Source organism: Lycium barbarum, chromosome 11, assembly GCF_019175385.1.
Source record: "Lycium barbarum isolate Lr01 chromosome 11, ASM1917538v2, whole genome shotgun sequence".
Lineage (NCBI taxonomy): Eukaryota > Viridiplantae > Streptophyta > Magnoliopsida > Solanales > Solanaceae > Lycium > Lycium barbarum.
The window spans coordinates 3,065,021-3,131,805 of NC_083347.1; the positions used below are offsets into that span (position 1 = coordinate 3,065,021).

The 66,785-nt window shown below is 35.0% G+C and overlaps 5 protein-coding genes across 9 annotated transcripts in view; 3 read left to right on the plus strand and 2 right to left on the minus strand.

Annotated features, from left to right (window-relative positions):
- Nucleotides 1-3,048: 3,048 nt before the first annotated feature.
- On the plus strand, nt 3,049-5,159 carry LOC132617422 (small ubiquitin-related modifier 1-like). The gene is made up of 3 exons (XM_060332426.1): nt 3,049-3,214; nt 4,659-4,808; nt 4,948-5,159. Exons 1-3 carry the CDS (start codon nt 3,134-3,136, stop codon nt 5,011-5,013), a joined length of 297 nt encoding a protein of 98 aa, XP_060188409.1. The 5' UTR covers nt 3,049-3,133; the 3' UTR covers nt 5,014-5,159.
- Nucleotides 5,160-9,718: 4,559 nt separating this feature from the next.
- LOC132617417 (endoglucanase 11-like) lies at nt 9,719-15,160 on the plus strand. 2 transcript variants are annotated; one of them, XM_060332420.1, is made up of 6 exons: nt 9,719-9,987; nt 10,515-10,727; nt 11,114-11,314; nt 11,975-12,229; nt 13,860-14,054; nt 14,593-15,160. In XM_060332420.1, exons 1-6 carry the CDS (start codon nt 9,751-9,753, stop codon nt 14,962-14,964), a joined length of 1,473 nt encoding a protein of 490 aa, XP_060188403.1. In that variant the 5' UTR covers nt 9,719-9,750; the 3' UTR covers nt 14,965-15,160. The 2 variants fall into 2 exon arrangements, with proteins under 2 accessions (XP_060188403.1, XP_060188402.1); XM_060332419.1 differs by having other exon boundaries at nt 9,720-9,987; nt 13,776-14,054.
- On the minus strand, nt 15,106-23,443 carry LOC132617421 (uncharacterized). Of its 2 annotated transcripts, XM_060332424.1 has the most exons (3): nt 23,213-23,443; nt 21,561-21,725; nt 15,106-15,285 (listed from the first exon to the last, which is right to left on the minus strand). In XM_060332424.1, exons 1-3 carry the CDS (start codon nt 23,300-23,302, stop codon nt 15,256-15,258), a joined length of 285 nt encoding a protein of 94 aa, XP_060188407.1. In that variant the 5' UTR covers nt 23,303-23,443; the 3' UTR covers nt 15,106-15,255. The 2 variants fall into 2 exon arrangements, with proteins under 2 accessions (XP_060188407.1, XP_060188406.1); XM_060332423.1 differs by lacking the exon at nt 15,106-15,285 and having other exon boundaries at nt 21,250-21,725; nt 23,213-23,441.
- Nucleotides 23,444-25,319: 1,876 nt separating this feature from the next.
- LOC132617418 (adenylyltransferase and sulfurtransferase MOCS3) lies at nt 25,320-30,495 on the plus strand. Its single transcript, XM_060332421.1, has 11 exons — nt 25,320-25,641; nt 26,645-26,737; nt 27,370-27,425; nt 27,559-27,623; nt 27,697-27,771; nt 27,914-27,992; nt 28,328-28,366; nt 28,455-28,563; nt 28,921-29,039; nt 29,597-29,713; nt 29,862-30,495. Exons 1-11 carry the CDS (start codon nt 25,389-25,391, stop codon nt 30,252-30,254), a joined length of 1,398 nt encoding a protein of 465 aa, XP_060188404.1. The 5' UTR covers nt 25,320-25,388; the 3' UTR covers nt 30,255-30,495.
- A 17,992-nt stretch (nt 30,496-48,487) lies between these two features.
- Nucleotides 48,488-66,785, minus strand: part of LOC132617416 (1,4-alpha-glucan-branching enzyme 3, chloroplastic/amyloplastic) — a 23,594-nt gene continuing 5,296 nt past the window's right edge. The window contains exons 2-22 of one of the 3 annotated variants that reach the window (XM_060332417.1): nt 65,150-65,221; nt 64,932-64,996; nt 63,692-64,369; nt 62,077-62,237; nt 61,728-61,817; nt 60,289-60,364; nt 56,863-56,970; nt 55,735-55,825; nt 54,749-54,850; nt 54,334-54,436; nt 53,430-53,567; nt 53,262-53,333; nt 53,026-53,130; nt 52,366-52,443; nt 52,163-52,270; nt 51,105-51,185; nt 50,686-50,790; nt 49,812-49,897; nt 49,596-49,650; nt 49,226-49,303; nt 48,488-49,110 (exon numbers count right to left, since the gene is read on the minus strand). In XM_060332417.1, coding sequence (XP_060188400.1) covers nt 49,271-49,303; nt 49,596-49,650; nt 49,812-49,897; nt 50,686-50,790; nt 51,105-51,185; nt 52,163-52,270; nt 52,366-52,443; nt 53,026-53,130; nt 53,262-53,333; nt 53,430-53,567; nt 54,334-54,436; nt 54,749-54,850; nt 55,735-55,825; nt 56,863-56,970; nt 60,289-60,364; nt 61,728-61,817; nt 62,077-62,237; nt 63,692-64,369; nt 64,932-64,996; nt 65,150-65,221 — 2,407 coding nt within the window. In that variant the 3' untranslated portion in view covers nt 48,488-49,110; nt 49,226-49,270. The remainder of the gene's footprint in view (nt 49,111-49,225; nt 49,304-49,595; nt 49,651-49,811; nt 49,898-50,685; nt 50,791-51,104; nt 51,186-52,162; nt 52,271-52,365; nt 52,444-53,025; nt 53,131-53,261; nt 53,334-53,429; nt 53,568-54,333; nt 54,437-54,748; nt 54,851-55,734; nt 55,826-56,862; nt 56,971-60,288; nt 60,365-61,727; nt 61,818-62,076; nt 62,238-63,691; nt 64,370-64,931; nt 64,997-65,149; nt 65,222-66,785) is intronic. The other 2 variants (XR_009573727.1, XM_060332418.1) reach the window with 2 other exon arrangements.

Consider the following 66,785-nt stretch of genomic DNA (forward strand, 5'->3'; position numbering starts at 1 on the left):
CATGGGGAGTTAAATAAGTCTTATTCCATAAGGAGGCTATTAGAAGTTTCTTCAACTTTTCCATAGAAATTCGTCCACACGAATTTCGCAAATTCTGGTATTATTCGGGTTACACAGTAGAAGACCGTGGAACTGGAGGATGAACGCGTGGATGGTTTTTGTTCGTGCTTGAAGGCTAGATTTGAGGTTGCATTCACGCTTCAAGAGATAAGTATCAATTTTATGTTTGATTAATATCTTGATTATGTGTTGTCTATATTACATGCAAGTTCGATCCTGGCTATTTGATTCCGCTGCGTATGCCTCTATTCCATCACATATAATAGTGTATAAAAGATGTATATACATTGCTTATATATATACTTTGACGTTTTCAACAAAAATATTGATTTATCTAGAAGGGCTTTATGATGCCGTATAAATTAGACCCTTTCTTAGGTGAATACTAAAAACATTTTATTGGTGGAAATGAAATTTCTTTAAAGAATTTCAACGATCTAGAGTCGATTTTATATATCTGACTTTTACCTTATTTCTTTAACATTAGAGAAATGTTGTTTATTGTGGGAGAGAAAGAAAATGTAAGAAGAGAGAAATATAATCCCAGTTACAAAGTTTAGATGGATTCGTGGCTTCACTCTAAAACCCTATTAATTGATAAATAATTGGAGGGAAATCACAATTCAATTAGTTAATACTAGTATTAAACTATTAAATTGGGGTGAAATAAAGTCAACATGCTCGTTAATAAAGTCATAATAAAGATTTTATTCACAAATCAAACAAGCACCCATAGCCCAAAGATTATATAAATCTATGTATGAAGCCTCTGTGACACAATGGATGAATAAATAAATAAAAGGGGGTTAATCCACACACTATACATAGAACTGAAATTAAAATATGAGACTCGCGATTCAAAAATGGACTTATACTAAAATAGAAGAAGCAGGATCCCAGTTTGCACGTGGACTGTCCTACTCACGATCAACTCCCCAACATGACATCATAAAAATAATATCTGAATATCGACATACTAAATATGTCTGAGACTCCAGATTGTTCATTGCATAGTTATGTTCTTATAAGTGTGATGAGCATCACTCAACTTGTAATCTCAATGTCTGTATATCAAGTGTATCACAACTATAGATGCATTGGGACCTCATCCACGACGATTGAAGTACTCTCCCCCGTTAGCCAGGCTATAAAAGGTTCACAACAATAGTGATGTAATGCATCGAAAAATCATTTATGATGACTGACGTACTCTCCCCGCTAGTTAGGCTATAAATAAAATTATGGCTTATACATACACAAATAACATGACATATTTAGAAGTCTTCCTTTTCTTCTTAATTAAGCTTCATGCAAAGTCAAACTAAATCACATAAATTAAAACTACGGAGTAACTTTTTCATATAAATAAATTACATTCTCTCTGTCCCAATTTATGTAGCATTATTTGGATTTCAAGAGTCAAATAAGTTATAATTTGTCTGTAATTTTTTCATGTTCCTTTTAAATATTTTGAATTGTCAATTATTATGACATATATATTACTTTGTACGTAGTTTTTACATATGTAAATTAAGTTTAAAAAAAAAAAACCAAAAGTTCCCATGTTCAAATTGACACTCAAAATTTAATTCTCGAAATTCAAACAGTGCCACATTAATTGGAATTTAGAGGTAATAATTTCTTTTACTATTATTTACTACCTTTTAAGAGAAAATTGATTGTACAACCTGTCAATGAAGTGGGCCGAGAAGGCGAGAACCACGGGGTCTCAAGTTCAAATTTAATGAGTAAAACGACATCGTATAGACGTGGAACAAGTTCGTCCGTATGAACAAAACTAGCAAACTCATCTAGACCGTTCATTAATCTCTAGAACTAGAATGAACTGGGCCGAGAAGGCAAGAGTCACGAGATTTTTAAGTTCAAATTTAATGAGCAAAACGACATCGTATAGACATGGAACAAGTTCATCCGCATGATTAAAACTAGCAAACTCATCTAGGCCGTTCATTAATCTCTAGAATGAACTGAGCCGAGAAGACGAGAATCATGAGCTCTTAATTTCAAATTTAATGAGCAAAACAACATCGTATAAGCGTGGAACAAGTTCGTCTGCATGATTAAAACTAGCAAACTCATCCAGACCGTTCGTTAATCTCTAGAATGAACTGGGCCGAGAAGGCGAGAATCACGAGGTCTTTAAGTTAAAATTTAATGCGCAAAAACGACATCGTATAGACGTGGAACAAGTAGTCCGCATGATTAAAAATAGCAAACTCATCTAGATCGTTCACTAATCTCTAGAATGAATTGGGCCGAGAAGGTGAGAATCACGAGGTCTTTAAGTTCAAATTTAATGCGCAAAAACGACATCGTATAGACGTGGAACAAGTAGTCCGCATGATTAAAAATAGCAAACTCATCTAGATCGTTCACTAATCTCTAGAATGAATTGGGCCGAGAAGGCGAGAATCACGAGGTCTTTAAGTTCAAATTTAATGCGCAAAAACGACATCGTATAGACGTGGAACAAGTTAGTCCGCATGATTAAAAATAACAAACTCATCTAGACCGTTCATTAATCTCTAAAATGAATTGGGCCGAGAAGGCAAGAATCATTTGGTCTTTAAGTTCAAATTTAATGCACAAAAACGACATCGTATAGACGTGGAACAAGTTAGTCCGCATGATTAAAACTAGCAAACTCAGCTAGACCGTTCATTAATCTCTAGAATGACCGAGAAGGCAAGAATCACGAGGTCTTTAAGTTCAAATTTAATGAGCAAAACGACATCGTATAAACGTGGAACAAGTTCGTTCACATGATTAAAACTAGCAAACTCATCTAGACCGTTCATTAATCAATAGAATGAATTGGGCCTAGAAGGCGAGAATCACGAGATCTTTAAATTCAAATTTAATGAGCAAAACGACATCGTATAGACGTGGAACAAGTTCGTCCCCATGATTAAAACTAACAAACTCATCTAGACCGTTCATTTATCTCTAGAAAAAAAACCTTAGATATAAGGGCTTCACAGCATTAAAAAAATGGCAGAAACATAGTGAGAACAGAGAGGAGAAGAAGAAAAAAAAAAAAAAAGAGAAAAAGATGTCAGGAGTCACTCAACAAGAAGAAGACAAGAAGCCCGCTGATCAGGCTGGTCACATAAACCTCAAAGTCAAGAGCCAGGTGTCTGTTTTTTTTTTTTTTTTTTTTGTTGCTTTGGCTGCAATTTTAAGTGATGCTATTTTTGATCAAGTGATTACTTCGGTTTTTTGTTTTTGTTTTATGTTCTGCTGTTTGTGTTAGGATTTAAAATGTGTGTTTTTGGGTACACTTTTGAGTCTTGATTGCGAGATTTTGCAAATTAGGGCTGTAATTATATGTGAATTTTGATGTTTTACTTTGTGATCAAGTGATTGCTTGGATTTTTTCTTTTTTCTTTTGGGACTGTGCTATTTTACTATGTTTTGAATTTTGTGTTTTTGGGTACACTCCGAGTTTCAAAAGGAGTTTTTTTAGGGCTGTTATGCTTTGGACATAGCCAATTGAAATTCGAAATTTGGTGAATTACGGAACGGTTGGAAATTCGGTGGATAATGGACCCGTCCCGTTACCCTTTTCCACTTATATACTAGGCTTTGGAACCCGTGACTTGTAAATCACATGTTGTGCTCTTACTACTGGATCAAAGCAGTGGAGCATAAAGGAGTATATAGACTTTAGGTTTCCTTTTCCTGCTGGCAACTGATGGTAAAGACCAATGCATAGTCAGTTTATTTGTGCCAGTTATCATCTTATCGATCAGTTTAGTGATCTTGTTTATTCGATATATCTGCTATAGTTAAATGACCTTCCGGAATGAAGATAAAATATAGATTTACAGTTTGTCCATGTAGTGTGCTTGTGTGATGTTTATTTGTTCTTGATTTGATTCGAAAAAATTTAGTGTCTTGTGTATCAACGAGTGTGGGTATCCTGTGGAATTGTTGAGGTGTACACAAGTTGGCTCAAGCACCATATTTATAAAAGAAAAAGGAAAATATCAGTAGTGTATTGTGAGCAACATGGTAAAGCTGTTGTTTGTGAATGACTTTACAAATCCATTTATGCTTCCACAACCTTAATATGTTTTGAAAGGTACATTCTTTCTAAAAAAAGGAAGGTAATAAAAGGTATATCTGCTCCATTCCCTTCTATTACACCGTTGTTCATATTCTCATGTTGAATTTCATTTTTTGTTCTCTTCTGTGGCTTAACTGATATGTTAATCATCTGAAAACTTAACTTCCTATAGAAAAAAGTTCAAAAGAGGAGGCAAAACAATGAAAGCAAAAACTGAATAAATTGTTTTGCTTGAACATGCCTCATCTTTTTGGATGGTACCGTAAAGAAGACAAACCTTGATGATCTTTGACTAAAAACAGAATAACTATTGAAGTATGTAGTATTTAAGAACTCTCTGCTTCTTGTTCTTTCTTGTGAGAATTTTACTTGTTTGTTAATCTTTTTGTGTTTTGGCTAATTTGTATAGCTGAAGTAGGTCACCTATCCTTTTATGTGGAAAAATATCTGAATGACAATAATCTGTATTCCGTTATACGGAATCTCTGAAGTTGACCGCTTTTTGTAGGACGGAAATGAGGTGTTTTTCAGGATTAAGAGAAGCACGCAGCTGAAGAAGCTCATGAACGCTTACTGTGATAGGCAGTCTGTGGACTTCAACTCTATTGCATTCCTGTTTGACGGACGTCGCCTCAGGCTCGAGCAGACTCCTGATGAGGTTTCTGTCTCTCCCTTTTTCTTGACCAGCCAACGCTCCTTTTCCTGTCTGAGTACTGGACATATATGTCCACAATTTCCTACACTTCATATATTCTGTAATGTGTTTTCTCATTACTTTTTGTTATTGTTTTTGACAGCTCGAGATGGAGGATGGAGATGAAATCGATGCTATGCTGCATCAGACTGGTGGATATTTGGGTTAGCGTTATATCGGAGGGTTATGGGCACCGTAAATTAGATTATCTTCGGTTTCTATTGGCCGAACTATTTTGAATGTATTTTAGTTATTTACTGCTTATGGATGGTTAGACTTTGGGTCTTTAATGCTAGTTAATTATCCTATTATTAACTCTTGCTGTTCCGATATATTTGTGCTACTAATGTTCAGTTCTGGGCAGGGGAAGGGATTTTCCCTTTTGATATTTATGGTTGAAGGTCTTGAAAATTTGGTTTTGAGGCATGCTTAACCGGACCATTCAATCAAAGTCCAAACTAAATATTTACTGTCCCCCTTGACTAGTAGCAACTCATTTCCATATGGATATTATTATCCTCTTAGAAATGCGCTATGTATAACTGGTTACTCGTTCATTATCGAAATCCAGCTTCTTAAATTTGCTTCATCTAAGAGCATTAAGGCTGTGATAGAGTAGTAAGAATTCATTTAGCCTTAAAGGTTCTTAGATAGGAGCCCTGTGTATGGAGTTGTGTTTGTTAGGAAGGAGTGTTTTACCCTCCTACGTGGGACTTTGCAACGCCGGTTAAAATTTAATCGAGCTTCAATACGAACAGAGAAAGGTAGGAGATCAAAAATATCGCTTAAGTCTGTATGATATTATTTTTATCATTTCAAATCAGAAAAGAGATTTCAACAAATGACGAATCTATTCTATGAAAGCATAACCCCCCAACCAGCTCAAGATTGGGTAAGCTAATGACCCATTTTATGTTGCTTTGGGCTAAAGATTTGTTAGTTCAACCCTTTTATAGCCAGTTATTTTGGCCCATATAAAAATGATGCTGCTTTGGGCTAAATATATCCTAGATAGACCCATGAATTTCTTTGTCTGAAATTTTTTATTTTGTTTCATATGTTATATGGAGCTTTAATAAAAAAAAGATTGTCAGTTTTATTTGATAACTGAAGAAATTATAAGAAAACAATTAGAGCTCTGCAAGATTTGGGCTTGTTGGGTTATGACTTATTGTTTAGCATTTTGATCCAGTCCATCTCAGCCTAAAACAATTTTGGGCTGGTCATTCGGGTCAACGATCCTCCCATTATTAATTAAATTCATTTTGCGTCCAAATTTAGTATAACTCGTCCACTTGACACCCCAAATCGCCCTAATCGCATCTGGACATCCCATAAAATTGAATCAATACAGAAAATAATGTTGTATCTATGGCATTGCAACATGGTTTGTGGAAAATGAAGCATCAAGGAATCGCGATGATATTCACTGTGAATAGTGAAACTAATTTATAAGACAAATCCTAAATATAAGTAGAGTGAAATTTACATCTTAAAAAGGAATTGTGGGCTAAATTGACTAGTGGAACCAAGATAGATCAGAAAATTTATCTCTTAAGATTCTGTAGTAATACTTACTAGAAATAGGAATGCAAGCAGTGGCGATACCAGAAATTATTTTAAACGTGTTGAAGAATTAATATTTGTGTATAAACAACAATCATTTTGATCTATATATACTGTATAATTTTCTTTACGAAAGGCGTTCGATAGGCGTTCGATAGATCACTCTTCAGCATACCTAACCACGCAACTTGAACACCGACACTTTGTCTAATCAGAACCAAAGTTAAAATTCTGAATCTCAACTTGATTAGCAGATTAGGAGAAAAAGCGAAGAAGATTCTTCATTTGAAAAATCTCACCCACTTCTAATTGTGACTTAACAAGTGTAAAAAATATACAAAGGCTCTAATTTCTAATTGTTCTTTTTAGATGGACATCAGCTCAGTAGTTAGAGCATCTGAATCTAAAATGACTGAAGTCAAAAACAATGTGTAATCATATACACAAAGAAACAAATATAGTACTGTCTGTGCGTGTTTTCCTTTTTTATTTTTTATAATGAAATGCATTTTTCATTTCGATTTTATCACTCGGGAGTGAAAATAATTATAACATTGATTTTATTAATTATTTGAAATTAATTACATTTTTATAGATTACATATAAGAGCACACAACATGTCACAATTTTCCGTTAAAAGTATTAACATATATTTGTTCCTTAAAAAGGTGTACTAAAATGCCATTCTTAGAACAAACTTCGTTGGCTTTTCGCAACTCTTGGTTTTTCACTTGCTATAGGTGAGCAGTGTAAGAATAAAACTTACATACTCGCATACAGTATTTGTACCAAGCAAACGAATGTAAAATACATAGATATACTCTTTTACTTTATAATTTACTTATAAAGTAAACAATTAGTGTTAATTCTTATATTTCGTACCTATCAACCTTTTTATACATGGTAGTTCCATATAACAAAAATACTTTTTCTACCACCAACACCACTAGGCATATTTATATTTGGATTTTTGTTTATTTCTCGGATGGGGATTTTGGAGTTAGTCAACCTGCATAAATTTGATCCTTTTATAGTGTAACATGTCAATACCCTGGCATATTGATGAGTAAATAATGTAAATGAGTATGCCTAACGAAATGTGAATTAATTTATTACCTTAACAAGTCATTGCAATTACAATGAATATATATAACCATATTATTTTACTAAAAGATTATCTGATGATTGAACTAAATATATTTATCTAGCTTCTAAATTGGTCTAAGCTTTAATTGCCCAAGACAAAAGGCTTTGTATTTAGACACATATAAACTTTTAAATCAATTTCCACACATTAAAGTTGATTTAGCAGAATTCTTCTTACTCTCAGAAAGAACCATTCAATGGATATCCTAATTTTAGGCTTTTGGGTACATGCAAGTCACCAAACTATCAATCACAAACATGCTATAATGAGAAAAGAACCAAGGACAGATTTTATTCCCTTTTTTCTCCACATAATTAACACTTAACAGGGTAAATTTAATCACTTATTCGCATCTGATGTTTAGATCAAATCAAACTAACATAATGTACCCCAAGATGGATGTAGTCAATACGCCACAGGTTCATCTGAATCCAATAACTTTGGTCCAGACCATGTGCATATGTTAAAAATTAAGTATTAAATAAATACAAGTAATAAATTTTGAATTCAGTAAATCAAAAAGGCTGTGATAGAATTCCGATTTCGGACCCATAATATTCAAATCCTGGATCTGACTTTGCATACCACAGTCAAGTGATAGATTCATAAGGCAAAAACACATATTGACTAACCATAATTAAATGCTAAAAATGTATGTAGAAGATGCATGCTGTATTATTGTTGAATTGATCTATTCATTGAGTGTATAGCTAACCAATTGGATACGAGCTATGTGTTCAAATTAACCGGTGAAAGTTCAGGTAGCGAACCAATTGACCATTAAATTTTTCCGACATATTTTACTCGTTGATGTGCTAAACATAGTGCTTTGTTAATTAATTATAAAGACCAAGAATTATTTGAGAAGTTGTTGGTAAGAACCGTTAGTTATAACATCACAGTGTTGAGTAGCTAAACGTCCATTAATGAATACGTGTATGAATATTTTCTGTATATTTTTTCCAGGAAGTTTAGGTAGTTTTGTTACAATTCATTGTACCCAAACCATTAAAACATGACAATTAGGAAACGAGGAGAATTAATTATTATAATGGACTGCTTTAAGGGTCCCAACTCCCAACACTAATAATAAAAAAGAACAAAAGAGGATTTGTAATGGTTACTAGGAATCTGAGTGGAAACTTGCACAAGGATTTGACTAATTAGTTAATTAACTAAGTAGTACTTAGTAATTAAGTACAATATTTGAGTTATTCATATTGCCAAAGCACGCGTTTTACTCTTTTTGGCTTGTGATTTTTGTTTATGCTTTCACTTACTTATGTGCTTAATTAATATGTAATTGTTCTTGTTGAAGATGGCCACTCATTTTAATTTGGTGCCCCCACAAATTGAGGGCAAATATAGAGTGGTACAAACTAGTTTGATAATAGTATAGCATTTTGATAGATGATGTTCAATATGAAATGAAAATTTTCTACGTAGGTATTCATACATATAATGCACATATTTTGTCCGAAATTTTCTAGCCTGACTAATTAAGATTTGAGCTATGTAAGATTCATTAAAGGAGAAATCACTTTCTATCTGAAATTTAGGACTCGAACATAAGACCTCTAGTTAAGAGAGAAATAACTTTATCCATCCAATCATATATTCTTAGTGGTTCAAAATAGTGTAATAACAAGATTCACATAATACAAACGTATACAAATTTTGGAATAAAAAGACCACATAGTACATGAATCTTATTCATGTACTACATCGAACACTTTTTTTTTCCACCGAACGCTGAACACTTTTTTATACCACCAAATTAAATAGTAAGTAATTACACTAAGTTTGAGTAGCCAATGATAAATCGTACTTAGAGATTATTTAAGTTACAGACACTGATATTCTAATAATATAAATATTTTTGTATTATCAGTGTAGCGCATAAGCACTTTAATTAGGTACTTTTCTATAAATTTGTACATGGAGAACAACCTACATGTAGTTTAAGTTAAGATCACCTGATAGCATAAAAAAAAAAAAGTCACCACAACATATGCAACTAAATTAAAAATAGATCCAAAATATAAAGACAATTATTTCAAGATTTAAGGACTGAAATTACGACACAAGTGAGTGTAAAAATTCTACTACTCTTTAAAATCACGTGCTAGTCATGTCATGTATATGTATAAATATAAGAGGAAAATAGAGAGAGGGAAAGAGTACCAGAAAGCCATGGAAGCTTTAAAAAATCAGTGCAAAGCTTCAAGAAAAATATGGTTTCTTCAACAATGGATATCACTAGGTTTTACATTTGCATTTGTTATTCCACTCATTCAATCATTAGATTATTCAGAAGCACTCTCCAAAAGTCTCCTTTATTTCGAAGCTCAACGCTCTGGTCGTTTGCCATACAATCAAAGAGCCATTTGGCGTCACCATTCCGGCCTCACTGACGGCCTCGATCAAGGGGTCCGTACATTTTCTCCGCTTTATGATCGTTGACATTCTTATTTACTAGTATCTTTTTTGTTGATGACCTTGATCAAGTGGTCCGTACATTTTTCCCAATTTTTTCAGTGACATTCTTATTAGTATCTTTTTTGGTTCATGGCCTTGCTCAAGTGGTCCGTTTTTTTTTTTTTTTTTTTTGATTTTATCATTGACATTCTTATTTATCTTTTCTGTTGACGGCCTTCATCAAGGGGTCTGCAAAAACTTCCCCGCTCTATCATTGACATTCTTATGTATCTTTTTTGTTGACGACCTTTATTAAGGGGTTTGCTGAAATGTCCGTGTTTCCACTCTTCCATTGATTTTCTTATTTATCTTTTTTGTTGATGGCCTTGATCAAGGAGTCTGTAAAATTTCACGCTCTTCCATTCACATTCTTATTTATCTTTTTTATTGACATCCCGTACATTTTTTCTCATTCTATCATTGACATTTTTGTGTACCTTTTTCTTTCGTTGGATTTACGTTTTTTGATACTTTAATAGGTGGATTTGGTGGGAGGTTATTATGACGCCGGCGACAATGTTAAGTTTCAACTTCCGATGGCTTTCACAATAACGATGCTTTCATGGAGTGTCATTGAATACGGCGAAGATATAGCAGCCGCAGGCGAGTATAAGTACGCGCTAGAGGCCATCAAATGGGGCACTGATTATTTCGTCAAAGCCCACACTCATCCTCACGTCCTCTGGGTTCAGGTTTGTGTTAAGAAATTCATTAAATATATACACATATAAAATTTAGAACTCATTTATTAGTATTTAAAGTTATCGTTCTAAAATGAGAACCTATAGAATTGAAATTCTAACTTGTCGTATGGTGAAAAAAAAAAAACCTTCAGTCAGACCCAAAAAAGTGTTTTAATTTGCTGCATTGAAGTCTATGAGTTTACCAGAGTCACATTCTTCTTCATCTTTTGATTTCTAAGTGGGTCCATTTGTAATTGTCTTAATGGACGTAAATCAAGATGGTGATTTCTTTGAATTCCAATTTTTGAGTCATATCCATAATTATAGCTTATGCTTTAGTATAATTTATATTTTCAGACTCAGAAATTATAACGTCTAAATTCTGAATTTGCCAGGTAGGTGAGGGAGACACAGATCATTATTGTTGGCAAAGGCCGGAGGACATGACCACATCTCGTCGAGCTTACAAGATCGACGAGGCTCACCCGGGGTCGGATGTCGCCGGAGAGACAGCAGCCGCCTTGGCGGCGGCGTCAATTTTGTTTAGGAGAACAAATCCACATTATTCTCACCTTCTCCTGGTCCATGCAGAACAGGTAACTAACAAATTTTCTAGTAATGACGTTGTTTGAATACATTTTAAAAAAAAAACACAATGACAGAATGCTAGTGTAAAAGCAAGTGGCCTACTCCGTTCGCTTAGTTTATGTGGTAAACTTTATCTGTTAATTCATTGCGAAAAAATGACAAATTTTTAATTTTGGAAATAATTATTTTTCTACTTCCTATTTATCTTTAATGAAACTGAGAAGCTTATATAACCACACAAATGTTATGACATGTTTAAGGTTATAAGTTTCAAAATATTTATAGTCACACACACAGGCGGAGCTAGGGGAGCACTAGGGGGTTCAACCAAATTCCATTCTCTAGAAAATTACATTGTATATACAAGATTAAAATTGAATTTTAATATATATAATTAATAGGTGTTGAATCCTTGGCTTCTTGGTGCATACTCGTCTTTATACATTGAATATAGTACTCTTAATGAAAAATTTGTTTCCGTCACTAGTCAATGTCACATAAATTGAAATGAAACAAGTACACATAAATTGAAATGAAACAAGTACATTTAAAAGTAAGATTTTAAGATTTTAAGGAGATATTCCAAAAAGTTGTTTGTTAACTAGATATTCCAAAAAGTTGTTTGTTAACTACTTAATTAATACAATTAATTGATTCCAATGTTGTAGTTGTTTGAGTTTGGTGACAAGTTTAGAGGGAAATATGATGCAAGTGTAGGAGCAGCCAAAGGTTACTATCCATCGTTGAGTGGTTACAAAGATGAGTTGTTATGGGCAGCTATGTGGCTCTACAAGGCCACCGACAAGTCCTATTATTTAACTTATGCATTAGAAAATGCTCAATCTTTTGGCGGTACGACTTGGGCCATCTCCGAATTCAGTTGGGACATCAAATACGCTGGCCTCCAGCTACTTGCCTCTAAGGTAATTTGCTAATATATTCTTTTCATCTATCAATTTTTCATACAACTTTTATTGATTAATATATCATTTTACCAAAAAGAATTAGTCCTCCATGTATACAATTTAAAAAGTATTAGTCTTTTTTTTTAATTAAGTAAATACATACATTATTTTGGAACTTTGATTTTGATGTGTTACCTTAAGATAGTGTCGTGTATCGTTGGTTAGGTAGAAGATCTATGCTTTAGTTGTTATTCCTATTGTTATTGAGACTTAAGAATACATATGCATGCATGCGTGGTACAAGATCATTTGCACTCCTCTCTCTTTCGTTTTTTATTTTGATAACTTTAGACATGTACTTACTTGCATTTGCATAGTCAATATTAGGAATATTGCATGTATATATCAATAAAATTAGGTGTGTTTTGACAGATGTTGAGTCGTAAATGTAGGCTCTGAAAATATTGTTTCGCTACAAACGAGATTAATTTCATAGAGACCAGGAGGATCCTTGTCTTTGAGAATATATACAAACAACATACCGGCACAATTTATGTTAAATCAAGTTACTAATGGAGGGAGAATTAGCCCAAAATCAAGCATGAAAATAATGAGTCTCCTTTTCAACTATGACCTTAATCGGCATGTTTTTAAATATAATCCAGTTCTATTATAAAGAAGTCACATATTCGGAAAATGATTTAAGGTATACCCACTGACAGTATAGAAAAAATTACATTACCTGTACTTGTAATTTGGTATGTAACAGGTTCATAAGCGAATTTAAGATTTGAACTCTATGGATTCAACCTTTAAGGATCTTAACATTGAACCTACTAAAAATTTAAAATTATAGATTCAGACCTATATGCTATTTATTGCACTCTAAGTGAATACACATAAATTTGTACTTCACATTGAAATTATTAAGTTCGTATGAATCTGTTGCTATCAGGCCTCATCCCACCCTGAACATGTTGCTCACCATTTAATCTAAATTATTAAGTAATGTTTATTCAATTGAGTTATCTGCAATTGTCACCTAATTGTTTACATTTTACAATTTCAATAGATAGAACTTAAACTCGACGGAAATTGGCATATAGCAATAAAACTAGCAACGTAAGTTTTGACACATGTTGAGATGTAGATGTAGGCTCAGAAAATAGTGATTTTATGTTAGATTGATTAATTTCATAGAGACAAGAAGGGACCCTTGTCTTTGAGAACACAAACACCACACAAAATCTAGTTAAGGCAAAATCTTCGTTAAAGCAAGTTGTTCGTAGTGAGATCAAAATCAAGCACCTCTGTATTATCTCCCTGTTTGTGGTTTAAAAGTCATTCAATTTGAACACATAATAATGTTTCAATTTATGGGACTTGGTCATTGGTTTGTCCTGTAAACAATCTTCGTGCTTAATTAGCACTAAGTTCTATGCATTGACAACATAATTTTTTTGTACACCAATAATATGATTTATAAAAAATTACCTTAATTCCATTATAAATGATTTGTTTGATTTATAGTACAACTTAAGCTTTTCTTTTTCTTTTTCTGAAGTTGAAGGGAGAAAAAGAACACAACAAAATTCTCCAAGAATATCGTTCGAAAGCTGAACACTATGTTTGTGCATGTATGAACCAGAACAATAAAACTAATGTACATCGCACCCCAGGGGGTCTCCTGTACATCCGCCAATGGAACAACATGCAATACGTCTCCAACGCAGCATTTCTCCTCATGGTCTATTCCGATCATCTCAGGGAAACCAATCAGATGGCTAGATGTGAACGTCGTTCCGTTGGCCCCGAAGAAATCTTCGCCTTCGCAAAATCACAGGTTCAATTTTAATTTTTACTAATTTTTTTTGACCTGGTGTCTAAAGAAATTATAATGATTCCAACTTACTCTATCGTTGTGTTATTTGATACTGCTTCATTAGATATTTTTCGTGTGTATGATAAATAATATTCTTTTTAAATGTGTGTTGACATTGTTTTCAAAAGAATACAAAGTAATAACAATTTGATATAGGAAGTAAATATAAGTGGATTAACGATTTAAACTCTGTTGGACATTCAAGTTACTTAGTTTTGAATTTATTATATTTGCTCAATTATGGATTAAAATCTAATGAATTTCAGGATTCTAATGGAATTTCATTAATATATCTATTCTCCGCATTGAAAATATTGAATTCACATGAATTTGTTGCCCGAAAGTTACATAGCCACTGAAAATAAAGCCCTAAAATTGCCCGTCTAAGACCCAAACGTTCCACAAGCCGAATTGTAATAATAAGTCGACGACACTGATTACACAATATTTTTTATGTGCTAGTGCTCGTCAGTTGACCAATTCTTGTGAAAAATAACAGGTAGACTATATCTTGGGTTTGAACCCGAGGGGCATGAGCTACTTGGTTGGTTACGGACTCAAGTATCCTCGGAGGGTGCACCATAGGGGTGCGTCGGTTGACTCATACAAAAAGCGCAAGAGCTTCATCAGTTGTACCCAAGGCTATGACAATTGGTTCGGACGCAAGAACCCGAACCCGAATACTCTAATCGGGGCACTAGTTGGTGGACCGGATAACAAGGACCGGTTCAATGATCATAGGAGAAATTACATGCAAACAGAGGCTTGTACTTATAACACAGCCCCTCTTGTTGGATTATTTGCAAAATTGCATGGGCTAGAAAGAGGCACAGACATTGAAGATTCACAATTGTTTTATGCTCGTAAATAGTTTATGGGCCGTTTGTTGAATTGAAAATGCCACGTAATTGTTTTATTTACTTTGATTGATTGAAGAAAGAAATACAACAAAGGAAAAAATTATATAGAGTATAGTTCGTTCGATGTTCGATCCATTTGTTAAAAGTCAAGGTAATGTTCCACGATTCAATTTATATGAATAATACAAGATTTACATTTCTTCTTCATTTGCTCTTGCATGTGTGAATGTCTTCTATCCATTTGTTAAAAGTCGATGTATTCCTTCTGTGATGTCCACGATTCTCTTGCATGTATAAGGTTTTCATCGTTCTTCCTTTGCTCTTGCGTGAATCTATTCGAAGAATAAGATCACTTACATTTCACATACGAGTTTAATTCTTGTATAATAATAACGAAGAAGAGCTTTTACATTTTCGTACTCCAAAAATAACTATAAATAATCGTTCATAAAATATGACACTACTAACTTGAAAAAAATAAAATAAACTACCTACTAAAATATATTAAAATACACTTATTTACCTTAAAAAAATTTACGTTATTAATGCATATAAATTAAATCCATGTTATTTTATCAGTACTCCTCCAGAAAAAATGAATGAATATTTAGTAAGCTAATATTGTACAACTCTTTATTATTGGGAAATACGGGATGCCGACACCATAACGAAATTCTCGAAGTCTATTAAGACGGTGAAGAGTTAATTCGTCGTAGGGACTCGTATTATATATTATGCGATAACACGGTTGAAGGGTCAAATCAGTGACAAGTTGTCAAAACTCAATGTTCAACAGTCCTCAAATAGCTAAAAATGGTTCTGAAAAGATTGTGAATTAATTACTAACTACTTTCCAGGAATTTAAAGGTGGTACGCCTCTCGTTTTCGTTGTAAGAAAGTTTATGGTTTCCTAGTTGCGTATACCCTTACCACGGAGATTTGTACCCGAGTTTTTGAGATATTAAGTGCCCTACCTCGCGTATACCGAAGTACAAGTATATGTTCCTTGCAATACGATTTGATTAGAAGTTAAACGAATCGAACCGACACGGATCGGAGCAGCTCAGGGATTTAGGCATCAACGCACATCAACGGTGCAAAGGGACGGCCCGTCGACATGTCGACGAGGCGTCCTTTCACACCGTCAACTTGCAAAAGCCCCTGAATCTCAAGTGGCAAAAAGGACGGTGCATGTCGACGACCGTAGACATGTTGACGGGCCGTCGACGCGCTCGTCAACCCGCAGCCGCTGGAACTTTTTGTTCCATTTATACATATATAGCCCCTCATGTTTTACCCTCATTATTTTCATTCCCCTAACCAGAGAAAACCTAAAATATTTCCTCTCCACATTTTCCATTATATGGATGAAGTTTTAACAAGATCTGAGCCCCGTGAACCCGAGCTTGTGAAGGGAAAGTTGTTCCTAGGGTTTGATTGAAGTTGTTGAGCTTAGGAGTTGGAGGTGAAGCTTGATTTTTGGAGTTCTAGTTCCTTCAAGGTATGTATATGATTCTTATCTTTGTTATTGAGTTGAATACCAAGAGCTTTAGTAATTTTAAAGTGAAGAAAACATAGTTATGGGAGCAGTAAGTTAATTGAGTTTATGTTGAGGGTATGGGCTGTTTTGGGAGATGTTGTGGGATGGAATTGATCATATTTTTGATATGTATGTAACACATCGTAGCTTCGGGCGAAGGTTTGACTCATAAGATGATAATATAATGGAACCAATATGAGGGTTATAGGAAGTGTTTTGAAAACTAATCAAGTCATAAGAAATATCTTTGGGCAAAGCAAAGTTGGAAGCCACTCTACGGGGCATGTTTACAAGTGAGTTTGTAGAAGGTCTTACTTCCTACGACCATAACCCCTTTATTAATTTGGAATTTGGGAAAACTTCCTGAATGAAAGTTGTAGCCCTTTGAAATACCTTTCCAACGGTATATTATGGGGGTCAAGAGGACATCTTTACAAAAAGTTATGACCATTTTACTGAAGGAGTACAGAGCAGTTCGTTCACTGGTCATGTTATACGAACTACTTATACGGCCCATATAATTTTATACGGACCGTATAAGTCGTCCGTACTTCATGACGCTCCAAATCGACGTTCTGTTCAGCCATGATGAAATATGGTCATGTTATACGGACCGTATAACTTTATACGGACCGTATAATACGTCCATATAACTTCCGCCTCACTTTTGTATAAATTCAAGCCTTGAGTTCTTTTATTTCATTATTCACAATCCCAAGCCCTAGCAACAATCCAAAACATCAAGGTAAGCCAATCCAAACCCTTCCAAATCAATTCTAACATATATTCTAATAATCTAAGCAAGAAATTATTGTTCCTAATCTAGGGTTTTCAAGAAGGTATGTAGAACTTCCATCCACATGTGGGAATCTCTACGTTCTTCCGCATGCTCCGTTTCTTGATATCCATGAAGTTCAAATCCTAGGGCATTAAACCCAACATATTGGTAGCCCGTATTTATGTATTTATGTACATGAATGTTGTATCTATATTCGTTATTGTATTCCTAATCTTCCATTACGGTTATTAGGAACCCTAGCTTAATCCATGAATCATGAATTATTCCTTATGTGTTCTCATTATGTTTATATGAAACTTTATGATTTTATCTAGCAAGTTACAAGCATGTTTTCAAGTCAATTATATATATATATATATATATATATATATAATTATGAACTATTATTATTACTCATGAATCAAGAACATGTTTGCAAGACTATAACAAGTTATCTCATGAAACCATATTATAAGTTATTTCACGAAAATCATGGGCTTCTTAGCCAACTATATCATGTTCATGTTTTTGGGAATTGCTTAGTTAACCGAGAAGGCTTAGATAGCCTGAAACTACGTTGCCACTGTAGGATAAGGGTTGTCAGCAAGGAGGCAACATCTTCATTATGCAGTTTGGATCCTTACATGCTTATTATTACTTAAATATCATATCCCTGGCAAGGTGTGAGTGTTCTGCTGGTAGGACGCAAGTACCAGATCATGTTGTCGGTTATACTATAGCGTTCCCCACGTTACAAGCAGTTTTACATACATGTATTTCCATTGATTTCCTGTTGTCAGACTTTATTCACGTTTCATGCTCATGTTCAAGTTACATTCAGTTCAGTTCATGTCCTATACCTATGTTGTGTCATGCTCTTCATTTCAGCAGGTTTTACATACCAGTACTATTCACCATGTACTAATGTCCCTTTTGCCCGGGGCTTGCACTTCACGGTGTAGATACCGGTTTTCAGGAGCATACACTTGCGCAGTAGGATCACTTCAGTTATCAGCTTATTGGTGAGCCCCACTCCTCTCGGGGTTCAACATGGAGTCTGCATTAGTATTCAGTTTATGGTAGTCCAGGGCCATGCCCTGGTAGCTAGTATTCAGACATGTTTTAGAGGTTTCATAGACAAATGTTAGTCCACAGAGTCAGTTATGCTTTCATGTTTGCAGACTATTATGTTTTCATGATATTTCATGCTACGAGATAATTTCAAGACTTTATTCCGCAAATTACATTTCCATGATTCATTTAAATTGCATCATATAGATTATATTGTTTTGATGCCCATGTTGACAAGCAAGCCATGAGGTTCGCTCGGACACATGCAAGCAAGGCCCGAGTGTCGTGTTATGCCCAGGCCATGGTTCGGGGCGTGACAATGTAGATATTGGTATTGTTGTTGTTAATGTTATTGTTGATGTTTGGGTTGAATTAGAAATTGAGGGATTGTTAAATTTACAAAAGAGATGTTGTACGAATTTCGTTAAGTGTTAGACTAATTTAAAGGTGGGAATGTAAGCGTTCTGGACTAATAATTGACATATTTGGTCTTGTGTGTAGATTCGTCAAGCCGGGGGCATAAGCATAGTTAGCTTGAGAAGCGGATAAGGTATGTTAAGGCTATCTCTTTCTTTCATTTTGGCATGATCCTTATGATACGAACAAACGAAGTAGCAAGCGAGTTCCAAAGACTCGATTCTTAGATAGTGTAGGGATAGTCGTATCCTTGGCCTCCTATGTTTCATGTTTATACCTTCCAAAGATTTAATATACTGTCATACTTGCTTCCTATGTATCCCAAGGAGTTCAGAGTATCCTTTTATGAGTCTTCCATGTGTTTATACTATATATATATATATATATATATATATATATATATATATATATATATATATATGTATAGCTATTTTCTTACACAGCGACACGCTATAGTCGGCCGGGCAGGCACGTAGATGTGCACACCACTGCAGTGGGCAGATTATGAGATTAACCCGGACGCGGGATGAGATGAGATATGGATCGAGCTATACATTTCTCAGCACTGACATATATAGATCGGCCTGTACGTTCCTCAGCACTAATAGTTATATTATATGTATATGATTTTGAACAAAAGCATGCATATCATACGCCCTCAGAGGCACTTTCAGTTATATAGAGTTGTACAGATACATTCAGATGTACATGTTGTTTTTACGCCTTACATACTCGGTACATTATTCGTACCGACTCCCCTATTGCTCGAGGGGTTGCGTTCATGCCCACAGGTTCAGGTAGACAGAGAGGTGATCCAGCTCAATAGGACTTCCACCCAGCTGTAGTCAATGCGCTCCACTTGATTCGGAGCTGTAGTCTATATTTGGTACGCTATTTTTGACATGTATATAGGGGTATGACAGGGCCCTGTCCCGTCCTTTTGACTGCTTTGTACTCCACTAAAGGTTTGTAGACAGTTGTACATAGTTGGGATGTTATGTAGCCTTGTCAGCTCTTATTTTGTTGTACAACATATGTAGCAGCCTATTCGGCTTGCAGTGTTATTTTCAGTATATACATATATACACATGTGGTTGTGAGTTTATGATGTTGTTCTTAGAGAGTCAGTATAGTCAGATATGGGCCACCTTGTTGTCAGTGAGATCCAGGTATGAGTATAGGAGTGTTTGGTCAGTAGAGGTCAGACACTCGTCATGACTCATCGGTTTGGGTCGTGACAAAAGGTTCTTGAAAAATGGTGAATCAATTACTATATCTCGTAAAATTTTCTATATATATATATTAATAACTGTAGATTTAAACATAAGGTGTTTCAATAGAATTTGACATACCAATCGTAAATAATTAAACCAGTTCAGGTATAATTAATGAGTAAGGTCGTAAAAATATTATTTGTTATAATATAATTTTTAGTGTAACCACACGATTTTCATTTGCCGCATAGATAAACTAAGATAAATATGTACCCAAATATGAGCCATTTCTACCATCAAGAAGTTTAGTAGAATAAAAGCTCCTACGATCAGAAGTCGGATTCGACCTTTAGAGATATAGCCCTCAGAAGTCGAATTCGGTCCTTAGAAATATAGCCCATCCTTAGAGATGTAGCCCTCTTTCGTAGAAAGCACTAAAGTGCTAAACATTTTACAAATATAGCCCATCCTTAGAGTCCTCTTTGGTGGAAAGGAAAGGTGCAAATATATCTCTTAACTTTACGATTTAGAGCTTCTCAACTTTGCGATTTAGAGCAGATATATCCCTCTTTATAAAATTGGTGTATATATATCCATGCCGTTATAAAATGGTGTAAATATACCCCTACTGTTATTAAATGATGCAAATATACCCTTTCCAGCTTCACTGACGGATTTTAAAAAAATAAATCATTTAAGTTATTTTTTAATTAAAAAAAAGGCTACATGAATTTAAAAAAAAGTCTATCCATTTTTTTTAGTGGACATATTTTTCTAAAGGCACATGGTAATTTTTTTTTCTGGTGCGTCGGGTCTGGTTAGTTTAAAAAAATATCTCGGTGACTTTAAAAAAAAAATCTACTCATTTTTTCAAAACGAACCAGACCCGACCCACCAGAAAAAAAAAATATCATGTGGCTTTAGAAAGTTATGTCTACTAAAAAAAAAATGGGTAGACTTTTTTTTTTAAAGTCACGTGACATTTTTTTAAATTAAAGAATAACCTAAAGGATTTTTTTTAAATAAATCTCGTCAGCGAAAAGGCTATATTTGCATTATTTTATAACGGCAGGGGTATATATACACCACTTTTGTGACGAGAGGTATATCTGCTTTAAATGGCAAAATTAAGGGTATATTTACATCTTTGCCCTGGGTAGAAAGGGCTAAAGTGCTAAACATTTGATAGTATGCTTTCATGAATGTTAAGCTTCTTACTGCATGAATCCAATAATAAGTTCGAACACCGGCTAGTTAACTAAAAAAACACTTCATGTATGTAACTCGTGACTAAATATAACATCCCTTGTAAACTTAAAAGAAAGAAAGTACAAGGGAATATACATGTCATTAGGTTCCCAGAACTATTATTAAGGAAACGGTAAGTTGCATCACTAGGTTAATTACAACTCTAATCTCATGATCTAACATGAGATTGATTATATTGAGATTATTTTAACTACTAATTTGTTCATGTGGGGTACTTTTAAGGAGGTCATCAGAGTCATCACCATTCTTATGAAAATTCCCTTTTCCAGGATCCTCTTTAAAACTTTCCTTAACAGATTCAAGATTTGAGTCACTTACTGTTGTAGCCTCTTTCATGCCATCTTGTGCCTTGTCCACTGTTTGGCTGGCAAATCCCTGATGCTCTTTCTCCTCTGCCATTTCTTCTGCTACTCTTGTGAATTCCTCTGCAGTCGTAGGCGCTTTCTCTTCTGCATGGTGTTCGTAACTTTCCTTTGTATACCTCTGCTCCATATTTCAGAGTAAATTAAGCATATCATAGAATTAATAATTAAGCTTGTAGCGTTTGCAGAAATTGAAAGGAATAAAGGACCAAAAATCAAGTTTATTCATAGCAAAATGGTTATACGGAGGACTTGTCTTTTAGTATCAACAAAATTTGACTTCAATGGCATGGCTAATCAAAATGGGTACGAAGCAGGGGCACTGCTGATTGCACCAGATGAATTGCACATCCTCATTGTTGACTACTGGAGCGGAGCTACATGGTCTCAAAGTGTAACTATGACTTAAAGAAGTTGCTCAAGTCGGGTAAGTTGGTTGATATTTGAAAAAGAAAAAAAAATAGATATATAAATTAAAATTGTGCTTGTATACGAAGTTTTGAGTGAAAACGTAAAATTACTCTTAAAACATGTTTTTTAAATTTCATATTTCAAGTTTGAAGTTAAAATAATCAACCAGTATGATAAATGAACACTCATTTAATATATTTTTCAAAATATTGAAACCTATAACTCTATGGATAACAGGGACTAAGTATGCTAGTACCTCTTTTACACTGTTTACCTAAGTTGCGCAGACTCTTTGTTTTTTATGCTGCACTCGTTTCGATATGGGACGGGAGCGGAAGAGGGAGCGGGATACGTCTCGAATATGTAAACCAACTTCGGATACTTCGACCGGAGTCCATGGACAAATTTGGAGGGAAATTGAGATTTTGATTTCTCAAAATGGAAGATAAAACACATTTAAGACATGATAATGACATACCTTCAATATTATAGCCCTTTTGTCTCATATTCATTGCTTCATGTTTCAGGCCAAACAGAGAAAAACCAAGAATTCAATGGGTCGTGTTCTTTATAGCTCTATTTTTATAATTTTGAATGTGCTTAGCCGAATCCCAGCACCCGTATCTATACCTGAATCTGCACCCCTAAATCTTAAAATTTAAATTTTGCCGAATTCGACACTCCAATCCGTACCCGTATCGGATACCCGCACCCGAGTCTGAGCAACTTAGCTGTTTACATGCGATACTATTATCTTATTAATTCGTTTAAAAAATTAACATATTTTTTATAGTTAAAAATAACTCACATAAATATCATGATATATTTAAAATCACAAATTTCAAAGTCTTTCTTACTTTTTAATGCCTCTTTCTTGAACTCTATGCAAAATTTATTACTGTCACATAAATTGCATCCCCTCGTTAGAACTTTTGGACTTGTTACTAATGTGTTGCGCACCCTCATTTTCAAATTAATTGGATTGGATGTGAACAGCCATCCTCTAATTCATGAACTGTTCCAATTATTTGGATCGGCTGTGTGATGCCTTTTGTATCTGATTTATCTAAATTCTACTAGAATGTCTTATACAAAAAGTAATAAACATTGTAAGTTGAGCTTTAGAAAAACCATCAGGCTATAATAAAGCAATAAATATAGAAAGAAGAAACTGGAGAAAATAAATAGTACACGTACCCGTAAAGTAGGAACAAAGGGGCGTGCGAGGAGTTTCAAGCTAGATACACGCGATGTAGTGTAGAAGTGAAGAAGCTGATAACCACCCATATTTTATGCTCCTTCTAGCTTAAGCTAATTTCAGTTGCAATTTCACAATATAAGTCACAACAAAGAGATCAGTCTTAACTGAGAACAAATGCTATTTTTCTGAGCTTTGGTCCTTTGGCAAAGATAAATGTTAGAAAAGGCAAGTGGCAAATCAAGAGTCCTTTTGTATACAGCTTATGAGCTTTGAACAGATAGCACTTGTCTCGAACGTGGCGGTCCAATATTTACTGAGTTTGCTGCCTCGTCATGTCCCCGCATCATAGGAGTAACATATATCCGGAAGATAATACTCCTCTCGATAGATTTTTTAGGGAAAAAAGAAAAAAAAAAAAAAAGCTTTTTGGGATATGACGAAAAAGTATCGGCATGTCATAAAATGAAAATTACAAAACAGTAAAGAAGAGAAAAGCAGAGAGGAAATTGATCTATTATTCTACTTGAAGACTGATCTATACAAATGAACATTCTATTTATTGAAGGAAAGAAGTTGTTACAATTTTTTTAAAGAAATTACAGTAATTTTTTCCTGAAAGTATTTGTTTGAGCTATTTACAAAGTATAAACTATTTTGATTCATAAAGCATGATTTTCTTGCAGTTATACGGACTTTTTAACAAAAATGCAATGCGAAGTGTGTCACGAGCTATATGAGTCTCTAACTTCTTATAGTAAGACAAATGCACCAGCCAATTAATGTGGTGGGAACACACTCAACTTCAAGCTAAGTTGCTTACGACGAAGTTTATGTATAAAGTTTTGTTGTGCTTGATTCATAATATTTTATAATCAATAGGACCAATATATTGTTTTACTTTATTTGTCTCTTTCATGACCAACCAATACAGATTACCTTTGCATGTCTCTCTGAATTTTGAAAGCAGAGCATACAATAAATTAATCGAGCAATGAATATTAGAAGAGTTCTATTGCTTATTTGACAAGTTCTCCAGAAAGTTGTAGGAACATTAATGGACACCCCAATTTGGTGTATTGATAACACTACACCTTTAGTGGTAAGGATTCTCTTTTATTTTTTTTTACTTATTAAGTGTCAATAAGATAGGTTTTTTTTTTTTTTTTAAGCGGCGTTTGATATTAGCTTTTGGCTTGATTAATTAATATGGATTTGTGCCGTCTAAAATCTATAAGAGGAAAGCACTTTTTATTTGAATTATTTTATTTTGAGAGCTTGAACTCGAAGACTCTGATATAAAATTATAGATAAAAATTTAGCAGGTTAGATGAGTGGTCTGCTCATTTTAGGATTATAATAATATAATAGGTTTAAGCTGAATTAACTCATTAAAAATATTGGATCTAATTGAGCTAACATTCTTTGTACAAATCAACTTTTGTTTTAGCAACTCAGTGTATGGTTGGAAACCAAAAAACCAAACAAATCGTTTACATGTTCTTTTGGAAAAATGATTTCTTCAGAAAGGCGTACGGGTTAAAAAGTGGAAGTTTGTGCTTGATATTTAATAAAAATGTTTTTTTCATTAAGTATCACTCCATAGTATTACTGCATGCGCTATAAATTATCTCACGGTAAAACGAAATTTTTTAAGTTATATTATTGCAAAATATAAGAATGTCACTTTTTTAAAACTGACTGAAAAGAAAGAATATCACGTAGATTCAGACGGAGGGGTACTAACTAATTATGATTATTACATGATTCTATGACATGAGAATATATAAAAATACAGTATAATTACTACTCCCTCTGGATCAAAAAGAATGTTCACTTAGTTATTTACACACCCTTTAAGAAAATACTAATTTCTAAATAAAAAAAATATAATTTGACTAAACTATACCTAATTAAATATGTATTAAAATTTAATCAGATGTCACTTAATAGAAAAAATCTGAAAAATATATATTTTTTTTTTTAATTTGATAAGTGAATATTTTTTTTTTGATTAAAAAAAAAAGTCTCATATTTTCTAGGGAGTAATAGTCAGGTGAAAGAGTCAACAATTTTTAAAAGGGATATAATATCGGGTCGATAGGGTTTATAACATGCTTTATATCGTCAGTCTCTGTTATTTCGACTACATTAAAATTCTTGCTGGCTTTTGTAATGGAGTCCAGTGGTATCGAAGCAAGTCGTATTCGCCACGAAATCGAGTCCTTAAAAACTAACAAGAGAAACATAGAGCAACAAATTACAGCTCTCGAAGCTCAGCTTCATCAACTTGAAGGAGAAGCCACTTCAAATGCTTTATGTACTCCTTCACTTTCCAATGGAGATTTACGCACTTCAAATGGTTTATCTCCCGATATGATTTATAGATACAGTCGGCACCTATTGCTTCCTTCATTTGCTGTTCAAGGTTCGGTTAAATTAATTGACTTGATAAAACAACTATTTAGTCTAAATTGCAGTCAAATACGTACAGGTAGTGTATAGTTTATACTAACTATACATATTATATGCAGTCGCTTAATTGACTGTATATTGTAAGCAGTTCAAATGGTTTATCTCTTGTATGATTTAAAGATATAGTCGTCTTGCTTCCTTCATTTGGTGTTCAAGGTTCGGTTTCAATTGCAGTTAACATAGTTAATTGACTCGACAAAATAACTTATTCTGTTGATAATTTAAATTTAGGGAAATTTACAGACAAATGCCATTCGGTTATCTAGTTTACAAAATATGTACACAATGGATAGATAGTCTATAGTTTATCACTAAATATGCATATACTATACATACCTATACACTACCTGTACAGCCGAAGTGTATGGGTAGTGTATACTAAATATACATATACTCGCTCTGTCCCAATTTATGCGATACTTTTCGCTTTCCAAGATTTAAACTGCATGAACTTTGACTAACCTTTTAAGATGTATTATGAGAAAAGTTGCAATATATACTCCCTCCGTTTCAATTTATGTGAACCCATTTGACTGAGCACGGAGTTTAAGAAAGTAGAGAAAACTTTTAAACTTGTGGTGTAAAATGAGTCACATATATTTTGTGTGGCTATAAATCATTGCATAAAGGTAAATTGTTTCTAAATATAGAAAGAGATCATTCTTTTTAGCACGGACTAATAAAAAAATGGGTTCACATAAATTGAAACAGAGGGAGTAGTACTTTTGATGTAGTTTTCAAATATATAATTTTAATCTTAAAATATTGAGTTAATCTAATCCAATTTAGCTTCAACGTTTAGTCAAATTGACTTTTCAAAAGCGAAAGTATCACTGAAATTGGGACGGAGGGAATACTATACTACCTATACATATAATATATGCACCTATACATATAATATACATACATATATATACCTATTTATGTTGATAATTGGGATTTATTGTTGGAATTAGGTCAGGCGAATCTATTGAAATCTTCAGTTTTGGTTATTGGAGCTGGAGGTCTAGGATCACCTGCTTTACTATATCTTGCTGCCTGTGGAGTTGGTAAGATATGTTATTCAATTCACATTTTTGTCTGTTCTCAGATTGAGTTAACACCTTGTTTGGATTGTTATTACATATCGTTTCATAATGTATCGTATTGTATTGTATTGTTTTAATGAATTACAATATTGTTTCCCGTCGTTACATAATGACACACATCAACTTACCAGAATAGTAGGTTACTGGGTAGAGCTATTATAAAAAGGTAGGATAAATGATAACATAGGATTATTTGATAATAAGCAAAGACAAAATGAGAGAAAGAAAAAGGTAACGACGCGATCACGCCAAATCGGTCGTTACATAAAATGGGACTTTTCGTCGTTACATAACTATGGATTTAACGATTCGATAAAATAAAATTTAATTAACAATCAAAACAAACATTGTATTTAAACTAACAACACAATACGATACAATAGGTAATAACCATCCAAACAAGCTGTTAGTGAATAGAGTGGTAATATTTTTTTCTGACAATGTATTTGAACTTTAGCTTAACATATTTTTTGGAAGGAAAAAAAAGAAAGAAAATATTTCAACTATGCATTTCACTTTGTATACTTTCATAACTGCTGCATCTCTGTTGTTAGAATTGTTAGGAATCATGTTTTGATTCTGTTTTTTTGCAGGTCGAATAGGTATCGTTGATCATGATGTAGTGGAACTTAACAATCTGCAGAGGCAGGTAGTTAGTTTAATGGCTGTGTGTTTTATGTGCTGGCAATTGGAATTGGTGCATTCTGTTGTAGGCAAGTAATTTTGAGATTTTAGTTATTTTTGTTAATAAGCTAATTGGTATGCGTTCACATTGTTTCCAGATAATTCATACTGAAGCATATATTGGAAAGTCAAAAGTAGAGTCAGCTGCAGCTGCTTGTCGCTCGTAAGTCACGGATAGAATAACCTTGTTTTGCCTTCGAACCTGCATAATATTCTAATTTATTTGTTTGTTTTAGGATCAACTCCTCTACTCAGATTGTAGAGCACAGAGAAGCATTCCGCACGTCCAATGCTTTGGAAATTGTGAGCAAGTATGGTTTAATAAGACTTATTTGTATATGGTTGCATTATTTTATTTCCTATGTGTATCTCTTTTGATGTTTTGTGTTGGTTCAGTTTCGATTTCTGCTTCAATACAGTGGTGACATTTCCTTGCTTAATGATCTTTCTCAGATATGATGTGGTAGTTGATGCAACAGACAATGCTCCAAGCCGCTACATGATTAATGATTGCTGCGTTGTGCTTGGGAAGGTTAGCTGTTTCTTGGAATCTTCTCTTTTTATACAAATTCTGCTGGTAACAATGATATTGTAATGAAAGCTGGATTTGGAAATACTATCACTATACAATTTCCTTTGGATGCAATAACTTGTCCTTCCTTTGGATTCTGTATTCCAGGATCTTTAACGTTTAATCTAACAGACAGCTTTTTCATAAAATTATTTACTGTTATGATCATGTAATTATGGTAGTGAATTACATACAGACACTAAGCTCATAGAGCAAGGAGCAAGTGTGAAATTGGATGATAAGTTCATTTGGATGTTGGTCTTTTTATCTGATAACTGGCTTATTTGTATTGACAGCCTCTTATATCTGGCGCTGCTGTTGGACTAGAAGGGCAGGTACCATTTGCTGACAGCATTCATCATTCCCAGAGCTTTTGTGTTTTCCTAAAACTTCAAATTGATTGGCTCCGAATGGTTTGTGTAGCTGACAGTCTACAATTACAATGGAGGTCCATGCTATCGATGCCTATTTCCAACCCCTCCACCCACAAATGCTTGTCAGAGATGTTCTGACAGCGGAGTACTGGGAGTTGGTAAGTTGCTCCTCTCCAAATAACATTCTAATCTCATGCTCTTTCCAAGAAGCGTATATTTTCCTATATTATCTCATACTATATCTCTTTATGAGTGAAAATTCCTTAGTCTTCCGGAAAACAAATTTCTCTAGTTGATTTTTTTATTACTATTTATCCTGTTTATAACAATGGTTAGAGACTTGGAGAGGAGAGTAAAATGCCATGCGCCCATGCCAAACCAGGACAACTTTTTGGGATTGTAACTGCTTTCTGTGTACCATCTGTAGGATTTACATTGTCTTGAAACAGATGGTGTTGCCAGCGTGATATTACTTTAGATCCTTCTCTCAGTTTTATTTTTTCCTTTCACTTCAGTTCCAGGTGTTATTGGATGTCTTCAAGCCTTAGAGGCCATAAAGGTTGCTAGCTTGATTGGAGAACCACTCTCTGGGAGGATGCTTCTTTTGGATGCCCTGTCAGGCCGGTTTCGTAATGTGTGTTTGATATTCTAATTTCTCATACTTCCAGTCACTTTATTCTTTATTCTTTGAGAACAGAGGAGATATTTTGGTCTTTTTTTTGGCATTCTACTAAGCAGTGAGCTAAAAATGAAATTAGGTAGGCGAGGCATAATAATATATTCTTTTTTGAGATTTTTTTTTTGGAGTAGACAATATTTTTTTTGTAGATAGTGAGTAGGATGTGAGAACAGTTAAACTTCAGGACTCTCCGTAAAAAGATATCTGGAAACGTTAGAAAAAAATGAAAAAAGATTTTTCGAAGTAGATAGTACAGAAATACTTTCGATACATGTCTTTCTCCACTTAAAGACCATATAGCTATTCTATTTTGTGTAACATGCCTAGTTCATAAAGAAGCCTGAAGTATTTTATTTAATTAGAACTCCACAATCTTTTGCACATGTTGGCAATTTATCAGGAGTATCTTCTTTCAATATTTGTTTTCCTATGTTCCTCAAGATATCTTATTTGTTGCCCAATTCTTTTGGCATTGTCATCATCTCAGATCATCACATCTCTTGCAATTTTAGGTAAAAATTCGTGGAAGGTCATTGCAGTGTGAAGCTTGTGGAGAACATGCAATCTTGACAAAGCAGACATTTCCGGATTTCGACTATGAAAAGTTTACTCAAACTCCACTATCCACGGTGCATTACTTTTTCACAGCTTTTCAATTGTATCTATTATTTGTAGCCCTTTGTCTGAACCTGTATATCTTTTCTGTTTTGCAACTATAGGCATAGTGAAGCAATCAAGTGCTAATTCAATTATACATGTAATTGGCCATTGTTTCAGGGTCCATTGAAGTTGAACCTTCTTTCACCGGATGCTCGAATCAGCAGCACAGAGTACAGTGAGAAAGTGACAAAAGGAGAAGCACATGTATTAGTGGACGTTCGACCAGCTCATCACTATACGATTGTTTCACTTCCCAACTCTATGAACATCCCTCTGTCCACTTTGGAAGGCAGATTGCCTGAAATATCTGCTGCCTTGGAAAAAGAGTCAAAGAAAGAGACTCTTGACGGTGGTTCTAGTGCTTCTCTGTTTGTAGTCTGCAGAAGAGGCAATGATTCACAGATAGCTGTTCAATTGCTTCACACGTTGGGATTGACTTCAGCAAAGGATATAATAGGGGGCTTAGAGTCATGGGCTCACAATGTGGATCCGAAGTTCCCTACTTACTAAATATATACATAGAAAAATGTCATCCATTCTTCTGTTAGTTTCTTGCCCATCATGATGTCTCGATTGAACTTTTATATTCTTGAATCCTAACTGAACAATCATAGCTTTCACTGAGTGGTGAAGCCTGACAATTCGCGTCCTAATTTTTCCCTATTTTTGTTTATCTTCCTTTTTCCAAATATACCTGCTATATTGTAATGCAAATCTTCTAATTTCCTCAAAATGATAGGGCTGTTGGCAAGTTGACGTAGTATTTGCATCAGATTTTTATTGAGTGCTATTTTGTCAATTTTCACGACATCCACGTTAAGATGCAAGAGGCACAATAATGTCAGGATAGGAGACGATAGTTGAACTCTGAACAGCTTTTCTTGGGCTTTGCCAAATGTAATAGCAAGCATGTCGCAAATACCAAGCTAACCAATGCCAAGTTATGGCTGGGCAAAGGTGGCAGATTGCTTAGATTGTAGATGGAGGTAAGCTTTACATCTTGTCTGGTAGGTTGTTATCTATGGTTTCCTCACGTTTGGCTACATTTACTTTGCTTTCGCTTTTTCCTTTTTCTTCTCCTCTTCTTCTTCTCTTCTACTTTTTTCCCTTTTTATCTGCCGGATAGCCGCTGCTCAGTCGCCGGCGAATTTTTCCGGCAACTTTTCTGGTTTTTTCGCTGTGAACAGTACCCCCGGTGTGAACAGTACCCCCGGTGTGAACAGTACTCCGCGTGAACAGTACCCCGACGTGAACAGTATTTTCCGGCGGCGAACAGGTTCATTTCGACTGGAGTTGGTACCTCCGGTTCTCATATCTATGCTTTGTTCATACATTTGTAGCTACATTTGCTGACTTTAGACCTTTGACTAATTTATTAGTTCAAACGCGTTTTCGTGGCTTTGGATATTGATGGTAGACTAGGGTCATGTTCTCGTTCAGGGACGGGGACGGGGACGAGGGTTAGGAGGAGTAAGTGGGTTAAAGGAGCATCTAGACTGAGAGTAGGTTCTTGGAACATTGGGACGTTAACGGGAAAGTCCATAGAGCTAGTTAAGACCCTTAAGAGGAGGAAGATTAATATAGCTTGTGTCCAAGAGACCAAATGGGTAGGACCTAAAGCTAAGGAGGTAGACGGGTATAAGCTTTGGTTCTCTGGTAGATCGAAGTATAGGAATGGGGTAGGCATTTTAGTAGATAGTGATTTAAGGGATCAGGTGGTGGAGGTTAGGAGAGTCAACGATAGGATGATGTCGATTAAGGTGATCGTTGAAGGGACCACTTTGAACATTATTAGTGCTTATGCGCCGCAAGCGGGCTTACGCGAGAAGGAGAAGAGGCGCTTTTGGGAGGATTTGGACGAGTTAGTGGGAGGCATACCGCCTACTGAGAAACTTTTCGTGGGAGGGGATTTCAATGGGCACATCGGGTCTATTTCGGGAGGTTATGATGATGTGCATGGAGGCTTTGGCTTCGGGGACAGAAATGGAGGAGGAGTTTCACTTTTGGATTTCGCAAGAGCTTTTGGGTTGGTGATAGCCAATTCGAGTTTTCCAAAGAAGGAAGAGCACTTGGTAACCTTCCGTAGTTCGGTGGCTAAGACTCAGATAGATTTTTTACTTCTTAGGAAGGATGATAAAGGTTTGTGTAAAGATTGTAAGGTCATTCCGAGAGACAACCTTACAACCCGACATAAGCTCTTGGTGATGGATTTAGGGATTAAGATGACGAGGAAGAAGAGGGTCGGGGATGATCGACCTAGGATCAGATGGGGGAGTTTGACCACGGCTAGTGCCCTGGAGATGGAAGAGAAATTGAAGGATATGGGGGCCTGGGATAGTAGTGGGGATGCGACCAGTATGTGGGATAGGACGGCTAGTTGTATTAGGGTTGTAGCAAGGGAAGTGTTGGGAGTCTCGACAGGTAGTCGTGGTCGGCATCGAGGGGACTGGTGGTGGAATGGAGAAGTGCAAGGGAAGGTGGAAGCAAAGAAGATGGCGTATGCGAAGCTGATAGAAAGCAAGGATGAGGTGGAGATGTGGACGAATAGGGAACTTTATAAGATAGCGAGGAAGGAGGCGAAGTCGGCGGTTTCGACGGCAAAAACGGCAGCTTTTGAACGCCTCTATGCTGAACTAGAAGAGAAAGGCGGGGATAGGAAATTGTTCAGGCTAGCCAGGGTGCGGGAGAGAAGGGCGCGCGATGTGGATCAAGTGAAGTGCATTAAAGATGAGCATGGAAAAGTATTGGTAGAGGAGACTCTCATTAAACAGAGATGGCAGCCATATTTTCACAAACTCTTGAATGAAGAAGGGGAGAGAGACATCGTGTTGGGAGATTTGGAGCATACAGGGAGGCGTCACGATTTTGGGTATTGCAGGAGAAATAAGGTTGAGGAGGTTAAGGGTGCTGTCCGTAGGATGCGCAGGGGAAGAGAGACCGGACCTGACGAGATCCCTGGGGAATTTTGGAAGAGCGCGAGCTCGGCAGGTTTGGAGTGACTGACTAGGTTGTTTAATGTCATCTTTAAGACGGCAACGATGCCCGAAGAATGGAGGTCGAGCGTTATGATCCCTCTATACAAAAACAAGGGGGATGTCCAGAGTTGCGAAAACTATAGAGGTATCAAGCTATTAAGCCATACTATGAAAGTGTGGGAAAGAGTGGTGGAGATGAGGGTGAGGAGAGGCGTGTCTATTTCAGAGAACCAGTTCGGATTTATGCCGGGACGCTCAACTACAGAAGCCATTCATCTTGTGAGGAGACTGGTGGAGCAGTATAGGGAGAGGAAGAGGGACTTGCATATGGTATTCATCGACCTAGAAAAGGCTTACGATAAAGTTCCAAGAGAAATCCTATGGAGATGTTTGGAGGCTAAAGGTGTACCTGTAGCATACATTAGGGTGATCAAAGACATGTATGAGGAAGCCAAAATTAGAGTAAGGACAGTAGGAGGGGACTCAGAGCACTTTCCAGTTGTGATGGGGTTGCATCAAGGATCAGCTCTTAGTCCGTTTTTATTTGCCTTGGTGATGGATAGATTGACGCGACAAATTCAAGGTGAGGTGCCATGGTGTATGCTTTTCGCGGACGACATAGTCCTGATCGATGAGACTCGTAGCGGAGTTAACGCTAAGCTGGAGGATTGGAGACATACCTTGGAGTCTAAAGGATTTAAGCTGAGTAGGACCAAGACAGAGTACTTAGAGTGTAAGTTCAGTGAGACACCCCAGGAGGTTGGCGTGGAAGTTAGGCTTGGTGCTCAGGCCATCCAAAAGAAAAGTAGTTTCAAGTACCTTGGGTCTATCATGCAAGGCAGCGGGGAGATTGACGATGATGTCACACATCGTATTGGGGTAGGGTGGATGAAATGGAGGCTAGCTTCAGGAGTGCTATGTGACAAGAAGGTGCCACCACAACTGAAGGGCAAGTTCTACAGAGTGGTGGTTAGACCGGCTATGTTGTATGGGGCGGAGTGTTGGCCAGTTAAGATCTCTCACGTTCAAAAGATGAAAGTTGCCGAGATGAGAATGTTGAGATGGATGTGTGGGCACACTAGGAGCGACAGGATTAGAAATGAGGCTATTCGGGATAAGGTGGGAGTGGCCTCGGTGGAAGACAAGATGCGGGAAATGCGACTGAGATGGTTTGGGCATGTGAAGAGGAGAGACATAGATGCCCCAGTGCGGAGGTGTGAGAGGTTAGCCATGGATGGTTTCAGAAGAGGTAGGGGTAGGCCAAAGAAATATTGGGGAGAGGTGATTAGACAGGACATGACGCAGTTACAGCTTACCGAGGACATGACCTTAGATAGGAAGGTGTGGAGGACCCACATTAGGGTAGAAGGCTAGTATATAAGTCTCGTTATCTTTCCTTATTAGTAGGCGCATTAGCGCATTATAATTTCTTGTGTTTTGATTTATGTTATTATTTGCTACTTTCTGTACTTTGATTACTCTATTTTATCTGTGCCGCTTTCGTGATTTGCATTTCCATATCGCTTTGAATTCCTTGATTATTCTGTTTTACTGTGTCGCTTGCATTATTTCATTGCAATATCGTTTTAAATCTTTTAACCTTATCTGACCCCCTTTTTATGCTTCTATTGAGCCGAGGGTCTCTCGGAAACAGCCATCCTATCTTGGTAGGAGTAAGGTCTGCGTACATTATACCCTCCCCAGACCCCAAGATGTGGGATTTCACTGGGCTGTTATTGTTGTTGTTGTTGTACTATATTGTAATACATTGTTTTGTGAACACAATGTTTGAATACATTGTATCGCTTGTTGTGGTTTAATAACATTTTTATTGTTTAGGTTGGCTGTACTATGACTAATAAGTTAACTGAAATACCCTCAACTGTTGTAAATATTAGATTTATCAACAATTAGTAATACAAGTAATCTCAACTTATTCCATTGTCTTCCTCTTCCAGCTCTTTCAGTTGAAGCTCTTTTGGGCTTCTCAGATAGCTCCTTTCTTTACTAGTTCCTTTTCTGGTCCTTTCCCGCAGGTGTACATGTTGCCCTAACAAATGTTCACTGGCTATTTACTCAGGTATGCAGCTATGGTAACTTCTTGACTCTCTCATGATTCTATTTTGATACAGGCTCTGTATGCGGGCACCTATACAATCAACGTCTTATCTACTCTGGTTTACTACTGCCTATTTAAGATTAATTGCTATTTCTCTTGCTCGTACTTCACAGTGCTGGTGGAGGTATTCTTGGATTGATTGGTGATATGCTTATTGAGACACTTCTCTTTATTATTAGAACTTCAATTCAAGATTGAAACTCACTAGAAAAGCCTCTTCTTTGACGTCGAGCAGAAAAAGTATCAGTAGGTTTCATCACAAGAGCCTACTGGATACATTCAAGGATCAAAACTAAAAAGGATCAAAATTTCTTAAGGATACATTTAAAGGGATTATTTTGAACCTACAACCGAACTAAAAGGGACCATTTTTGTTATTTTCATGGTCATATCATGACAAATCTCATGCGGATAAATAAAAGTGAAAGACATTTAAAAGAATATGGATCAGGAACACAGGAATTGCGTGTGAATCTATGATGCAGAGAAAAAAGACATTGTCAAGCGTGATGCTAATAGGATAAAACCCAAAAGAGAGAATTTAATGTTCAGTTAACAAAATAGTAGAAGTTGCTATGACATTATATTTATATAAATATTTTCACTAGCTAAATGAAATTAATTGGGGTCATTCCTAATTTTAAGAGCTAAAACTTGGGTAGCCCACTTTTGCATAAAGAAGCAAGAATGGGACCATAGAAACACCATTGTAAGTGGGTTTTAATGTGGGATTGACAGATTCCACTGGAATTCTTGACCGCTGCATTAGGAGTAAAATTTATCTGCACCCGATATTAATGAATCTAATTAATATATGATATACATCTTTACAAGCATTTTATCGCTAAATCATAGTTATTTAATATTTTTTTAACTTGATCGTAATAAATTAGTGTAAACACTCGATACGTCATTTTTTACCTGACAATGTGGCCAAGAGTCCTAAACAAAGATCCCAAAATTGGGTCCCTCCATTTTAGATCTCCATCATTTCCAGTATACACATAAGCAAGAAGCCACTGCCCACTACCTTTTTCCCTCCAAACGAGAAAAAAGAGAGGGAATATTGCCTAATGCATCGACCTTATCACCAGTTGTCCAATTAGAATTGAATTTATTCTGTTTTTAACCTTTTAACTGGCTCGTGTTGCTTTTTGCCTTTCTGGCACGTTCCCTTGTCTCCTGTAAGTGAAAATCTAAAACCTTCTCGTTTTGTGAAAAGGATAACGTGTGAGTTATTTACGTGTGGATTATTGAAAGGGATTATGATGTATATGTTCGTTAAGTAAGAAATGTCTATATAAGAATGATGTCCTATGTTTATCGGTTGTAGAGAAATACTCTTTAGTTTAATTAGCTACAGTGACGGATCCAGGATTTTCATCAAGTGGGTTCAATATATGAAAAAATGGAGTGGACGAAAACATTCAAATGGGAGGTAGAGATATTATTTTGCGGTAGACCCTCAGCACAAGGACAATCAATTCAAATCAATACAAAAAAAAAAAAAAAAAAAAACGATGGAAGCGAATAAGTCATGATAGAACAATCTAAAAAGATGTATGCAGTTCACCAAGTTGTATTATATTTTCACATAACAAACTCCATCAAGGACTATAAAAGTAAAAATGACATACCATTCCAATAAAGCTTATGAGCAATAGACTCTTCCTTGTTTGTCCATCAAATAGGATGCCTCCATTGTCCCTATATAAATATGTCCCAATTAGAAAAATATATTCTATATTTAGCCACAGATGTTTCTGATAAATCTAGTTCTCTGTTAACCTTTGCCTTTGAAGCGCTGTGAACCTCAAACGTCGCTACCATTTGAGCTACGCTCTCTAAATGAGGGCACAATATCAGAGCTTTAGTTTTTGGCAGCCACAACTGTGGTAAAATCGCTGATTTGTTGTAGTTGGGTAGCACAGTAGGTTATTAAATATTACTTGTGTGGTGAAATTTTAATTTTAAATGACTAAAAGAAAAAAAAATCGCTGTTTTGTTGTAGTTGGTTTCGAACTCGCGACACTTCAGAAGCTTTTGAACCCAGTTGCCATTGGGCTGAGCATTGCACTTCTATAAAGTGGAATCAAAAATTACATATACTCGTCTATTTCTTCAAAACTGAATAAATATACATATATATACACTGTAATTTTTTGACAAGTGGGTTCATATGAATCCACTTGAGACCATGTGGGTCCGCCCCTGATTAGCTATGTTTATGAACTTTGACGACTTTCTTCTACTAGAATAAAAAGAATTTGGACCAAGGTGACATCGACTTTGGGATGCTTGGCTTGACATATTCCATTCGATATGTTGGTCCTAACTATGCTTATCGGTTGGATTCTACTCTTAAATTAAATAGGAGATTTCTCGACCAAAAGTTTTAAAGTTTTCATAGAAATTTAGGAAAAAGAAATAATAAACTTTAATTTTATTCAGGATTTAAAAAAAAACTGTATCATAGTTAAAAAAAAAAAAAAAAAAACTCCAACTTTGAACTTGAATTTTTCAAGTTTGAATATATGGTTCTAACCACCTTTTCAAGTAAAACAAAAAATTTCTTAGAAAGCTTTAATATTTTCAATTCGAATAGCGGTCCCGAATTCAAGTTGATTCTATTTCGACTCTTCCTCAGAGAAAGACGATCAAACAATTCTCAATCATGGTCCTTGCGGATCGGATCATCCATATAATATACAAAAAAAAACTCCAGATATTTGAGATCTTTCTCTTTGAATAAGATCTCAATTCCAGCGACGGTTTCATTAGATATCTTACAACTAGAATCCCTCTTTTTTCCAATCCAATGACGACCGGCACGCAAGCTACTCGATTTTTTTTTATTAGCTGCTCTGGATTCAACTTCAACTTTTTAAGTGGGCCAAAATTACCCCTGAACTTTGAAAAATAGTTCATCCATACCCTTCGTTATACTTTAGGGCCAATTATACCCTTACAGTTATACTATGGGATCAATTATACCCTTATGTCTAACTGCTGTCACGTGGCATCATCCTAGCCCTTCAAAATTATTGTACCCTCAAATAATTTTTTACCCACTAAAATAACTCAATCTGACCCGAATTTTTTTTCCAGCAAAAATAATACGGAATTATTTTTATTTTATTTTGCTGGAAAAATTATCCGTATTATTTTTGCTGGAAAAAAAAATTCGGGTCGAGTTAAGTTATTTTAGTGGGTAAAAAATTATTTGAGGGTAAAATAATTTTGAAGGGCTGGGATGATGCCACGTGGCAGCAGTTAGACATAAGGGTATAATTGACCCCATAGTATAACTGTAAGGGTATAATTGGCCCTAAAGTATAACGAAGGATATGGATAAATTATTTTTCAAAGTTCAGGGGTAATTTTGGCCCTTTCCGTTTTAAGTATCCATTTTCAACTTAATTTCAAATATTAGTACTATTTTCAAATATCACCTAACTACATTTTATGTTCAAACGCCTACTTGGTAAGGCTACTGAATTTGATAAAGACGAGAGACGACCTTTTGTCACTCAACATCTTTTGTTATAAATTTGAAGTTTGCCAGGCCCCTACATTGTTCTACCTGCCCTTGTATGACACCTCTATATATCAAGCCATCTCCAATATCCTCCTAATCCCAACATCAACATTTTTCATTCCTTAAAATTACTAGCAAGTTTATACCAAAAAAAAAAAAGCTCCTCTATGGACAAGATTATGAAATCCCAAATTTTAAAACTTTTACTCATAGCTATCCTTCTACTTATCAGTGTTTTAAAAGGCGTTTTTGAGGCGAGCCCCGGGGCGGGACGTACCAAAAATGCCTCGGGGCGATGGGTCGGGGCGCAAGTTCCCAAAGGCGTACGCCCAGCAATTTGGGGCGTACGCCCAGGCGTTTGGGGCAAGTTTTTTTTTTGTTGGGGCGTAAGCCTAGGCGTTTGGGGCGAGTTTTTTTTTGTTGGGGCGTAAGTCCAGAAAACTTCTTCAAACTAAAACGAAATTTGTTAAATAAGTCCTTAGTATAATGCCCAAATTTTCAAAAGTCAACATGTAATTACTCAAATATTTTAAAAAGGAACTGAAACATTAAATTTAAAAGTCAAGACCTTTTTTTATTGCTAAAATGCCTAATATATGTTCTTTTCCAATTATTTATCTTGTCTTCTACTATCTCAAAAAAGTAACGAGCAGTCACTTATACTTGTAAGTACGTATAATAGATTGTTCTAATTAGTTTTTTTGTGGGGGTGGAGTATGTATATGTGTATATATATATATCACTTATTTATTGTTTTCTTCAATTTTTTACGTTATTTAACCAATTTAAAAGTATTTATTATAATTATATCATTTTATAAAATACTAAAAATTAAAGTCCCATGAGGCTTACGCCTCGTGCCTCGGGGCTTACGCCTCGCCTTACGCCCCCGCCTTTTAAAACACTGCTACTTATCACTCCTCTAATATCCTCATCTTAAAGAACCCCTTATCTTTATTTCATAGTTAATATTCTCATCATATGCTTAGGTGCTGATGCTGGCCTAATTTCCTTTTTCTCCAAATCTCAAAATGATGACAAAAAACCTTCTTCTCTTCCTCCTCATACTACTATTAAACAACAAAATATTGCGCCTAAAGTTGTTGGAAATTATGTTTCTGAGAAAATTGTTGGGGTCACTAAATTAGTGGAGAAGGATGAAGTGAAATTACAAAAATGTTCTTCAACACCAAGTTTGTTTTTCATAGGGAGTGGTGAGGATAGTAGTGAAACAAAATATGAGGAGGAGGAAGAGGAAATTGGGGACATTAGTGAGCAAGAGTTGTTTAATAAAGCTGAAACATTTATTGGGAATTTCTAGAGTCCGGAGCCAAAATGACATATTTTTACAGCAATTACACCAAAATAGGCTGTCTTTTTTTTTTTATACCCAAATGGGTATTTCGTTGATCATTCAACGAAATACCCCAGTTACTGTTCATAGCAGCAACTCTTTTTTTTTTTTTTTTTGCTATTTCGTGGATTGTTCCACGAAATAGCTTTTTTTTTTTTTTTTTTTTTTTTGCATTTCGTGGAACAATCCACGAAATAGTTTTTTTTTTTTTTTTTTTTTAATTTCGTGAAAAAAATGATTTTTTTTTTACATATCATGACACAATCCACGAAATAGATGTTTTTTTATTTTATTTCGTGAATAAAAAAAGAAATAGGAAATTATAATTTTTTTTTGTTTTTGCATTTCGTGTATTAAAAAACGAAATAGGATAATTTTTTTTCTAATTTCGTTCGTATAAAAAGGAAATTGATTTGTTTTTTTATTTTTTTTGCATTTCGTAATCTAATGAACGAAATAGGTTTTTTTTTTTTTTGTATTTAGTGAATAAAAAAACGAAATAGGAAATTATATACATACATATATATATATATATATATATATATATTTTGCATTTCGTGTATTAAAAAACGAAATAGGAAAATAATTTTATTTTCATTTCGTTTATATAAAAATGAAATAGGAATATATATATATATTTCATTCATGTACCAATGAAATATTTCGTGGATTGTTCCACGAAATGCAAAATAAAAAAATAAAAAAAACATATTTCGTGGATTGTTCCACGAAATGCAAAAAAAAAAAAAAAAAAACAGTTTTATTTATATTAACGAAACTGTTTTATTTTTTAATTTAAAACTGTTTTTTTTAATTTTTTATTTTGCATTTCGTGGAACAATCCACGAAATATAAAAAAAAACAGTTTTTTTTATATATTTTTGAAATTGATCTTATATATATATATATATATATTCCAAATTGATTAAAAGCCATTTTTTAATTTTTTTTAAATATATTTTTCAAAAAACTTAGTGTTTAACTGTAAGGTTATTTTAGTCAACTTTATATATCGAGAAAATTAGTCAGCTTTATTTTCAAAAATTGAAACCGCAGAAGTGAAATTGACATTCACAGATACATTATCCCTGGATTTTTACGTTGAAATCTATTGCGTATCATCATCTTATAAGTAAATAAAACTGAAAATTTCATGCCAATTTGGGGAAAAATTGAAATTGAATGTGATAAAAGGCGTTTTTTTAAAAATCGGCTCGGCCAAACCGCCTTTTGGCAGTTTGTGTGCATAGATCTCAGAAAAATACCCAAAATCAAAAAAAAAATCGCGTAAATCGGACGTCCGAGCGCAAAGTTATGACCATCTAAAGTTTGACGACTTTACAACTAGTTTTTCTCCCTATATTTTTTAGAATTATATTTATATTTAAAATAAAGTTATGTCTTGACTTTACAACTATTTTTTTTTTTCGTTTATTAAAAAACGAAATAAGATTTTTTTTATTTCGTGAATATATAAATGTTTTTATAAATGAAACACAAATATATATATATATATATATATATTCCTATTTTTTATTTTCCTATTTCGTTTTTTAATACACGAAATGCAATATATATATATATATATATATATATATATATATATGTATATAATTTCCTATTTCGTTTTTTTATTCACTAAATACAAAAAAAAAAAAAAAAAACCTATTTCGTTCATTAGATTACGAAATGCAAAAAAAATAAAAAAACAAATCAATTTCCTTCATTAATACACGAAATAATATATATATATATATTTTCCAATTTCCTTTTTATACGAACGAAATTAGAAAAAAATTTATCCTATTTCGTTTTTTAATACACGAAATGCAAAAACAAAAAAAAAATTATAATTTCCTATTTCTTTTTTTATTCACGAAATAAAATAAAAAAACATCTATTTCGTGGATTGTGTCATGATATGTAAAAAAAAAATCATTTTTTTCACGAAATTTAAAAAAAAAAAAAAAAAAAACTATTTCGTGGATTGTTCCACGAAATGCAAAAAAAAATTAAAAAAAAAAAACTATTTCGTGGAACAATCCACGAAATACCAAAAAAAAAAAAAAAAAAAAAAAAAAAAGAGTTGCTGCTATGAACAGTAACTGGGGTATTTCGTTGAATGATCAACGAAATACCCATTTGGGTATAAAAAAAAAAAGACAGCCTATTTTGGTCTAATTGCTATAAAAATATGCCATTTTGGCTCCGGACTCGGAATTTCTACAATCAGTTGAAAATGCAAAGAGATGAATCAGTTGAATCCTTGAAGGGAGTAAGATTGGCTTCTGATCTTAAGATTTGTATTTAATTTTGGGGAATGCCTAGCAATATTGTGTTGTACATGTGTATAAAAGATAAAAGGAGTTTTTAGAATTAATTTGTAATTAGTGTTGTTTTGTTATATTATAATAATTTGGCGGAGTACCTAGCATTGTGCATATATGTTTGCGTATTTGCATGAGTTATGAGTTATGACTGTGTTTTTGCTGTCGAATCATTTGGTATTCGAAATTTTTGGCTCAATTAATCCATACATGTATGGCGTCGGGCTTATTAAAAGGAAAGTGCTTCTCATTCCCCGAGCTTGAATGTTGAACCTAAAAGTTTTAATTAATGATGTAGGGATCTCGTTCATCTCACTGTAATTTTTGGGATCGGTTTTTTCGTTACACTTATTACACATTATCAAAGAAGTGTGGTATAAGGAAGGAAATTCCATCTAATTCTATACATGTTCAATTTTTTTTTTCTTCTTTCACCTCGAAAAAGTTGGTTGGCTGGCTAGCTGCCTTTATCCTTTTATAGAAGAAGGGATATTTCATTCAAATTCAATAATTTTAATTCAAATTTTGTATATGTATTTTTGAATTTAATAACTCAAATGGTTCGTAAGTTTAGTAATGTCATAAACGCATATAATTTAAATAAATTTAAATTTTGAATCCGTTTGTTGCCATTCTCCTTTACGAGTAAAACAAATTAACACCCTACTAGCACATAACTAATTATTAGTTAGAAACTAAAATTAAACAAGTCGTTAAAAGCTGACACCAGATATTGACAAGTGTATCTAGTTACCATTTTCTTAATATAATATCTACGTTTTTTATCCTAGATTAGTCATATTCTTATGTTTTCATTGTTCTCAAATTGTATCGACATTTTTGAAAGGTAAACTTATTCTCTACATTCTTTAATACTTTATTCGATATTCTACTATGAAAAAAGGAACACATGCGCAACTTTATTCTAAAAATGTTTTTTTCAGAATGTTATCGTTGATAAAAATTAAAATAAAAAAGCAATTTCTAGAGAATAAGAAATCTCAATCGGGTGTTACGTTGAAAGCTAGCTTAATTGGTGAACTGCCTCTCTTTTACATTTAACCTCTCTTTTCTCCTCTTTTACATTTAAGGTAGTTGGTTCAAACCAAGTCAATAGCGTAGCATTCCCTTCCCCTTTCCCCGGTGTAATAAAAATCTTTTTAAAAAAAAAAAAAACTCAAGTTTAATTGTGGCCATAATCAAAATTCAAAATAGGTTTTAACGCATATACACTAACACGGTAAATAATTTTTACACTATCAATTTATATAACTCGCCTTATTTTTTATGTTATTCATACTTTTTCCGGATGACTAAATAGATCAGAGGTGATTTCATAGTCTTAATTTTTTTTCCCGCTGTTGTTACAAACTTCCATTCAGATACTACGGATTCCCTACAACTTGCTCAAAATTTAGGAGCAACTTGTGTTTGTGTTTTATTCTGCAAATCTTCTGATCAAGACCCTGTTGGATTTTCTTTAAGATGAAAACCTTATTCTTTGGAAATTTTACCATGAGATGATAGCAACATAAGATCGTCAGATTTGTTCGGGATTTGTATTTATCATATTGGAAGGTAGTCCGTTGGAGTAATAGGCAACCTTTATTCGGCAGTTTGCTAATTGGAATATTACTCTTAGAGCATTTCATCGCAATCAGAAGGGAAGTTTGAGATTTTGAGTTTATGAATTTTGCATTTTTGAAAATGCAACTTACTAAGATTTTGATAAATTATTTATATATATATTGTGAATGTAGTTGGAGAGAATAACTTATATTATTACTCAAAGAATACAATGGTATAAATACATGAAAAGGATAAGCTAACTATGGTAACTAAATATTTAAATCCCTATAAATCCGTTAAATCCCTACAAATCTGCTATGCTATCATCTATATTCACTACAATGATTGTAATGATTCTGTAACACTCCCCCTTAAGCTGAAGTATAGATATTGATCATGCCCAGCTTGCTACAAAGGTAATCAACTCGAGTTCCATTCAACGCTTTTGTGAACAAATCAGCTAGTTGTTCTCTTGTCTTCACGTAGCTAGTAGAAATCACGTTTTCCAAAATCTTCTCATGAATAAAATGACAGTCAACCTCAATATGTTTAGTTCCCTTGTCTCCTGTAAGTGAAAATCTAAAACCTTAAAAGGATAATGTGTGAGTTACTTACGTCTATATTATTGAAAGGGATTACGATGTTATCTTCCTTAAGAAATTAAGAAATTGCTTATTTAAGAATGATGTCCTATGTTTATCGGTTGTGAAGAAATGCTCCGTAGTTTAATTAGATATAGTTTATGAACTTTTAACAACTTTCTTCTAGTACAATTGTAAAAGGAATTTGGACCAAGGAATTTTAACAACTTTGGGATGCTTGGCTTCACATACATATTCCATTCGATATGTTGGTCCTAACTATGCTTATCGGTTGGATTCAACTCTTAAATAGGAGATTTCTTAACCAAAAGTTTTCATAAAAATTTAGGAAAAATAAATAATAACAGTAATTTTATACAGGATTTAAAAAAAAATATTTGGTTATACATCGTAGTTTATTTTTTCTTCCAACGTGAAGTTGAATTTTATAAGTTTAAATTATCTGGTTCAAACCACTTTTTCCAATAAACAAAGATTTTCCCAAAAAAGTTTAATATTTTCAATTGATATGGATGTCTAAACACAACTTAAAACTTGTTAATATCCATTTTCAATTTAATGTCAAATATTAGTACTATTTTCAAATATCACCTAGCTATATTTTATGTTCAAACGCCTACTTGGTAGGGCTATGAATTTGATAAAGACAAGAGAGACCACCTTTCTTCACTCTTCATCTTTTGTTATAAATATGAAGTTGGCCAGGCCCCTACATTGTTCTACCTGCCCTTGTATGTAAACCTCTATATATCAAAGCCATCTCCAATATCCTCCTAATCCCAACATTAACATTTTTCATTCCTTAAAATTACTAGCAAATTTATACAAAAAAAGATCCTCTATGGACAAGATTATGAAATGCCAAATTTTAAAACTTTTACTCATAGCTATCCTTCTACTTATCACTCCTCTAATATCCTCATCTCAAAGAACCCCTTATCTTTATTTCATAGTTAATATTCTCATCATATGCTTAGGTGCTGATGCTGGCCTAATTTCTTTTTTCTCCAAATCGCAAAATGATGACAAAAAACCTTCTTCTCTTCCTCCTCATACTACTATTAAACAACAACAAAAAATAATTGCCCCTAAAGTTGTTGAGAAATGTGATTCTGAGAAAATTGTTGGGGTCACAAAATTAGTGGACAAGAATCAAGTGAAATTACAAAAATGTCCTTCAACACCAAGTTTGTTTTTCATAGGGAGTGGTGAGGATCGTAGTGAAGCGAAATATCATGAGGAGGAAGAGGAGATTAGTGAGCAAGAGTTGTTTAATAAAGCTGAAAGATTTATTGGGAATTTCTACAATCAATTGAAAATGCAAAGAGATGAATCAATTGAATCTTTGAGGGGAGAGAGATTTGCTTCTGATCTTAAGATATTTATTTAATTTAGAGAAGTGCCTAGCAGTATTGTGGTGTATATTTGTATAAAAGATAAGAGGGGGATCTAGAATTAGTTTGTAATTAGTGTTGTTTTTTGTTATTATATTGTGATTTGGCTGAGGACCTAGCATTGTGCATATATGCATGTTTGCGTATTTGGATGAGTTATAACTGCGTTTTGTTGTCTAATCATTTGGTGTTTGAAATCTTTTGGCTCGATTGATCCCAATATGTATGGTGTCGGGCTTATTAAAAGGAAAACACTTCCTATTCGGGGTCTTCATTCCGCAAGCTTGAAATTTAAACCTAAAACTTTTAATTAATGACATACGGATCTCATTCATCCCACTGTATTTTTTTGGGATCGATAGGTTTTTTCATTACACTAATTACACATTATCAAAGTGTAGTGCAAAGAAGGAAATTCTATCTAATATATACATGTGTATTTTTTTTTCTTCTTTCAACCTGAAAAAGTTGGCTGGCTAGCTGCCTTTATCCTTTTATAGAAGAAGGGATAAAGTCAACGGCGGATATACTTCGATTGCATTTAATAATTTTGATTCAAATCTTATATATGTGTTTTTGAATTCAATAACTCAAATGGTTCGTAATTTCAGGAATATCCTACACTCATAAAATTTAAATTTTGAATCTAGTTACCATTATCTTAATATATCTACGTTTTCGATCCTAGATTAGTCATAATTCTTATGTTTTCTCACAAATTGTATCGACATCTTTGAAAGGTAAACTTATTCTCTATATTCTTTAATACTTTATTCGATATTCTACTATGAAAAAAGGAACACATGCCCAACTTTATTCTAAAAATGTTTTTTTTTTTAAGAATATTATCGTTGATAAAAATTAAAATAAAAAAGCAATTTCTAGAGAATAAGAAAGCTCAATTGGGTGCTACGTTGAAAGCTAGCTTAGCCGGTGAACTCCCTCTCTTTTACATTTAAGTTGGTTGGTTCAAATCAAGTCAATAGCGTAGCATTCTCTTCGCCTTTTCCCTATGTAATAAAAAAAAATTAAAAAAAAAAACTCAAGTTTAATTGTGGCCATAATCAAAATTCAAAATAGGTTTTAACGAATATACACTAACACAGTAAATAATTTTTACACTATCAATTTATATAACTCGCCTTATTTGTTATGTTATTCATACTTTTTCCGGATGACTTAATAGATCAGAGGTGACTTCATAGTCTTATTTTTTTTCCCTCTGTTTGTTACAAACTTCCATTCAGATACTATGGATTCCCTACAACTTGCTCAAAATTTAGGAGCAACTTGTGTTTGTGTTTGTGTTTTATTCTGCAAATCTTCTGATCAAGACCCTGTTGGATTTTCTTTAAGATGAAAACCTTATTCTTTGGAAATTTTATTTGCTAATGAACTGTTTTACCATAAGATGATAGCAACATAAGATCGTCAGCTTTGTTAGGGATTTGTATTTATTATATTGGAAGGTAGTCCGTTGGACTACTAGGCAACCTCAGTTACGGCAGTTTGCTAATTGGAATATTTCTCTTAGAGCATTTCATCACAATGAGAAGCAAAGTTAAGATTTTGAGTTTATGAATTTTGCATTCTGAAAAAATGCAACTTATTAGGATCTTGATAAATTATTTATACATATTAAATGAATTCTTAACACAAATATGATGTTTGAAAAAAAACTACTGGATTCTATCGAATCCAGAGACGAAGCTCTAAATCTGTCACTTACAATCACATATTTCCCAATAGAATTGTGTAAAAAGGAATATTATATTATTAGATTTAAGTATAACAAATAACCTGGAGAATAAAATGTTACAATAGGAAAAATACGCTGAGTGTAAATTGTAGTGGATCTAGAGCATAAGCTACTGGTTCATGTGAATCAAGAGAGATATTCATAAATATTATTGTATATTAATTTGAGATAGTAATAGAAACACGTAAACTTTAAATTTTTTAATTCTCCTCTCATGCAAGTTGATTCCCTCTTGATATTCTTTATGTCGTGGTAAGTAAAAAGTTGAAGCCCTTTTTCCTTCCTGCTATATTATATCTGTGTCGGCCATGCAAAAGAGTGATAATATTGTTTTCTTTTTAATTTTTTATAAGACTCCAAATTCCAATTGTACGTTTCGTTCTGTGAAGAAGTGTTACTCAGCTTGATCATCTCCTTATCTCCATTCTTTTGTTTGCCCTTTTCATACATGCCTTATTGTTTGTATGACTCTTATCGATACTAAAAGCCAATCAACCACTTGTTAAACCCTTTATGAAAGAGTTTAAATTGTATGTACTAACAATATAAAAGATATTTATATTAATCTAGTCACTTGTAAATAAAGATAATTTCACAATTTAAAGTTTATGAGTTCTAGGGATCTTCCGCTTGCCTTGAACTCCTAATCTATTTATGCTATTGAGTTTCCAGCTTATTATATGTACATGTTAGTAAATTTCTCTAACACATAAAAATGATTAGGGCCAAAGCTAATGGTTTTTGCCGAACAAGTATACTAAGCTGTGCATCTACCCATGCTTCTAAGGTAATTGCTTATCAATCTGTATGATAAGCATAACTTGGCAATTACAAAAAAATGATACTGACAAACATGATATCATAAGTTAATTTATGCTAATAATAAAGTAAAATTATACCGTCGGTAATATATTAACTGAAATCCTTCAAAAAGATAGTGGTTAGAAACTTTAATGAAGACAGAATATAAAAAGTGCAGATTCAACTTTGAGATAATAAAAGTGGTGTGAGATCGATTAGATAGCATTATGGTAGCTAAATGTAAACACAGTAAGTATTTACGCTTAGTCTACTAAATATATGATAATAGATGAAGATGTAATACGTAAAACTAAGTTAAACTGCTTTGAGACCAGCAATGGTATACAAGAGTTGACTGTTAGAGGCCAAATACATCTATAAAATGAATATCTACAAGATAAATGTGTGATTATACAAGACTCGACATTTATCAGAAATGGTTACATTTGAAATAAGTTGAAGTAGCACAAATATATGACAAAATAAGAGATAGTCACATGAGATGGTTTGATTCCGATGTAGAACCCAAGATGTACCATTTCCTTCTCTAAGAGGTGTTTGTACATCTCGAATCAATGACTTTTGATACCACAATGTTCACAAAACATGACTCATCGATTTGAATGCTCTCCCGGCAACTTCAAAGGTGTCCGAGCCTGTTCACACCACATTAATTTGTTTGTGTATCCTAAACCGAGTGAGGGTTCTACTCGAGGCCCGTGAAATCTTTATCTGGCAGATGCTTTTGACCCCCATGGCAAGCCAATTTTTTTCGTCCATGCCCCATTGCACAGAAGAAGCGACTTATCCAAATGCTGAAGGCAAAAGTTCATGACAACTGACTAACCAACAGCCCGTCCTTAAGAATCACATAAACTCACCTCGGAAAAGCCACAGTATTGATCAGTATAAAGGGGCAAAGCAGAACCTATTAAAGATCAGAAAACAATATGAATAAAGTATACAAGCTTAATGAATAAGCACGAGGGCGCTTAAATACATGTTTAGAATCTGCGTCAAACTGATGCATAGTGTGAACCTACCTTTCCTTTGTGTTGTAATATGAGGCACTTTGACTGCTAGAGTGATCATGCTCTTAGAATTCGGGTCAACTTGTAGACCTGCAGAACTTAAACCAAGTAAATAAGCATTTGTCGGTTATTGGCCGATGGTTCGCGAAGGATGATTAGAGGGGCTGTTTTTTTTTTTTTTTTTTTTTTTTTTGAGACTTGTAACAATTAGAGGGGCTGTTTTAGCAAATATGTAACTCACAAGCGCTTTCCAAAAGAGAACTCACGTTTGCAAAATAATATTTCTAATAGCTTTGAGATACTTCATAAAATGTTGCAAGTTCAGAGCTTCTACTCTCGAAGCCAAAATTGGGAAAAAATAATTCAGAGAAAATTTTCAAACCTGAGCACTTCTACTAGGTAGAGGCACTTCCAAGCTAAATCTCATTCCATCAGCTCTGAAATGGGAATATTTAGACTCGCATTATATAAAAGTTGATACGGATATCATGTAAAAACATTGAAATGTCATCTTCCTAGGGGAAGTAGAGAACGTAAGTAAGCGACTAGATGTGGGTCATGTTAAAAAAGTGAAAAAGGAACGCAAGTGATTGGTTACCTTCTACTAATGGTTCTTTGAACATTCTGATCATGGCCAAGCAGTCCTCTACCGCCGTACTTCTTTTCATCTGTATTTATTGCGACCTATAAAAGTTTAACGAACAATAGGGTAAGAAATACCAATAAATTATAGCCAGAGAAGTTAAAAATCCATAGATCAAGTAATTAAATGATATGTCAACTGTGTTCCTCTATAGATGTAATATTCTCTGTAATTTCAAGTTATAGCTAGAGAAGCCAGAAAATACATAGGTCAAGTAATCAAATGATATGCCAACTATATTCCTCATAAATGTTATGGCGTTTTAAGACCACAAGTTTCAAAAGTCTTCGTTTCTTTCTTCAAAATCTGTGCCTAGTCAAATAGGTTCACAAAAATTGAAACGGAAGGAGTAATATTTTTCTTCATATTCATGCGGGATTGGGAGAGAAAAAAAAAAAAGGAAAAAATGATCCTCTTCTCACACAAGCTAGTGGTTAGTCTATGAATTTACTATGGAGGGCAGGAGGGACAGAAACAACAGCTACATAAATCCTTTCAACTTACAGACCCATTCCAAGTTGATGATCGTTTTTTTCCACTTTTCCTCATGTTCATGTGGGACTGAGAGTAAGAATATAGGAGAAATCTACATCTCGCACTAGGCTTAGATACTTCTTATCCCCGTAAGAAGAAAGTGAAAGACGCAAAAATATTTTATCTCATTACTTATATGTAAATGGAGGTGTAACCATTTACTAAAAGGCAACCACCTCTATGCCCGATCAAATTAGCTGCATAAAACTTCAGCCACAGGGACAGCAAATGTTGAACAGAAACTTCAAAATATTAGATTGAGGGAGACAGTAAGAAAAGGATAAATGGCACTTACTTGATATTCTCCAGCTTCTTCCACACCTATAATGTATGTTTCATATGAATTGGCAGGATGAAAGTTGAACACAAAGAGATTGGGACCTCTCAAGTAAGAAATCACCTGTTCCAAAGAATAATTTCACTCTTTATATTCAAGAAATAAATGTTTGCCATACAAACTAGTTATATTAATAAATTCCAGCGCAGAAGAACCTTTTATGATGTACCCCCCCCCCCCCCCAAACCGCCCGTAGGGGTCACAGACAGCTAAAATATGAGACCCTCCACCCTAACTAGGAAACCCCAATAAAACGGCATCTCAAGCATCACCTTCTAATTAACATCAATCAGGCATACTAGAAAAACGAGATACGGGCAAATATCGTCAAAATCGTAATGGAGAACCATCAAATTAAAGAGAGGCAGTGTTTGTACCATAGTAGTATCATTGACATGGTGAATGTTGGCAAGACCTCTGGACATAATTCTCCCATTTTTATCCAAGTCCATCATATCCTGAAAAAGAACGGAGTCAAAAATCTCTTCTTTCTTTTTCCCGTTGCTTGCAGAACAAATATTCCAATTTACAGCAGAGCTGGAAAGAAAGAGATGCATAACATATGCCTATAATTGAATCAAACACAAATTATCTCATCAACAACAAGCCCAGTATAATCCCACCATGTGGGGTCTGGAGAGGGTAGAGTGTACGCAGACCTAACCCCCACCTTGAAAGGTAGGGCGGCTGTTTCCGAAAGACCCTCGGCTACAACTAAAAAGGAAAAAGGAAAAAATAATGGTTATGGAGAGGTGATAAGTACCATCAAGTATGACATAAAATAATAAAGACGGGAGTAGCACATGAACCTCATTTATTAATGCATAACTATGGGAGCTACCTTAATTGACCCTACAGTATATCTTTTCCGCACAAATATCAGAAAAGGTTGCTATCCCCACTTGTGGGAATATACTAGGTACGTTGTTGTTGTTGTATCAGAAACGGTTGCTATGGCGTTTGGAAGCCTAACTATATATGCTCCTTGATGGAAAATAGGGGAATAAAGCAATATGTGCTATCCAACAAAATATGTACTAAAGAGTACACCATTTTTTCAGTACAGAATAACGGAACAGGTACACAGAATATCAGAAAAGGGTTGCTTGATGTGTGGAAGCCAAACTATCTTTACTCCTTGATGGAAAAAAGGAGAAAAGCAACATGTAAGATCAAACAGAATATATACTAAAAACTACACTCAAAGATCAAACAGAATATAGACTAAAGACTACACTCAAAGGGGAGATAAATTTAGTGACAGTCATTTACTAATGTCCAACTACTAGGCCTAGCTTGCATTGCACATATGGTGTATTTTCTCCACAGAGTACCAGAAAGTCGGTAATTAGGATTAATAAAAAACCAGAGAGAGAGAGAGAGAGAGAGAGGAGGGGGAGAGCAAATTTTGCATAATTAAGAGTTTAGTGGTTACCTTATCAAATGAGAACAATTGATCATGTATACCATTTTCCAATAGATCCCAGCGACGGTTAGCTAGTGAAAACGAGAAATTGTTGCTTGACATTGGAAACTCAACTCTCTGATGCAGGAAACAAATGTCATTTGGTACTAAATCTACTGTATTATAGTTGTGCCCGTCCACAAATCATATGTGCAGAAAATGACTACTCTCACCTTTGGGTGACCAAATTCATTGCCCATGAAGTTGAGGTATGCATGACCACCAATTGTAGATGTAATTAATCTGATCATCTATTTAATTCAAGAAGGTTCAAGCCATAATTAGACAAGCTCAAAATGCAAGGAATATCACATAACACAAGCAGGCAAGTAATCTAAAATTGTGCTGAGAAGAGGGAAATAGCCTAGTGTATGCTTTAGATAATTTGCATTAAGGAGTTTATCCGAAGAACTATCTATTAACCAGAGAATCAACAAAATCAGATTCAATAAGCTGAGCTATTTTTCCCAGAAGAAGAAAATCTTTAAAGGCTAGTTTCTTCTTGAAAGCACATGTAAGTTTCACATGAATGCCACTGCTTATTGACCACAAAATTAAGAACAAAGACAATCTTACACAGGTTAATTTTGACCTCAAATAAGAGGTAAGCATGTACGTTCACAAAAGATTATTTATTTTGGCCAGATTACCAAAATAGAGTGAGACAATATTATTAAGAGACGAGTGTAGGACGGCTGCTCATAGTACCAGATCTAATCAACCAAGGGTAACCAAGAAATGTCAAGCAATTACCCTTGTGTAGCAAGCAGGCTCTAGGTGGTACCAGATATTAACTTTCTACATGGAGTGTAAACCAAGAATCAAGAAATTACCTTATGTAACGAGCAGCCTCTAAGCACTGACTCTTGTGATAGAGAAGATTTGCCCGAGGAGTTACCAATCAGTATTTCTGCAAAGGAACGACCTCCAGAAATGGACTGCAAGAGAAGGAGAATTACAACCAGTCAGACAATGTTGATTACTCAGACCTTTAATATATGAAAGAAAAGTAAAGGAAAAGGAAGAAAAGCCATATATTCCACATGACAATAAAGAGAATTGTAGCTACCTGGTTGTGATTTTCTGCATACAAAAGCATCTTATTGGTATTTTGTCTATCGCCCACTAATGTGCTAACAATCTGAAATAAGACAACCAAATTAAATACCACCAACTACCATAGCATTAGATGTTCGAAAGGAGAAAAATCCTGTAAGCCAATAACGCAAGGTTCAACCTTACTCATGCACCATTCATGATCAGGAGTATTTTCAAGTAATCCAAGCCACATCTCTGAGGCAGAAAGATTGGAAAAATAATCAAAGCCCAGTCCACCTTGAGAAGTTGGGTCGCAGAGTCCAGGATACAGTGTTGCCTATGTAACAGAAAGAAAACTTTATCAAAGGACAGTTAGGGGTCATTTGATTTAGAAGCAGGTTATGCAAGGATTAGTAATGCACAAGATATAATGCAGGGATTAGTAATGCAAGAGTTGTAATTTAAGGATTATATGCTATTAGATATTTATTGTACTAAAATTTATTATAAAATCTACTTTTTTAAATATGTTTTTATCTTTTTTACTATAAAATATAAATTACTACATGAAGGGTTATATTTTTAATCTGCGTATTACTAACCTTGCATTCTTGTTCCACACGCTATCCTGCATAAAATAAATATATTGATTCCCGCATAACTTACGCAAGTACTAGTTATGCGGAAAGAAAATTTGAAACCAAACATGTCCTTAAGTATGCTAAACTTTGCGTGGTTCAGAAAAATCATATCAAATGTTGTTTTAAACAATGTTGAATTTTACGGGGAGATATTTCTCCATTACTCCAACCAAACATCACCCAAGGGTCTCAAAACAACAAGTTGCATGAAAAAAGGAAGGGACTCTGACACATCTAGTAATACAAGACTAAGAAGTAAACTTGCACAAGTAGAACTCACTCAACAATGAATTATCTTTACTTACTGAGAAACGATTAGTGAATTCTCTTTTCAAGAGATATCTTAAAGTATCATAAGGTATACTCAGCAGAACTAAATTCAATAGGAAAGGACTTCTACTTCCTCGAAAGCGTCTAAGAAAGCAATGAACAATTTCAAGAGAATTGAAAAATATGACTTACATCCTCCGCAATTGTGATCACATTAGGATGAAGAGCATGTAGGATTTCATTTGCTAGTATGAGGTACAATAAGGCGTCCTTGTCAACATATTGGTTGCAGTACCTGCAACAACAAAGGTTTTAGATTGTTGAAAAAAGACCACCCAACAGAATGATAGATTCTCATAATCTTCGAATGTTAACACACATCCTAGTCACATAGTTATCCAATTTGAGGTCCTTCTAGACTTGTTTATTAATCCACATTACACTCTCTAGCACTTCCTAATCAAAGATAGATATCAAAATACAGTTAAAGAATGCAAACATATGAATCTTAAATTTATGTCATTGGTGAACGATGCATAAACATTTTTTAAATAAGTAAACAATGCATGAACAATTTACATGACACAATTGAACTTTTGATGCTTACTCATCCATGTCACCAGTAAATGAAGCAAATCCATTATGCGTATACAACATGGATGAGAGCGAATGAAAATGGAAGCCATCGACATGATACTCCTCCACCCACCTGAAAAATATCATTGTATAAGCGAAATGACAAGAAAACAATTTCTTGCACAATCATGTCTGTTAGGTGAAAGCATTTAGTTTGAACAAAGAAGTTTGTTTCTTAAACAGAAATCAGATGCACTGATGCGTCAGCCGTACTGTTACCATGGATCTATGAGACTTTACTAGCAAGAGAACAAACATGCTGCCAACTGACTAGACACTACCAATCCACATAAGATTAACAAGGCGAGGACACTCTAATAGACGATTACTGTTGACAAACAGGGTCACCTCCACCAGGTTGTAGATGAATTATCAGCTTAAATATTTGCTTCACGAGGTGCCAAATAGCAGATTTTTTTTTTCTTTCTTTTTACCGGGGGTGGGGGAGTTTTTTTTTTTTGTGGGCGGGGGGGGGGGGGGGGGGGGGGGGGGTTGTTGGATAGCAGTTTCTTTGCTAGCTTCATGAGACACGAATGAGGATCATTGTTTTCAGACCATGGGCAAAGGATAGAGAGGACAATTGGGAACAATTCCCTTTGATAAAAAAGAATGGAATATCATCTGGGAAAGTGGCATGAGGCCGCATGCCGGTGAGCAGAAGCAATTTAGAATTCTACCAAAAGTGCATCTACTCTGATACAATGCGAAATTGAGGGAGAGGACTTATGTTTGTATTTCCCACTTGATACAAATGGACAACAACATAAACCTATATATAGGTTTAAAGTACAAAAAAATACAGTGTGGGCTTAATAATTAAGGGATGGTGGTGCATTTATTGCACAGCCATCAACATTTATCTGGTGCCAAACCTTGACGTCTAACGAAACTTAAAGCTAGCTATGAAACTGAGAGAATAGCAAGCATAGGATGGAAACCATACAACTATAAACTCACCAGTTCAGATTTGAAAGAAGAAAGTGCAGAACATCAGGATCTCCATATTTGAACATCCGTGTGCCCCAGAATTTGTGGTGTCCACGTTTACCTAGTTATGTAGTAAATATAGAACTCAGGATCCAAAAAAAAAAAAAAAAAATCATATACTATCAAAGTATTGAAATATTTAATCATATGTAGTTCTTTTACCAAGTTACTGAAGAGAAATTCCAACTAGTTAGAACTTCCATCAACATACGAAGGCAACAAAAATAGTATATCAGACGAACTAGTAGAATAACCAGTGAATGTGTAGTCTTGACTTTCTTCAAATTTGAATTCAAAATAAATCTCCAACCTCGACTGTCCTTATATTCTGTCGTAGACCAAGCTTGAGCTGAAGTTTATATTTTTTATGGCCGTGCACAACAAAAGTACTTATTTTTTGCATTAATATTTTTTTTATAAAGTTTTCTACATAAATATATAAAAAGGCATATTAGGAAAACGAATGGAAAAGGAACAAGGTTGACCTTTGATGGAATATTACACTCCATCTCTCATTTCTACGTTTTCATTTTGTCTATGACAATAACTTACTTTATTATTAGGGTAAATTGACATACACACACACATATGCACATCATACACGTGTGTGTATGTGCACGCCCACAGCTCTTGTTCAATGTAAACTTAAATATACCTAATGGACAACACTTGTGCAATGGATATTTCAGCTAGTTAGAGATGCCTATGCAGAGCTCAATCCTTTTCCAATATAATGTAGCAGGTGTAGGCCAAGCCAGCAATCATTTTTGTCATGTAGTAGTTCCAGAATAGATACTAGTACTAGTATAATAGCGATGTAAGCAAATTGGCTTGCGAATCCCAGAACCGCATACCACAAATGACACACGCATCAGGGAACAAAGTTTGTGATTTTGTAATGTAAAAGGGCAACCCGGTGCACTAAGCTCCCGCTATGCGCGGGGTCCGGGGAAGGGCTAGACCACAAGGGTGTATTGTACGCAGCCTTACCTTGCATTTCTGCAAGAGGCTGTTTCCACGGCTGATTTTGTAATGTAACAAGTAAAAAATAACCGGGGCGTCAAGTGCTTCTAAACATTCTCACTTCGAAGACTATACCAGTGTGGAAATAGCAATCATTTGTTCCATCAAAAAGAGATAACCCAACCATTTCATCTGCTGCTGCATAAGAGTGCACAATCTCCAAAAAGACGAGCAGTCCAAGCCCTGCAAAAACAGAACATGATTAGTAAAACCCAATACAATAAAGAGAAATCATAACAAGGAGGTGTATCACAATGCTATCCAGAATATTCATTAACGTAAGAAGACAATGTTTATAATCATTACCAGCAAACACAAGTTAAAGGCAATAAGAGGCATAAGCTGAAGAGAGCATTGGAAAATATTTTCTTAACGTAATTTTAAAATCTAAGTTGACATGTTGTGTGTTGCATAGTATAAGTAATAATCATTGAGACACCATTATTCGCCTCAAAAGAAAGAATTTAATGATATCAACATGGTTTTAAGACGTTTCTTGTAATAGTTTTGAAGGAGACATGTCTCAGAATAATTTGAAGGCTCACAAGATAGCATCCTCTAGTTGATAGGACTATCTGTCAATACATTCCCAAAAATCAATAAACTATGTTCACAAGTCTCCTACATTCCTTGGCAGGCAAATGGTGTTTTATGCTTCCGATGCAGCCAAGCGTAGGAAGGTGGGTAAGTTCTGCAAAAGAGTAAGGTCTTAGCTTGAGGCAATTAGCTACAAGGAATTGTTAGGATGAAACTGGTTCAATTCTTTTTATTCAGGTTGAGCAATCTGCAGACAGCGGCATAGACGTTAGGTTTATGGAATATCTAGTAATGAATGAACATCTTCTAAGTTCAAGAAACCAAACAGAATGCATTAAGCAAATATAGCTTCCAAATGAACCTGGCAGAAAGTTAATGTCAAGGAATTGCTCGGGCGTAACTCATTTAATAAATTTGATCACTTTGACCAATCTGCAGACAGCACAGCATAGTACACATAGGCTTATAGGGTATCCAAGAATAACTTACGAGCATCTTCTGAAGTTCCAGATGCCAAAGAAAATGCATTAAGCTATGCTATTCTAAACAGAAAATATACTAAAAGAGCCTGACAAAAAGTAAGTGTATATCAATTAATCAATCAGTAAATGTGTAACGACCCGATATTTTTACTCTCAAGTGAATTTTAGAGTTATTCCCTTAATTATAACTAACTAATTTTAACGGATTTCATATCGGAGGGGTAACTATGGAATATAGTCCACATCATATGCTTATATTTATTTATTTTCTTGAAAGTGTTAGTAGTATATATATATAGTTTGAGATAGTCAGTTAATTATGCATAATGGGCAAATATCATTATATGGATTGAATAATTAAGGATTTAAATAATTTTTTTTTTTTTAAAAGAAGGGGTGGGCCGAGTCACCCCCAAATTGCAGGCCACGTTTAAGAGGTTATTAGGGATTAGAAAATTTTCTGGTATTGAGAAGGAAACATTGTAGCATCAGGAGAGGATTTGGTAACGTGTACTGAGAGTGGGAGAAGTAGAAGTCCAAACTGTCGTATTCAGGTACTATGCTAAATTTATTCTATAGCTATGTTTCATGAATTGAATTAGAATAAGAGTACAGTTACTTTTTTTATGACATAATGTAAAGAATTTACCTTTTGGGGGACACAATGATTATGGGGTAAGTGATGGTGTTTAATAGGCATTGGGAATAGCGATATAAATTTTTTTATAATGGACAACTTTTCAAGATTATAGTTCCACTTTGATTTGCACAGAGAATTCGTTTGGGGTTTCTGAATATTGTTAGACTAGGTTTATAAATTACAACTCATGGGTTGGTAAAGATTAGAAAGACAGAATCTCTACCGTAGTCTGTAGGGAAAGCATTTTTTAAAACCAGTGCATTTTTTTTATGTGAGTAATTGAAGGGATAAGTCGACTAATAGCATGTCAATTATTGGACTTTGAACCCGAGGTGTCTTACAATTATGGGATTAGTTTCTCTTCACTAATTTGGACTCGTTATTCATGTTTTGAATAGATTGAGGCTATCGGATATAGTTTGAAGAGATTTTGGCGTTTCAAGAGAGGTTTGCATTCCGGTTATAAGGCAAGTGAGGCTTAAACTCTTAGTTTACTTGCTTTTCATAAAAAGCATATGGTTTGTGTTGTATGTATGCATTTAAACCATTTAGTTCGTGTGAGTGGGCAAGCATGTTCTAAATTAGATAATTTCCAAGTTTCTAAAATCTAAAGTAATGACCGTATGAGTCCTTTAGCGTAATTTCGCTTAAATAGATACTATTTTATAGAAATGTAAAGTTTAGAAGTGGTATTGAATGGATGTATGTTCCACTTATCATATCTTCAGAGGGGCATACTTCCACAGGTCCGATTGATGTTCGGTGAGAGATAGGTGCTAGAATTTTAAGTAACCCGGGTAAGATGGGGGTAAATAATGCCCTCTCCGGAAGACGGGGTAAGACATAGACAAATACGTACTATGTCCCGTGAGCATAGATTCAGATTCAGTGTAGTGCATCTATTGCTTGTCCGGGTAAGATGGGGGTAAATAATGCCCTCTCCGGAAGACGGGGTAAGACATAGACAAATACGTACTATGTCCCGTGAGCATACGTTCAGATTCAGTGTATTTCATGTATTGCTCGTCCAGGTAAGATGGGGGTAAATAATGCCCTCTCCGGAAAGCGGGGTAAGACATAGATAAATACGTACTATGTCCCGTGAGCATAGATTCAGATTTAGAGTATTTCATGTTCTGCTTGTTTGTGCTTCATGATTTTAGCTTTAGCTTCGGTGTTTGTATATATTTAATATACTTGTACTGTGTAATTGCTTTTATGCATTATCAGGGATTTCAAAGACTTGCCCCAGGGGTAAGCTGAGAGTGTCGATGATCTTGCTGGGTCTTTTAGACTCACACTTGTTGATGTTGTATGTGTGCAGGTGTGGTTAACGGTGACCAGGTAGCCGATACTTGATTCATTCCAGCTTTGTTCAGTCCAGTTCAGTAGAGGTGAGCCACCATTAGATCATGGCGGCCTCTTCTTCTTTAGTTGACTTAGTAGTATTCCGAGCTTCGTCTCGTACTTTTCTATTCAGACTAGTAGTTCCATGACTTAGACATTTTTATGGGGTTTATGGGCAAGACTCAGTATTTGTATTTCACTTCCGCACTTTTCTTTATATTATGAGACTTTGCGTATTATTCATTTTATTCTTTAATTTTCGCATGATTTGCTTAGAAGGTTCGCCTTATGGGTAGAAGCTCGTCAGGTGCCCGATCACGGCCTGAGTGTCAGATTTGGGTCGTGACAAAATGACACCTCAATCACAAATATACAGAGTATAGTTATCAGAAAAACAAAAGGAAAGAGAAAAGCAAATAATGTGCAACATAAGCAGACACTAACAGCTTAGCAGGACGTAAACCATATTTGCCCCGGTCAAACGTCAAGGATTACCATGTGCTTCATCAACCAAGCGCTTGAAGTCATCCGGTGTGCCATAACGGCTACTAACAGCATAAAAATTGGTCACCTTTATAGGAAAAAAGACGGTGAAATTATATTGATGGTGAGAGAGAAACTATAAATCATCCTTATCAGAAAGAAACTATATATCATAAAGGCTGAGCAGGTTCCGAGTCAATACAAAAAGGTTATAAGATGTTGCCCACTACACTATTGCCTAATAGCTAAAAAGAGTGAGAGGGCATAAAGATGCAATCTTTCAAATGCATAACCTGACAATAATATCGGTCAATAAACACTGTGTTCATGCAGGATTCATGAATTTACAGTCTGTTAGTGTTGCCTGACTCGAAGATTGATAAAAACCGCAGATTAAGCATCTGATATATTCCATATAGTAATTGACTGTAGGAAAGGGCATCAATTGGATATTTGCCTCAAATAAAGAGAAAATATCCCAGCATCAAGCTGCCTCTCAGTTTTCAACATAAAACGCCATCTGTGCATTCAGCTTACTATTGTAACCCTCAAAAATAGAAAATTATGCTCGGTTATAGGGTTGGAAATAAGAGGTGTTAGAAGATGAAAAATAAGGAGACTAGTCGTTTCACAAGATCGGTAAGGAAGTAAAAGTGTTTTTTTTTTTTAGTGGCTGTGCTGTAGACACGACCATTCAATGCTTCCTCTAACGGAAGTAAACCAATAAATAATTTTCTTCTTCCGCCTCACCCTCCCTACCTAGAACTACCAAGCCCCTTCACCAGTGACGCCCCATTTCCATCCCTGACATCACCACTGACCACTATAAACCTCTATATTGGCCCTTCACTGCCACCCTCAACTTGTCACCACTCGCTCCCGATCACCACCGAGGGAACTACCAAGTCCCACCTTTCCTCAACATCATCTCCTTCCATAAAATCCTATTGACTGCAAATGCAGAGACATACCCACGCACAAATTGACAGATTAACTCCTTTCACCGATCCCCTTTTTCATTCCTCAACTGTCTCGTTCTCACCACTCTAGAGCCACATTCAGTAAGTTCACATTTCTTTTTCTTTTTGATAAGGAGCACTAAGTTTGCATTTATATTGTGCCCTTCAAAGGCCATTACAAAAAAAACATACCCAGTGTAATCCCACAAGTTTCTCTTTTTTTTTTTTTTTTTAAACCTCTTGCTGTTATTCAATAAAAGAGGTCCTGGGCAAAAAAATTGAGGTGAGGCTTGGCGCAAGAGGGCCGTTCTCGCCTGTCACCAAGTTAAAGCTTGGTTGACCATGTAACAAATCCCAAGTAAATAATATGAAAGTCCAATAACATGACTCACTTTTTTATAGCAGCAAGCACAAAAGAAGTCCAATTTTGAGAATGTAGCATATGTAGCTTTCAGGGATAGAGAATTGAGGAGAAACTAATTTGTAACTCACTCTATATCCAACTGTGAAATAATCCTTGTGCTCAACAACTCCTATTATTTGTATTGCATTGTATCCAGCTTCTTTTACATGTGGAAGGACCTGGAATGACAAAAAGGAAATATATTAACAACTTGCAAAGACATAGAAAAAACAAATTTTTCATCCATACAAATGCAAAAAGATAAAAGAAAAGAAAAACACTCTTTCAGCATAGAAGAAAATATTTCTGGTAAAACACACCTTTCTTTTAAATAATACGGATTTAGTTCAGATATATCAACCTAAAGATTTTGAAGTGTAACACTTGAAAAAGATTTGATGCCAACACTAATTGCAAAATAAAGGACAATGTAGTCACCTTGCTAATAAAATCATTGAAAGAGGAAACTTTTGGTTCCTGACCAGAGATACCAACATGACATTCATATATGCGCAAGGACTTAGGCTTGACTGGCTGCTTGTGTTTCCATGTATAAGCATACTCAGGAGGTGGTTCCCAGTGGACTGCCAATGCTTGCTCTGCAAATGAGCAAAGGAGTTCAGCAACATCAATACATATTCCAGTCATATCCAGGAAGGACTAACGGTAGCTAACGAAATCAATGATATGATTATGTCCTGCATCTCTTTTGCAGCGGGCATGGAGATTCAATTTCGAATCATCTACCCAAGGTAGGGGTAGGGTCTGTGACTCTGCGTACACTCTACCCTCCCCAGACTCCACTTTGTGGGATTTCAATGGGTACGTGGTTGTTATACTCAAAATGCTCATCACAAGTCACAACGCACAAGTCAATAATGGAGGGTGGTAATAATGAAAAAAAGGCTTGACTTACGGCTGAAGTTAAAAGAAAAAAAAAGTCAATTATGGAGGGCCCTCTCCCTCCCTGCAATAGTTGCCTACCCTTTCGTCCCTTCACAGATATAACTTAAATTTTTTCTTACCGAGATACAACTTATAGTGCTAACCATGACGCACAAGTCAATTATGGAGACCCTGCCTCTCCTCACTACCTCTTTTTCCTTCACACACTCTCTCTCTCTCTCTCTGCTGGAACTACACAAGCAGCAATTGCCTACCCCTTCCTCCCTTCACAGATAAAACTTAGATTTTTTTTCGCCGAGATAAAACTTATAATGCATCAGTTTATATATTCACAGACCTTTCAATAAAGTAAATTATACACATTCGGAGTGTATGCCATATACCACTCCACCACTTCAATTAAAAGTGTCACCTATCTTTTCCTTTCAACCTAAATGATACTTGATGCATGAACATTTACCTCCAACGGGGTTAGGGGGTATTTTGATCTAAGCTTGTTGATGGATCACTAGGCTAGGTTAATGAGGCCCGCTTTACTCTTAAAGCTCCGTCCGCTGCTCAACCTTCTTATCAGCAAATTATTGGATGAGGTTTTTGAACAGAACATTCGAAAAGCAAGAGGTGTCAGCATGCAAGCATACATGCACAAATTAGGGATAACTCATAATAAACACTACACATATTGTAGCTTGTCACACACCCAAATGTATGGCTTAGCAGTTAATGACACTGGAACGTATCGTGGGAGACAAGCTATGCAAAAAACACTTTGTGATTTCTTCCCATCGGTGTAAGTTTTAGCGGACAGAGTTTACCCAATACCTATACCAGTGGGAGGTTGCAATTACTCGATGTTTTAGTAAATATGCGTGGAAGCTGGCCTAGACACCATCATCGACAAGAAAATATGACACATTTATTATACGTGTGTTTTGTAACTTGTCATAGCTACAATTGGATATGTGAGTAAGATCCTAAACATGTAAATACTCATACATTTACGCATGTCACTGACAGGTCATATAGGCAGACAAACAGAATACAGCAAAAGAAAAATATTCATAATTCTACATGCTTGAGTGATTCTTTTTGTTATATCTCAGCTAATTGCATATAAACCAGTTATGGATGTAAAATGCTTGTTTACCTGGAATGACAAAAGTAGCCCATGCAGAAACTCGTTCAAGAGGCCCATCTGGTGTGTTAAAATACACCCTGTATTTGCTTCCATGAGGTAAAGCAGGCATATATTTCTGTAACCAACCATTCCTTCCCTTTTTAGTTTCCAACCAGTAAGCAATAGGAGGCTGCTTCGTACGAAATTTCTTAAATGATTCATGATCACCTATAACATTGAAAATATCATATTCTTTTCCATTATCTATCACATCATACGACGGCAAATTACTTGCTGGATCAGTTTTTTGTTGCTCTTTCCAAGCTTTGTATCGTGTGGCTGCATCAGGCATTTCTTCTAGTTCCTCTTCTGTTTGAGGTCCATTTGGGCCAAACATTTCCTCATATAACTTTGCTGCCGCCTCGTAACGTGATTTAATGAAGCGATCTTCTCCAGGTTCCCAATACTCATCATTTGCTTTTTTAAAGATTTCCTCGACGGCAATACCAGTGTCACCTTTGTCATAGTCATCCACGTAATTGTACTGTTGAAAATACAATTTATCAGGTTCTTCTCCTTGACGCAATTTATCTTCAAGAATAATAAACCAATAACCATAATCGTCATGACCAAAATGACCCTCCCTGGCACAATTATCAGTTGTTGACCACCCATTAAAATCACCAATCAGAGCACAGTAGCGAGCACCTGTTTCAACATCATAGCACTTGTAGGTCAAAACCACAAAAGGAAAAAGAACACCGAAACAAAGAAACAATTGCTGACCATCAAGTGCTAAATCCACTCCCCATCCCGTCTAATTGTGTCACACAATTGACGATACATAAATATTTACATTGACTTGCATATAATCTCATTAAACATCAATGAATTATTTAAGTTCGTGCATAAAGGTTACTTTACATGGGAAACCTCAAATCAAGTATTTTTCTAAAGTGATATCGCATCAGTCTTAACGTGAAGCACTAATTGAATTAGATGGATAGAGAACTTTAAGGCAATAATGAAAATCAGACGATACCAAATGGTGAGCAACTTTCAAAATGTCATGTAGTGGATGGATGAAGTTTGAAAGGATAATGGAGTCTATATACTTAGTAGTTGCAGAATGCCCAATGTCACTAAAAATAAGCACCAAATGGTAATGTCACAACGAAGCATGAAATAATACAAAAGTAATTAACATTAGGAAGATAAATGTTGATACTAGAAACACGTTAAGATGACAAATTGTTGTATGGATTTGAACCTGGAGCCCACTCCAAGAAATCAACTCGATGCTGCATGTTGCGATGCATACCCAGTAATTCATACCTGTGAAATAGACATCCAGAATCAGTCAAAAACAATTCAAGACGCATTATATGATACTATTAGAAAATAGTCACAGAATGATACTCAGACACAGAGACAAATAGGAGAGAGGAAGGCAGATATCAATGTAAGAAATTCGCCGGCAAAACTAACCCAGAAGACATCTCCTTGAGACTGAAGTGACGAGTCAATATTTCATCCTTCAAGTCCTTCAATGATTTATATCTGCAAAGCAGAATAAGTAAAAGAATGAATTACTCAAATGGTTCAAAAATGAAGAAGTAGCAGGAAGAATCCAAAAATACTTAATTAGAGTTGCTGCTCATTATTATTTTGGATAAGAGGGTTCCAGAAAGCCTAAAAGATCATAGAAATATGTTACGTGCAACATTAAAATGTTGGGCCCTCGTGTTGTGTTATCCACGTGTATGGGATGTGTTAAGCCCCACATTAATTGAGAGGGTGGGTTCCAATATCGCTCTTGGCAGTTCTCCGCTCATTAGCTAGCTTTTGGAGTTGAGTTAGGCCCAAGGTACATTTGTTCACAGTGAACATTGGCCCTTTACATCACCAGGAACCAAGGAAAATCTTGTAGCCTATTCAAACTCTTATGATTGCTGAGCGGCGAGCGCAAAATTTACATTTCATCAAAGGTGTTCATCATTGAGGACAAGGATGTTTTCTAGAGGGAAACAGATATTATGCAAAATTGGAAGATGGAAACAATTTGAATCTTGAAAAAAAAAAATCAGTTGTGAAGTCACAGCAGTCATGTTCAGTTGAAAACTGTTAGTTTCTTTCATCAGCTTCAGTGTAAACGGCCTCACTACATAAGAAGCTCAAATTGTAATATTAAGAGAGTATTGTGAATTGTGAATATTAGAACAGAATTTTCATTTTCCCCATTCTTTCTCCTCTCTCAATTATGTTCAGTAATTTGTTCAAGGGCTTCTCTTCTTTTAGGTCCTGTAGAACTATCCAATTGCTGTTTCCCAGTTAGCAGAAGAAAGAGCATTACAAAATAGTATTATAATTCCGTATAGTGCGTTGAAGAACCTAAGGTCTCATGTTCAATTTCCAGTAAAAGCATAAAATACACTAGGCGTGACAGAGTTAGCATGTACTAGAATTAGTCAAGTTGTCTGCAAGCTAGCCCGGATACCACGGTCATCAAAACAAAGATAGCACTATATAATTTAGAGATAATTGTCAAAAACACACTTCAGCTATCACTTTTTCGCGAGTTTCATACCTAAACTAGCAGTGCTCCCTTTTAGTCCCCGAACTATCACCGTCTACTCAACTAGGTGTGTTTTAATACAAACTGCTTTTTGGGGGAGAGATACTATTTCACCAATCGAGTCACAGGTTTCTAACATATTCATACCTAACGATTTTCCACAAAGTGGTGACGAAACGTATAACTTGTACAAATCTTTCCATTTTCCAAGTCGATCCAATCCATTCATTCGTAGAGCTATTTACTCGATCGCAGACATTTCTGGAACACCTCTAACAGAGGGACGCTAACGGATTCTTCCAATATCAATAGGTTGATTGTTTCTCTCCTGTATCTTCCCAAAGGAAAAAAGATCTCTGAGAGTTGTTTCCTGAATCCGAAAGAGAGTACTTGGGTTCTCCCAATAACTAAAAAGTGTAGCATGCCTGAATCTAACTAGGGTTCACGTTGGTAGAGGAACCGGATCGGAAAAAAGAGGGATTCTAGTTGTAAGATATCTAATGAAACCGTCGCTGGAATTGAGATCTTATTCAAAGAGAAAGATCTCAA

Coding starts and splice junctions, on each gene's coding strand:
- LOC132617421 (XM_060332423.1), bottom strand. CDS start 23,302: ATGGGTGGTTATCAGCTTCTTCACTTCTACACTACATCGCGTGTATCT. Junction 21,726..23,212: donor CCTTTGTTCCTACTTTACGG/GTACGTGTACTA, acceptor AATATGGAGCAG/AGGTATACAAAGGAAAGTTA.
- LOC132617417 (XM_060332419.1), top strand. CDS start 9,751: ATGGAAGCTTTAAAAAATCAGTGCAAAGCTTCAAGAAAAATATGGTTT. Junction 11,315..11,974: donor TCCTGGTCCATGCAGAACAG/GTAACTAACAAA, acceptor CCAATGTTGTAG/TTGTTTGAGTTTGGTGACAA. Junction 12,230..13,775: donor TCCAGCTACTTGCCTCTAAG/GTAATTTGCTAA, acceptor CTTTTTCTGAAG/TTGAAGGGAGAAAAAGAACA.
- LOC132617422 (XM_060332426.1), top strand. CDS start 3,134: ATGTCAGGAGTCACTCAACAAGAAGAAGACAAGAAGCCCGCTGATCAG. Junction 3,215..4,658: donor ACCTCAAAGTCAAGAGCCAG/GTGTCTGTTTTT, acceptor CGCTTTTTGTAG/GACGGAAATGAGGTGTTTTT. Junction 4,809..4,947: donor TCGAGCAGACTCCTGATGAG/GTTTCTGTCTCT, acceptor TGTTTTTGACAG/CTCGAGATGGAGGATGGAGA.
- LOC132617418 (XM_060332421.1), top strand. CDS start 25,389: ATGGAGTCCAGTGGTATCGAAGCAAGTCGTATTCGCCACGAAATCGAG. Junction 27,624..27,696: donor GCTGCAGCTGCTTGTCGCTC/GTAAGTCACGGA, acceptor TGTTTGTTTTAG/GATCAACTCCTCTACTCAGA. Junction 27,772..27,913: donor GCTTTGGAAATTGTGAGCAA/GTATGGTTTAAT, acceptor GATCTTTCTCAG/ATATGATGTGGTAGTTGATG.